This window comes from Triticum urartu, chromosome 7A (genome assembly GCF_056163025.1).
Source record: "Triticum urartu cultivar PI428250 chromosome 7A, HENAU_Tu73, whole genome shotgun sequence".
Taxonomy (NCBI): Eukaryota; Viridiplantae; Streptophyta; class Magnoliopsida; order Poales; family Poaceae; genus Triticum; species Triticum urartu.
The window spans coordinates 558,124,206-558,196,294 of record NC_141879.1 but is presented as its reverse complement, the minus strand read 5'-3'; the positions used below and the strand labels follow the sequence as shown (position 1 = coordinate 558,196,294).

Below are 72,089 nucleotides of genomic sequence, written 5' to 3'. Positions count from 1 at the left end.
TGCGGAACGTGTCCTTGTGGACCTACGAAGTTCAGTAGGAGCTTGATCCGAAGTATCTTGATCATCATCATTAACTTCCTCTCTAATCGGTGCAGGCACCACAGGAACATTTTCCTGAGCTGCGCTACTCTCTACTTCAAGAGGCATTACTTCATCAAGCTCTACTTTCCTCCCACTTACTTCTTTCGAGAGAAACTCCTTCTCTAGAAAGGATCCATTCTTGGCAACGAAGATCTTGCCTTCGGATCTGAGGTAGAAGGTATACCCAATGGTTTCCTTAGGGTATACTATGAAGACGCATTTTTCCGACTTGGGTTCGAGCTTTTCAGGTTGAAGTTTCTTGACATAAGCATCGCATCCCCAAACTTTTAGAAACGACAGCTTAGGTTTCTTCCCAAACCATAATTCATACGGTGTCGTCTCAACGGATTTTGACGGAGCCCTATTTAAAGTGAATGCGGCAGTCTCTAAAGCATAGCCCCAAAATGAGAGCGGTAGATCGGTAAGAGACATCATAGATCGCACCATATCCAATAGAGTGCGATTACGACGTTCGGACACACCGTTACGCTGAGGTGTTCCAGGCGGCGTGAGTTGTGAAACGATTCCACATTTCCTTAAGTGTGTGCCAAATTTGTGACTTAAATATTCTCCCCCACAATTTGATCGTAAGAACTTTATTTTTTCTGTCACGTTGATTCTCAACCTCACTCTGAAATTCCTTGAACTTTTCGAAGGTCTCAGACTTGTGTTTCATTAAGTAGACATACCCATATCTACTCAAGTCATCAGTGAGAGTGAGAACATAACGATAGCCACCGCGAGCCTCAACACTCATTGGACCGCACACATCAGTATGTATGATTTCCAATAAGTTGGTTGCTCGCTCCATTGTTCCTGAGAACGGAGTCTTGGTCATCTTACCCATGAGGCATGGTTCGCACGTGTCAAATGATTCGTAATCAAGAGACTCTAAAAGTCCATCTGCATGGAGCTTCTTCATGCGTTTGACACCTATGTGACCAAGGCGGGAGTGCCACAAGTATGTGGGACTATCATTATCAACCTTACATCTTTTGGTATTCACACTATGAATATGTGTAGCATTACGCTCGAGATTCATTAAGAATAAACCATTCACCATCGGAGCATGACCATAAAACATATCTCTCATATAAATAGAACAACCATTATTCTCGGATTTAAATGAGTAGCCATCTCGTATTAAACGAGATCCTGATACAATGTTCATGCTCAAAGCTGGTACTAAATAACAATTATTGAGGTTTAAAACTAATCCCGTAGGTAAATGTAGAGGTAGCGTGCCGCCAGCGATCACATCGACCCTGGAACCATTCCCGACGCGCATCGTCACCTCGTCCTTCGCCAGTCTCCGTTTATTCCGCAGCTCCTGCTTTGAGTTACAAATGTGAGCAACCGCACCGGTATCAAATACCCAGGAGCTACTACGAGTACTGGTAAGGTACACATCAATTACATGTATATCACATATACCTTTCGTGATGCCGGCCTTCTTGTCCGCTAAGTATTTGGGGCAGTTCCGCTTCCAGTGACCACTTCCCTTGCAATAAAAACACTCAGTCTCGGGCTTGGGTCCATTCTTTGGCTTCTTCCCGGCAGCTTGCTTACCGGGCACGGCAACTCCCTTGCCGTCCTTCTTGAAGTTCTTCTTACCCTTGCCTTTCTTGAACTTAGTGGTTTTATTCACCATCAACACTTGATGTTCCTTTTTGACTTCTACCTCTGCTGATTTCAGCATTGCAAATACTTCAGGAATGGTCTTTTCCATCCCCTGCATATTGAAGTTCATCACAAAGTGTAGGATCGAAAGTATGTCTAGAGGGGGGGTGATTAGACTACTTGACCAAATAAAAACTTAACCTTTTCCCAATTTTAGTTCTTGGCAGATTTTAGCTATTGTAGGACAAGTCAAGCAATCATCACACAATTCAAGCAAGCATGCAAAGAGTATATTGGCAGCGGAAAGTAAAGCATGCAACTTGCAAGAATGTAAAGGGAAGGGTTTGGAGAATTCAAACGCAATTGGAGACACGGATGTTTTTCCCGTGGTTCGGATAGGTGGTGCTATCCTACATCCACGTTGATGGAGACTTCAACCCACGAAGGGTAACGGTTGCGCGAGTCCACGGAGGGCTCCACCCATGAAGGGTAATGGTTGCGCGAGTCCACGGAGGGCTCCACCCACGAAGGGTCCATGAAGAAGCAACCTTGTCTATTCCACCATGGCCATCGCCCACGAAGGACTTGCCTCACTAGCGGTAGATCTTCACGAAGTAGGCAATCTCCTTGCCCTTACAAACTCCTTGGTTCAACTCCACAATCTTGTCGGAGGCTCCCAAGTGACACCTAGCCAATCTAGGAGACACCACTCTCCAAGAAGTAACAAATGGTGTGTAGGTAATGAACTCCTTGCTCTTGTGCTTCAAATGATAGTCTCCCCAACACTCAACTCTCTCTCATAGGATTTGGATTTTGTGGAAAGAAGATTTGAGTGGAAAGCAACTTGGGGAAGGCTAGAGATCAAGATTCATATGGTAGGAATGGAATATCTTGGTCTCAACACATGAGTAGGTGGTTCTCTCTCAGAACATATGAGTTGGAATTGTGTATGTGTTCTGATGGCTCTCTCCACGAATGAAGAGGAGGTGGAGGGGTATATATAGCCTCCACACAAAATCCAACTGTTACACACAGTTTTCCAATCTCGGTGGGACCGAATCAACAAACTCGGTCGGACCGAAAAGGTAAACCTAGTGACCGTTAGAGATTTTCGGTGGGACTGACATGCAACTCGGTAGGACCGATGTGGTTAGGGTTTGGGCATAACGTAATCTCGGTGAGACCGATTACACAAACTCGGTGAGACCGATTTTGGTAATTAGCTAACCAGAGAGTTGGTCAGGCAAACTCGGTGGGACCGATTTGCTCTTTCGGTGAGACCGAAAAGTTACAAAAAGGAAACACTAAATTTACATTGCAATCTCGGTGGGACCGATCCGCTCTTTCTGTGAGACCGAAAAGTTACGAAAGGGAAAAAGAGAGTTTGCAATCCCATCTCGGTGAGACCGAGATCCCTATCGGTAGAACCGAATTGCTAGGGTTTGGCAGTGGCTTATGACAAGTGAAACTCGGTGGCGCCGGATAGAAAGAATCGGTATGACCGAGTTTGGCTTAGGGTTTAGGTCATATGTGGATATGGGAAAGTAGTTGAGGGTTTTGGAGCATATCACTAAGCACATGAAGCAAGAGGCTCATTAAGCAACACCTCATCCCTCCTTGATAGTATTGGCTTTTCCTAAAGACTCAATGTGATCTTGGATCACTAAAATATAAAATGAAGAGTCTTGAGCTTTTGAGCTTGAGCCAATCCTTTGTCCTTAGCATTTTGAGGGTTCCACTTTCACATCCATGCCATGCCAATCATTGAGCTTTCCTGAAATAGTCATCTTGGAATAGCATTAGCTCAATGAGCTATATGTTGTTATGAATTACCAAAACCACCTAGGGATAGTTGCACTTTCAATCTCCCCCTTTTTGGTAATTGATGACAACATATAGATCAAAGCTTCGACAAATGATAATAAGCATGAAATATATCGTCACTTTGAGAAGTGTGTGACAAGTAAGAGCTCCCCCTAAATTTGTGCATATTTATAATTTTCTTTGGACTGCAAATGCACAAGGAGTTAGAGTCATGGGTTACTCTTCCATGTCACATACATCTTGGTGGAGTGCTTAAAATGATAAGAATGAAATACATGCACTCATCACCAAGAATAGTGAATGATCACATAAGATAGATAAGATAATAGCATTCACCAAGCATTAAGTGTAGCTTATGATCAAACACATGATCATCAATGTCTCACGAGCAATGACATAGTATCTCACACAAAAGCAAACAAAGTTCAAAAAACCACCAAATAAAACAAGAGAGAAAAAAAGCAACACTCTCTCTCTTGAAGCCTATGATCTATACATTTTTCTCCCCCTTTGGCAACAAGTTACCAAAAAGTTCCTAGAAAATGCATAGTGCTAGATCGACGCTCAGGCTTGATCTTCAGGTGGTGGTGGAGTCCGGAGCACTCCAAGGACGAAGCCTTCTGTAGACGTGGTTGGAGTTGAGGCTGAAGTGGACGCTAGAGCTGGTGGAACTGAGGCTGTAGCTGGTGCAGAAGTGGTGGCTCTGGTGTCAGCAACTGGCACTGCAGACGACCTCGGACCTCGTGGCACTCTGGCAAAGGCATCAGTTGTAGTCTTGCCTCTCCTCTCCTGCATGTCATCCTGGAGCTGCTCCACTGCAGTCTGAATCTCTGTCACTTTGACATCCAAGTCATAGAACTTTTGTTCCATGATCCTCTCTAAGCTTGCCTGGTTCTGAGTTAGGGTGGCTAGTCCTTGCTCAATCCGTAGGGTGGATGCAATCAAGTAACCAAGCTGCTCTTGTTTGGTTTTCAGGAAATATTCAGATGCCTCCTCTTGAGTAGGCATCTTGGCAGCTTTCTCCTTCCTTGCCTTCTCCTTCTTTGCTTGTGCTTGGGCAGATGATGGTTCATTCTCAGCCATAACAACTTGATTATCTTCAAAATCTGGACGGATGGGCAAGTGTTCCTTGTCCAACAAGTATATGCCCGTGCCCATCTTGGAGTTAATGAGCTCCTGAATTTGTGGGGCATACCCACAGCTCCTCTTCTAATCTGCTGCAGTCCTCTTGATAGTTTCTACTATGAGGCTCATGACCTTGAATTTCTGAGGCACATCAAATATATGTAGCAAGTTAATGGCGTGACCTCTGATCATTCTATGATCTCCAGACTTGGGCAAGAGTGTGTGCCTAAGGATCTAGTTGATCGGTAGTCCTGACAACAAGTGTTTTACGGACCCAAGCTGGTGAGTGTCAAGATCATCTACTGGAATCCCCTTGTACATATTTGCCATTGAGTTATGATCCATCTTTTTCTTAGCATAGACATCCAAGTCATCTTCATTTTCCTCTGGGGCATTGATCAACTTTGCCCATTCCTCAACAGTTGATTGGTACCTTGTACCTCCAGACATCCATGTTATCCTTCCATCTGGGTAGAAGTGTGCTGTGGAGTAGAATTGCATAATGAGCTCCTCGTTCCACTTTGTGAGCTTCTGCCCAACAAAGTCTGCAACTCCACAAGCACTAAAGCTGTCAATCACACCAGGATAGTGTTCCTCATTTTCCTTCATGTAGGTCCAGTCGACCCATCTCATGTCACAAACAATGGGCTTCTTGTCCAACAAAACTGTCTCATAGAAGTCCTGTTGTTCCTTGGTGTGAAACCTGTAATCCACAGCAGTTCTTCTTCTTGAAGCATACGGGTCTGCTTCTCTCCACTTCCTGAGCCCTGAATCTCTCCTGAGCTTCATGTCCTCAGCCACAGGATGAGCATCATTGTGGTCTGGGATCTTGGGCTTGAGCTTTCTCAGAACATGCTCTTCATCATCTTCTTCAACAACAGTCTCAGGCACTGGGGCCTTGTTCTTCTCAGCAGCTGGGATGCTTCTTGTATTCCTCTTTGGTTTTGGCTTTGGAGCTGGCTTGGCCTTGGAAGCAGTTGCCCCTGATCTTATGGCATCACCCATCAGCTTGGGTGCCTTAGGTGCTGGTGCAGCAACCTCTTCTTCTTCCTCTTCTTCCATGATGGAAGCCTTTCCAAGCACTCTGGCTACGGTCTTCTTGACTCTTTCCTTCCTTTTCTTTCCTTCAGCAGCAACTGGCTCTTTGGGTGCAGGCTTTTCAGGAATCTGAGTTGAAGCTCTGGCCTTTGGCATAGGCTGCCTGCCTGCTGGCCTTTTGATCTTTAACCCTGGCTTTGTGCCCTATGCTGGCTCAACTCTTTTGGAAGTTGCTTCCTCTTCTACCACATAGTCCTCGTCCTCTGATTCTGAGGTTCTCTTCTTTCTCTGTCTGGTGGCAGCTTTAGGCAGATTGCTAGGAGTACTTCTGCTGCCATCATCTGAAGAACTTGAGGGACTAGTGCCCTCACTCATCTGCACTTGCTGTTCTGACATGTTCTGGCTGTCACTCTGATCAGACATGTTGCAAACTCTGACTGCTGACCCTGTGAATAGGTTATAGATGAGATAGAGTGGATGAGCATCACAAAATGTAGAGATTTTTACAAAAGAATGATCCAAAAACTTAGTTTTAGTTTCCCACTAAAATCATCTCGGATCTACCGATTTTTAAATTCGGTGATACCGAAGCAGTTTTGGAACCTAAACTAGTGAACTCGGTCAGACCGAGTCACAGTTCGGTGGCACCGAGACTGCTAGGGTTTCACAAAGTTCCAAAATCGGTCACACCGATAAGTAATTCTCGGTCAGACCGAGTCTCACTTGTGCAATGGCATAAGCGAAATCGGTGGGACCGAGTTTTTCAACTCGGTGGGTCCGAGATGGTTTTGGCGGAAACCTAACCCTAAAATTTTCGAATCAAAACTAATCTACAAACGCATTGACTGGATAGGAGTGTTTCAATCGTGGCAAGAATCATTAAGAACACAATGTGCTAGGAATCAGACGGGGAATAGCACTGTGATCGAGTCCATACCCTAGTTCGGCGGAGACTCGCTATGGCGGCAACGGTGGGGTTGAATTCCGTTGACGGCGACGGAGACCAGCGACTGGAGGCGGCTGGCGGCGAGGAGACGATCCGGAGACCAAGTTGGCAGAGCAGGCTATCGCGCGGGCGAAGGGGTTTGGAGAAATTTCCAAATTTTTGCCCGTGACTATATATAGCCCGACCCTGTCGGTGTGACCGAGTGGAACAATTCGGTGGCACCGAGATGCAAAACTGTATACAGTTGTTGCAACTCGGTGTGACCGAATGGTTCAAATCGGTTGCACCGAGATCGAAAACCCAGATCAACTTAATGATCTCGGTAGGACCGAAAGTAGGGTATCGGTCAGGCCGAGAATCATAAAGAGGTTTTGGAAGTTTAAGTCTATGACGAATCGGGGACTCCGAGCGCTCCTCACACAGAGTGGTTCGAATCTGACTTGATCAAATTTTGTGATGTAGCATGAATAGAGTTTGAGACGAGAAAAGCATAGATAGCTAGAGGAGGTTCTTAGGCATTCTTGTCCATCCACTTGGCAAAAGGAAATAAAACCAAACAATCAAAATAACAAGTGGATGTCCTCGAATGAGTAAAATATGCAACCAGCATGCTCACACAATAAGATGGCAAATGAAATATGTGACAAGGCATGCACAACCAATTCTAGCATCTATCAAGCAATTTGCGATGACAAGGTCATCTATATATGAGTATATTGACTTAGGAGTCAAGTGAGAACACTTGATCATAGGTCATACTCATCGTTTAAGCTCAAGTGGGGTTACCACTTTTACATAAAGCATTGTTGTGTTCACATCTTTAGAGTTGCTTTAGCTCAAGTCTTAGAGTAAAGCTCCCCCTAGATGTGATATCCCCCCTTAGAGGGATGAACTAACCTCGGGTTTTGTCGATGATGACTTCATGTAGATGTTGAAGATGTGGATGCTCAATGTTGATGTGGATCACTTGGAGCTATCCATTTGAGTGAATTGCACTTTCAATACCTACATGGGTTAGTCCCACAAGGAACAAACAAGGATATCCATAGACATAGAGTGATGCACACACAATATGATGTCCATGAAAACTTTTAGGTTACCTTGCCCCTTGTCTTACCAACAAGAGGGTTTGTGACTCCTTGAACTAGTGCAAGATGTGGAGGTTGATTGCACTTGTTCTTGCCAAAATGATAAGAGTGAAGTATGTTGGCGGAGTCACCCTCAAGAACTCTCTAGTTCTTCTTCTTTTGGATCCACACCATCTTGATGGGAATCCTTGGAGTTGTAGTCGTACTTGATGAAGTGGAACTTGAAGTAGTCTTGGGAATCCATTTGACTAAGGTCTTAGGAGCTTCTTCAAATGCATCAATTTCCTCTTGAAGCTTGTCCTTGCCTTTTTGCTTGTAGTCTTGTGGTGGATGATCATCTTGAGCTTGTGTCCCCTTGAAAGAAGTATCATACTTCTCTTGTTGAGGAACAAACTTTGTCTTGGGGTATTGATCTTCTTCCCACTCAACTCCATTGGCATTGAACTTTCGTTCAAAACCAACACCTTGATTCTTCTGGTGCATTCCTTGCTTGCGCACAATTTCCTCGAATTGCTTACTCCCGGCAAGGCTTTTGTACACTCCTTTCTCTATAATTCCCTTCAATAAGCTATTTTCTTGCTCAAGTGTAACTTGGCTAAGAGAATCATTAGTGGAATCAAGAGAACTACTAGAAGCAACAATATTGGATTTAGCATGATCATTGTTACTGCTAGAGGAAGAATCTTTCTTGTTCTTGTTACTAGACTTGACTTGAGGCATGTAAGTGGATAAGAGTAAACGCTTGGCAATGTAAGAAGAACTTTTCTTGCGGAGATCATCATTGATTGCTTTTAAGAACTCATGCTCTTGCTCAAGATTGAGTTTTTCAAAGCGTAATTTCTCATGAGCTCTTAAAAGTTCTCGATGATCTTCGAAGATAGTTTCATGAGCTAACTTAAGAGTGTTTAGTTCTTTAGTTAGAGCCTCAATCTTCTCCTTATCATTGTCATTCGTTTTATCTTGATTAGCATGATTAATTGATGTTTCATCATAGTATTCATCACTAGAGTTGTCAACAAGCAAATCATCACCTAACAAGTCATCTTCATCACTATTTAAATCAACATACTCGGGGTGTGTTACCTTATGACGTTTGGCCACGAAGCATATTCCAATTCCTTCATTTGGTGAGTCAAATATGTCGTAGGAGTTGGTTGACACAAGTGATAGACCGACAACACCTTCATCTTGAGTATCTTCGGAGTCGGAGTCATAACTTCTCTCGGAGTGGCTGTCGGAGTCGGAGCCGGATACCCATTCACCAACATGAGCTTGATGTCTTTGTTTTGTGTAGCTCCTTGATGATTTTTCCTTCCTTTCCGAATCCTTGCTTCTCTGTGAGTATCTTCGTTCACAACGATCATCTCTACTCCTTCTCTCTCTTGGTGGTGATTCTTTGCTTCTTCTTTTTGGAGAATCTTCTCTTCTCTTGTAGGGAGCCGTACACTCATTGGAATAGTGTCCAGGTCTTCCACAACTGTAGCAGTTTCGCTCTCGACTAGAAGATCTTTTGTCATTGTAGGACCTTGACTTGAAGCTTCTATCTCTGCTTCTACTCTTGTAGAACTTGTTGAAGTTCTTCACCATTAAGCTCAATTCTTCATTGAAGTTTTGTTTCTCACTTGATGATGTAGGGGCTTCACATGAGGCTTTGTAGGCACCACTTGATTTGTTGTGAAGTTCCTCTTTATCCTTACGTGACATCTCATGAGCAACAATTCTTCCAATCACCTCCGTTGGCTTGAGATCTTTGTAATTGGGCATCATTTGGATCAATGTGCACACGGTATCATATTTTCCATCCAAGGCTCTTAGAATCTTCTTGATGATGAATCTATCGGTCATCTCTTCACTTCCTAAGCCGGCAATCTCATTTGTGATGAGAGCAAGCCTAGAGTACATTTCAGCGACACCTTCACCATCCTTCATTTTGAACTTGTCAAGTTGACTTTGAAGCACATCCAACTTGGATTCCTTGACGGAGTCGGTACCTTCGTGCATATCAATCAAAGTGTCCCAAATTTCCTTTGCATTCTCAAGACGGCTGATTTTGTTGAATTCTTCGGGGCACAATCCGTTGAAGAGAATATCACAAGCTTGAGCATTATATTGCAACATCTTCAACTCATCCGCGGTAGCTTCACGGTTTGGTTCTTTCCCATCAAAGAAGTCACCTTGCAAACCAACACACACAATAGCCCAAACGGCCGGGTTATGTCCAAGAATATGCATTTTCATTTTATGCTTCCAACTAGCAAAATTAGTACCATCAAAGTAAGGACCTCTTCGGTGATAATTTCCCTCGCTAGACGCCATACTCTCCTAGGTTGTGAAACCAAGGCTATGACCACCAAAAGCTATGGAGATCAAAGCAAATGGAGACCAAAGCTCTGATACCACTTGTAGCATCGAAAGTATGTCTATAGAGGGGGTGATTAGACTACTTGACAAAATAAAAACTTAACCTTTTCCCAATTTTAGTTCTTGGCAGATTTTAGCTATTGTAGGACAAGTCAAGCAATCATCACACAATTCAAGCAAGCATGCAAAGAGTATATTGGCAGCGGAAAGTAAAGCATGCAACTTGCAAGAATGTAAAGGGAAGGGTTTGGAGAATTCAAACGCAATTGGAGACACGGATGTTTTTCCCGTGGTTCGGATAGGTGGTGCTATCCTACATCCACGTTGATGGAGACTTCAACCCACGAAGGGTAACGGTTGCGCGAGTCCACGGAGGGCTCCACCCACGAAGGGTAATGGTTGTGCGAGTCCACGGAGGGCTCCACCCACGAAGGGTCCACGAAGAAGCAACCACCCACAAAGGGTCCACGAAGAAGCAACCTTGTCTATTCCACCATGGCCATCGCCCACGAAGGACTTGCCTCACTAGCGGTAGATCTTCACGAAGTAGGCGATATCCTTGCCCTTACAAACTCCTTGGTTCAACTCCACAATCTTGTCGGAGGCTCCCAAGTGACACCTAGCCAATCTAGGAGACACCACTCTCCAAGAAGTAACAAATGGTGTGTAGGTAATGAACTCCTTGCTCTTGTGCTTCAAATGATAGTCTCCCCAACACTCAACTCTCTCTCATAGGATTTGGATTTTGTGGAAAGAAGATTTGAGTGGAAAGCAACTTGGGGAAGGCTAGAGATCAAGATTCATATGGTAGGAATGGAATATCTTGGTCTCAACACATGAGTAGGTGGTTCTCTCTCAGAACATATGAGTTGGAATTGTGTATGTGTTCTGATGGCTCTCTCCATGAATGAAGAGGAGGTGGAGGGGTATATATAGCCTCCACACAAAATCCAACCGTTACACACAGTTTTCCAATCTCGGTGGGACCGAATCAACAAACTCGGTCGGACCGAAAAGGTAAACCTAGTGACCGTTAGAGATTTTCGGTGGGACTGGCATGCAACTCGGTAGGACCGATGTGGTTAGGGTTTGGGCATAACGTAATCTCGGTGAGACCGATTACACAAACTCGGTGAGACCGATTTTGGTAATTAGCTAACCAGAGAGTTGGTCAGGCAAACTCGGTGGGACCGATTTGCTCTTTCGGTGAGACCGAAAAGTTACAAAAAGGAAACACTAAATTTACATTGCAATCTCGGTGGGACCGATCCGCTCTTTCTGTGAGACCGAAAAGTTACGAAAGGGAAAAAGAGAGTTTGCAATCCCATCTCGGTGAGACCGAGATCCCTATCGGTAGAACCGAATTGCTAGGGTTTGGCAGTGGCTTATGACAAGTGAAACTCGGTGGCGCCGGATAGAAAGAATCGGTATGACCGAGTTTGGCTTAGGGTTTAGGTCATATGTGGATATGGGAAAGTAGTTGAGGGTTTTGGAGCATATCACTAAGCACATGAAGCAAGAGGCTCATTAAGCAACACCTCATCCCTCCTTGATAGTATTGGCTTTTCCTAAAGACTCAATGTGATCTTGGATCACTAAAATATAAAATGAAGAGTCTTGAGCTTTTGAGCTTGAGCCAATCCTTTGTCCTTAGCATTTTGAGGGTTCCACTTTCACATCCATGCCATGCCAATCATTGAGCTTTCCTGAAATAGTCATCTTGGAATAGCATTAGCTCAATGAGCTATATGTTGTTATGAATTACCAAAACCACCTAGGGATAGTTGCACTTTCACAAAGCTCTTGTAGCTCGGTGGAAGTGACTGAAGGATTCTATCAATGACCGCGTCATCCGGGAGATTAACTCCCAGCTGAGTCAAGCGGTTATGCAACCCAGACATTTTGAGTATGTGCTCGCTGACAAAACTATTTTCCTCCATCTTACAGCTGAAGAACTTGTCGGAGACTTCATATCTCTCGACCCGGGCATGAGCTTGAAAAACCATTTTCAGCTCTTCGAACATTTCATATGCTCTGTGTCTCTCAAAACGCTTTTGGAGCCCCGGTTCTAAGCTGTAAAGCATGCCGCACTAGACGAGGGAGTAATCATCAGCACGTGTCTGCCAAGCGTTCATAACGTCTTGGTTCTGTGGGACGGGTGCGTCACCTAGCGGTGCTTCTAGGACATAATCTTTCTTGGCAGCTATGAGGATGATCCTCAGGTTCCGGACCCAGTCCGTATAGTTGCTGCCATCGTCTTTCAGCTTGGTTTTCTCTAGGAACACGTTGAAGTTGAGGACAACGTGGGCCATTTGATCTACAAGACATATTGTAAAGATTTTAGACTAAGTTCATGATAATTAAGTTCATCTAATCAAATTATTAAATGAACTCCCACTCAGATAGACATCCCTCCAGTCATCTAAGTATAACATGATCCGAGTTAACTAGGTCGTGTCCGATCATCACGTGAGACGGACTAGTCAACATCGGTGAACATCTTCATGTTGATCGTATCTTCTATACGACTCATGCTCGACCTTTCGGTCTTCTGTGTTCCGAGGCCATGTCTGTACATGCTAGGCTCGTCAAGTCAACCTAAGTGTATTGCGTGTGTAAATCTGTCTTACACCCGTTGTATTCGAACGTTAGAATCTATCACACCCGATCATCACGTGGTGCTTCGAAACAACGAACCTTCGCAACGGTGCACAGTTAGGGGGAACACTTTCTTGAAATTATTACGAGGGATCATCTTATTTAAGCTACCGTCGTTCTAAGCAAATAAGATGTAAAACATGATAAACATCACATGCAATCAAATAGTGACATGATATGGCCAATATCATTTGCTCCTTTGATCTCCATCTTCGGGGCTCCATGATCATCGTTGTCACCGGCATGACACCATGATCTCCATCATCATGACCTCCATCACCGTGTCTTCTTGAAGTTGTCTCGTCATCTATTACTTCTACTACTATGGCTAACGCTTTAGCAATAAAGTAAAGTAATTACATGACGTTTATGTTGACACGCAGGTCATAAATAAATAAAGACAACTCCTATGGCTCCTGCCGGTTGTCATACTCATTGACATGCAAGTCGTGATTCCTATTACAAGAACATGATCAATCTCATACATCACATATATCATCCATCATTCATCACAACCTTTGGCCATATCACATCACAAAACACTTGCTGCAAAAACAAGTTAGACATCCTCTAATTGTTGTTGCAAGTTTTTACGTGGCTGCTATAGGTTTCTAGCAAGAACGTTTCTTACCTATGCCAAAACCACAACGTGAATTGCCAATTTCTATTTACCCTTCATAAGGACCCTGTTCATCGAATCCGATCCGACTAAAGTGGGAGAGACAGACACCCGCCAGCCACCTTATGCAACTAGTGCATGTCAGTCGGTGGAACCGGTCTCACGTAAGCGTACGTGTAAGGTTGGTCCGGGCCGCTTCATCCCACGATGCCGCCGAATCAAGATAAGACTAGTAACGGCAAGCAAATTGACAATATTGACGCCCACAACTACTTTGTGTTCTACTCGTGCATAGTAACTACGCATAGACCTAGCTCTGATACCACTGTTGGGGATCGTAGCAGAAATTAAAAATTTTCTACACATCACCAAGATCAATCTATGGAGTATTCTAGCAACGAGGGGAATAGGAGTGCATCTACATACCCTTGTAGATCGCGAGCGAAAGCATTCAAGTGAACGGGGATGATGGAGTCGTACTCGCCGTGATCCAAATCACCGATGACCAAGTGTCGAACGGACAGCACGTCCGCGTTCAACACACGTACGGTTGGGAAGACGTCTCCTCCTTCTTGATCCAGCAAGGGGGAAGGAGAGGTTGATGAAGATCCAGCAACACGACGGCGTGGTGGTGGATGCAGCAGGATCCCGGCAGGGCTTCGCCAAGCACAAGCGAGGAGGAGAGGTGTTACGGAGGGAGAGGGAGGCGCCAAGAGCAAGGTGCGACAGCCCTCCCTCCCTTCCACTATATATAGGGGCTAGGGGGCGCATGCCCCCTTGGAGATCCCATCTAAAGGGGGGCGGCGGCCCCTGGGGGCAACGGCCCCCTTAGGGTTTCCAACCAGGGGGGCGCATGCCCCCTCGGGGAGGGGGCAACGGCCCCCTAGGGTTTCCAACCCTAGGCGCCTTGGGCCCTTGGGTGGGGCGCACCAGCCCATAAGTGGCTGGTTCCCACGCCACTTCAGCCCATGGGGCCCTCCGGGATAGGTGGCCCCATCCGGTGGACCCCCGGGACCCTTTCGGTGGTCTCGGTACAATACCGGTAACCCCCGAAACCTTCCCGCTGGCCGAATCTGGACTTCCTATATATAAATCTTTACCTCCAGACCATTCCGGAACTCCTCGTGACGTCCGGGATCTCATCCGGGACTCCGAACAACTTTTGGGTTACTGCATACTAATATCTCTACAACCCTAGCGTCATCGAACCTTAAGTGTGTAGACCCTACGGGTTCGGGAGACACGCAGACATGACCGAGACGCCTCTCCGGTCAATAACCAACAGCGGGATCTGGATACCCATGTTGGCTCCCACATGCTCCTCGATGATCTCATCGGATGAACCACGATGTCGAGGACTTAATTAATCCCGTATACAATTCCCTTTGTCAATCGGTACGTTACTTGTCCGAGACTCGATCGTCGGTATCCCAATACCTTGTTCAGTCTCGTTACCGGCAAGTCACTTTACTCGTACCGTAATGCATGATCCTGTGACCAACCCCTTGGTCACATTGAGCTCATTATGATGATGCATTACCGAGTGGGCCCAGAGATACCTCTCTGTCATACGGAGTGACAAATCCCAGTCTCGATTCGTGCCAACCCAACAGACACTTTCGGAGATACCTGTAATGTACCTTTATAGTCACCCAGTTACGTTGTGACGTTTGGCACACCTAAGGCACTCCTACGGTATCCGGGAGTTGCACAATCTCATGGTCTAAGGAAATGATACTTGACATTCAGAAAAGCTATAGCAAACGAACTACACGATCTTTGAGCTATGCTTAGGTTTGGGTCTTGTCCATCACATCATTCTCCTAATGATGTGATCCCGTTATCAATGACATCCCCATGTCCATAGCCAGGAAACCATGACTATCTGTTGATCAACGAGCTAGTCAACTAGATGCTCACTAGGGACACATTGTGGTATATGTATTCACACATGTATTACGATTTCCGGATAATACAATTATAGCATGAATAATAGACAATTATCATGAACAAGGAAATATAATAATCATTTTATTATTGCCTCTAGGGCATATTTCCAACACTCAGAATGTCTGAGTACTACAATCACTTGAATCAAGTGGGAGTTAATCTTCCAGATAAGATAGTGATTGACAGAGTTCTCTAGTCACTATCACCAAGTTACTGGAACTTCATGATGAACTATAATATGCAAGGGATAACGAAAACGATTCCCAAGCTCTTCGTGATGCTGAAATCGACGAAGGTAGAAATCAAGAAAAGCATCAAGTGTTGATGGTTGACAAGACCACTAGTTTCAAGAAAAGGGCAAACGAAAGAAGGGGAACTTCAAAAGGAACGGCAAGCAAGTTGTTGCTCAAGTGAAGAAGCCCAAGTCTAGACCTAAGCCTGAGACTAAGTGCTTCTACTGCAAAGGGACTGGTCACTGGAAGCATAACTGCCCCAAGTATTTGGCGGATAAGAAGGATGGCAAAGTGAACAAAGGTATATTTAATATACATGTTATTGATGTGTACTTTACTAGTGTTTATAGCAACCCCTCAGTATTTGATACTAGTTCAGTTGCTGAGATTAGTAACTCGAAACGGGAGTTGCAGAATGAATAGAGACTAGTTAAGGGTGAAGTGACGATGTGTGTTGGAAGTGGTTCCAAGATTGATATGATCATCATCGCACACTCCCTATACTTTCGGGATTAGTGTTGAACCTAAATAAATATTATTTGGTGTTTGCGTTAAGCATGAATATGATTTGATCATGTTTATTACAATATGGTTATTCATTTAAAGTCAGAGAATATTTGTTGTTCTGTTTACATGAATAAAACCTTCAATGGTCATACACCCAAGGTGAATGGTTTATTGAATCTCGATCGTAGTAATACACATATTTATAATATTGAAGCAAAAAGATGCAAAGTTAATAATGATAGTGCAACTTATTTGTGACATTGTCGTTTAGGTCATATTGGTGTAAAGCGCATGAAGAAAATCCATGTTGATGGGCTTTTGGAATCACTTGATTATGAATCAGTTGATGCTTGCGAACCATGCCTCATGGGCAAGATGACTAAGACTCCGTTCTCCGGAACAATGGAGCGAGCAACAAAGTTGTTGGAAATAATACATACTGATGTATGCAGTCTGATGAGTGTTGAGGCTCGCGGCAGGTATCGTTATTTTCCGACCTTCACAGATGATTTGAGTAAGATATGGGTATATCTTCTTGATGAAACATAAATCTGAAACATTTGAAAAGTTCAAATAATTTCAGAGTGAAGTGGAAAATCATCGTGACAAGAAAATAGAGTTTCTACGATCTGATCGTGGAGGAGAATATTTGAGTTACGAGTTTGGTCTTCATTTGAAACAATGCGGAATAGTTTCGCAATTCACGCCACCTCGAACACCACGGCGTAATGGTGTGTCCGAACATCATAACCGTATTTTATTAGATATGGTGCAATCTATGATGTCTCTTACCGATTTACCATTATCGTTTTGGGGGTATGCATTAGAGACAGCTGCATTCACGTTAAATAGGGCACCATCTAAATTCGTTGAGACGACGCCATATGAACTGTGGTTTGGCAAGAAACCAAAGTTGTCATTTCTTAAAGTTTGGGGTTGCGATTCTTATGTGAAAAAGTTTCATCCTGATAAGCTCAAACCCAAATCGTAGAAATGTGTCTTCATAGGATACCCAAAGGAGACAGTTGGGTACACCTTCTATCACAGATTCAAAGGCAAGACATTCGTTGCTAAGAATGGATCCTTTCTAGAGAAGGAGTTTCTCTCGAAAGAAGTGAGTGGGAGGAAAGTAGAACTTGATGAGGTAACTATACCTGCTCCCTTATTGGAATGTAGTTCATCACAGAAATCTGTTCTTGTGACTCCTACACTAATTAGTGAGGAATCTAATGATGATGATCATGTAACTTCAGATCAAGTTACTACCAAACCTCATAGGTCAACCAAAGTGAGATCTGCACCAGAGTGGTACGGCAATCCTATTCTGGATGTCATGTTACTTGACCATGACGAACCTACGAACTATGAGGAAGCGATGATGAGCCCAGATTCCGCGAAATGGCTTGAGGCCATGAAATCTGAGATGGGATCCATGTATGAGAACAAAGTATGGACTTTGATTGACTTGCCCAATGATCGGTGAGTCATTAAGAATAAATGGATCTTCAAGAGGAAGACGAATGCTGATAGTAGTGTTACTATCTACAAAGCTCGAATTGTCGCAAAATGTTTTCGGCAAGTTCAAGGTGTTGACTGCGATGAGATTTTCTCACTCGTATCGATGCTTAAAAAGTCTGTCTGAATCATGTTAGTAGTTGCCGCATTTTATGAAATCTGGCTAATGGATGTCAAAACTGCATTCCTTAATGGATTTATTAAAGAAAAGTTGTATATGATGCAACCAGAAGGTTTTGTCGATCCTAAAGGTGCTAACAAAATAAGCAAGCTCCAGCGATCGATCTATGGACTGGTGCAAGCATCTCAGAGTTGGAATATATGCTTTGATTAAGTGATCAAAGCATATGGTTTTATACAGACTTGCGGTGAAGCCTGTATTTACAAGAAAGTGAGTGGGAGCACTACAGCCTTTGTGATAAGTATATGTGAATGACATATTGTTGATCGGAAATAATGTAGAATTTTCTGGAAAGCATAAAGGAGTGTTTCAAAAGAGTTTTTCAAAGAAAGACCTCGGTGAAGCTACTTACATATTGAGCATCAAAATATATAAAGATAGATCAAGACGCTTGATATATTTTCAATGAGTACATACCTTGACAAGATTTTGAAGTAGTTCAAAAATGGAACAGTCAAAGAAGGAGTTCTTGTATGTGTTGCAAGGTGTGAAGTTGAGTAAAGACTCAAAACCCGACCACGACAGAAAATAGAAAGAGAATGAAAAGTCATTCCCTATGCCTCAGTTATAGATTCTATAAAGTATGCTATGCTGTTTACCAGTCCTATTGTATACCTTAGCATCTTTCTGGCAAGGGAGTACAATAGTGATCTAGGAGTAGATCACTGGACAGCGGTCAAAATTATCCTTAGAGGACTAAGGAAATATTTCTCGGTTATGGAGGTGATAAAAGAGTTCGTCGTAAAGAGTTACATCGATGCAAGCTTTTTACATTGATCTAGATGACTCTAAGTCTCGATCTGGATACATATTGAAAGTGGGAGCAATTAGCTAGAGTAGCTCTATGCAGAGCATTGTAGACATAGAAATTTCGAAATACATATGGATCTGAATTTTGCAGACCCGTAGGCTAAACTTCTCTCACAAGCAAAACATGATCACTCTTTGGGTGTTAATCACATAGTGATGTGAACTAGATTATTGACTCTAGTGCAAGTGGGAGACTGAAGGAAATATGCCTTAGAGGAAATAATAAAGTTATTATTTATTTCCTTATATCATGATAAATGTTTATTATTCATGCTAGAATTGTATTAACTGGAAACTCAGTACATGTGTGAATACATAGACAAACACAGTGTCACTAGTTTGCCTCTACTTGACTAGCTCGTTGAATCAATGATGGTTATGTTTCCTAACCATAGACATGCGTTGTCATTTGATTAACGGGATCACATCATTAGAGAATGATGTGATTGACTTGACCCATCCGTTAGCTTAGCACGATGATCGTTTAGTTTGTTGTTGTTGCTTTCTCCATAACTATACATGTTCCTATGACTATGAGATCATGCAACTCACGAATACCGGAGGAAAACTTTGTGTGCTACCAAACGTCACAATGTAACTGGGTGATTATAAAGGTGCTCTACAGGTGTCTCCGATGGTATTTGTTGAGTTGACATGGATCAAGATTAGGATTTGTCACTCCGATTGTCGGAGAGGTATCTCTGGGCCCTCTCGGTAATGCACATCACTATAAGCCTTGCAAGCAATGTGACTAATGAGTTAGCTGCGGGATAATGCATTACGGAACGAGTAAAGAGACTTGCCGGCAACGAGATTGAACTAGGTATTGAGATACCCACGATCGAATCTCGGGCAAGTAACATATCGATGACAAAGGGAACAACGTATACCGTTATGCGGTTTGACCGATAAAGATCTTCGTAGAATATATAGGAGCCAATATGAGCATCCAAGTTCCGCTATTGGTTATTGACCGGAGATGAGTCTCGGTCATGTCTACATAGTTCTCGAACCCGTAGGGTCCGCACGCTTAACGTTCGGTGACGATCGGTGTTATGAGTTTATGTGTTTTGATGTACCGAAGGTTGTTCGGAGTCCCGGATGAGATCAGGGACATGACGAGGAGTCTTGAAATGTTCGAGACGTAAAGATCGATATATTGGAAGGCTATATTCGGACATCGGAAAGGTTATGAGTGGTTCGGGTATTTATTGGAGTACCGGAGAGTTACGGGAATTCGCCGGGGAGTATATGGACCTTATTGGGCTTTAGGGGAAAGAGAGAGGGGAGGTTGTGCGCCCCCCAAGGCCTAGTCCAAATTGGACTAGGGGGAGGGGTGGCGCCCCCTCCTTCCTTCTCTTGTCTTTTCCCTTTCCTTCTCTCCTACTCCTACTACATGGAAGGGGGGAATCCTACTCCCGGTGGGAGTAGGACACCCCAGGACGCGCCATAGTAGAGGACCGGCCCTCCCCCTCCTCCACTCCTTTATATACGGGGGAAGGGGGCACCCCATGAACACAAAAGTTGATCAGTTGATCTTTTAGCCGTGTGCGGTGCTGCTACCTCCTAAGCACTGTGTTGGTTTTCCCTTGAAGAGGAAAGGGTGATGCAGCAAAGTAGCGTAAGTATTTCCCTCAGTTTTTGAGAACCAAGGTATCTATCCAGTAGGAGGCCACGCTCAAGTCCCTTGCACCTACACAAACGAATAAGAACCTTGCAACCAACGCGATAAAGGGGTTGTCAATCCCTTCACGGCCACTTGCAAAAGTGAGATCTGATAGAGAAGATAAGATAATATTTTTGGTATTTTTATGATAAAGACTAAAAGTAAAGAAAGCAAAATAAATGGTGCAAGAAATAGCTTGTTGACGGGAGATTAATATGATGGAAAATAAACCCGGGGGTCATAGGTTTCACTAGTGGCTTCTCTCAAGATAGCATAAGTATTACGGTGGGTAAAAAATTACTGTCGAGCAATTGATAGTATTGAGCATAGCTGTGAGAATATCTAGGTATGATCATGTATATAGGCATCACGTCCGTGACAAGTAGACCGACTCCTGCCTGCATCTACTACTATTACTCCACACATCGACCGCTATCCAGCATGCATCTAGAGTATTAAGTTCATAAGAACGGAGCAAGCAAGATGACATGATGTAGAGGGATAAACTCATGCAATATGATATAAACCCCATCTTTTTATCCTCGATGGCAACAATACAATACGTGTCGTTTCCCCTACTGTCACTGGGATCGAGCACCGCAAGATTGAACCCAAAGCTAAGCACTTCTCCCATTGCAAGAAAGATCAATCTAGTAGGCCAAACCAAACTAATAATTCGAAGAGACTTGCAAAGATAACCAATCATACATAAAAGAATTCAGAGAAGATTCAAATATTGTTCATAGATAATCTTGATCATAAACCCACAATTCATCGGATCTCGACAAACACACCGCAAAAGAAGATTGCATCGAATAGATCTCCAAGAAAATCAAGGAGAACTTTGTATTGAGATCCAAAGAGAGAGAAGAAGCCATCTTGCTAATAACTATGGACCCGAAGGTCTGAGGTAAACTACTCACACATCATCGGAGAGGCTATGGTGTTGATGTAGAAGCCCTCCGTGATCAATGCCCCCTCCCGCGGAGCGCCGAAAAAGGCCCCAAGATGGGATCTCACGGGTACAGAAGGTTGTGGCGGTGGAATTAGGTTTTCGTGGTGCTCCTCGATGGATTGGGGGTACGTAGGTATATATAGGAGGAAGAACTAGGTCGGTGAATCCACAAGGGGCCCACAAGGGTGGAGTGCGCGCCTAGGGGGGTAGGCGCGCCCCCTGCCTTGTGGCCTCCTTGTTGATTGCTTGATGTCCACTCTAAGTCCTCCGGATCATGTTTGTTCTAAAAATCACGCTCCCGACGGTTTCATTCCGTTTGGACTCCGTTTGATATTCTTTTTCTGTGAAATACTGTAATAGGCAAAAAACAACAATTTGGGCTGGGCCTCCGGTTAATAGGTTAGTCCCACAAATAATATAAAAGTGTATAAATAAGCCCATTAAACATCCAAAATAGAATATATAATAGCATGGAACAATCGAAAATTATAGATACGTTGGAGATGTATCAGGTGCCCCCCTCCACCATAATCCACCTCGGTCATTTCGTAGCGGTGCTTAGGCGAAGCCCTGCGTCGGTAGCATCATCATCACCAACATCACGCTGTCGTGTTGACAGAACTCTCCCGTGAAGCTCTACTGGATCGGAGTTCGTGGGACGTCATCGAGCTGAACGTGTGCTGAACTTGGAGATTGGTCGCAGCATGCGTTTAGTACTTGGATTGGTCGGATCGTGAAGACGTTCGACTACATGTGACACCCCCAATTCAATCATACACGCAAACATGTACAATCAAGATCAGGGACTCACGGGAAGATATCACAACACAACTCTACAAATAAAATAAGTCATACAAGCATCATATTACAAGCCAGGGGCCTCGAGGGCTCGAATACAAGAGCTCGATCAAAGACGAGTAAGCGGAAGCAACACTATCTGAGTACAGACATAAGTTAAACACGTTTGCCTTAAGAAGGCTAGCACAAACTGGGATACAGATCGAAGGAGGTGCAGGCCTCCTGCCTAGGATCCTCCTAAACTACTCCTGGTCGTCGCCAGCGGCCTGCACATAGTAGTAGGCACATCCCGAGTAGTAGCAGTCGTCATCGACAGTGGCGTCTGGCTCCTGGACTCCATTGTCTGGTCGCAGCAATCGGGTATAGAAAGGGGGAAAAGGGGGAGCAAAGCAACCGTGAGTACTCATCCAAAGTACTCGCAAGCAAGGAGCTACACTACATATGTATGCATTGGTATCAAATGGAAAAGGGGTAGCATATGTGGACTGAACTGCAGAATGCCGGAATAAGAGGGGGATAGCTAGTCCTACCGAAGACTACGCTTCTGGTAACCTCCATCTTGCAGCAGAAGAAGAGAGTAGATGGTAAGTTCACCAAGTAACATCGCAATAGCATAATCCTAACCGATGATCCTCCCCTCGTCGCCCTGTGAGAGAGCGATCACCGGTTGTATCTGGCACTTGGAAGGGTGTATTTTATTAAGTATCCGGTTCTAGTTGTCATAAGCTCAGGGTACAACTCCAAGTCGTCCTGTTACCGAAGATCACGGCTATTCGAATAGATTAACTTCCCTGCAGGGGTGCACCACATTTCCCAACACGCTCGATCCCCTTTATCCAGACACACTTTCCTGGGTCATGCCCGGCCTCAGAAGATCAACACGTCACAGCCCTACCTAGGCACAACAGAGAGGTCAGCACGCCGGTCTAAATCCTATGGCGCAGGGGTCTGGGCCCATCGCCCATTGCACACCTGCATGTTGCGAGGGCGGCCGGAGAGCAGACCTAGCAACCTCCATTACAAAGGAAGTTACATTACGCGGTCCAACCCGGCGCGTGCCGCTCAATCGCTGACGTCACGAAGGCTTCGGCTGATACCACGACGTCGAGTGCCCATAACTGTTCCCGCGTAGTTGGTTAGTGCGTATAGGCCAGTAGCCAGACTCAGATCAAATACCAAGATCTCGTTAAGTGTGTTATCTTGAAGTAACCACGAACGCCGACCAGGGCCAGGACCACCTCTCTCCTAGGTGGTCTCAACCTGCGCTGTCGCTCCGCCACAGTGTAACAGTCGGGGGCCGTCGGGAACTCAGGCCCACCACTACCTGGATGGAGCCACCTGTCCTTTCAACCCCCACATCGGAATCACATGCGGGTACTCTACGAGCCGACCCGACTTTAGTCACCACCTGTATAGTATGTATATATGTATGTATATACCCGTGATCACCTCTCGAGTGATCACGGCCCGATAGTATAGCATGGCAGACGGACTAGAATGTAGGGCCACTGATGTAGTACTAGCAACCTATACTAAGCATGTAGGATTGCTGGTAAGGTATCAACAGTTGTAGCAACAATGACAGGCTATGCATCAGAATAGGATTAACGGAAAGCAGTAACATGCTACACTACTCTAATGCAAGCAGTAGAGAGAGAATAGGCAATATCTGGTGATCAAAGGGGGGGCTTTCCTGGTTGCTCTGGCAAGAAGGAGGGGTCATCGACACCGTAGTCGAACTGGAGTCGCCGGCAATCTCGGGGCCTACCGAAAAGAAGTAACGGAGGGGGAATACAATAAATAATAGAGCAACCAAAGTATCACAAAGCATAACAAGACAATACGCGGTGCTAGAGGTGACCTAACACGGTACGAGGTGATACCGGTGAAGGGGGGAAACATCCGGGAAAATATCCCCGGTGTTTTGCGTTTTTGGACAGATGAATCGGAGGGGGAAAGTTATGTGTTTGCTATTCTAGGGATACGTGGCGGACGAACGGGCTACGTATCCGGATTCGTCTCGTCGTACTGAGCAACTTTCATGTAGAAAATATTTTCATCCGAGTTACGGTTTATTTTCTATGGATTTTTAAAGATTAAACCATTTCTGGATTTATTTATATTAACTGAAATGGAATTATGACATCACCAAGGTGTCAGCATGACATCAACGGTCAACTGTGACCGTTGACCGGTCAAACTGACAAATGGGGCAAATTCGTCAATGACTACTAGCTAATTCACAGTAGTTAGACTAATTAGCAGGTTAATTAATCATGGTTAATTAGTTTAACTAAATGATCAGGTTAATTAAGTACCATTAGTTTAATTAATTAATTAATTATTTTAATTACTATAAATATATTTTTATTGTTTTTTTAAACTCCCTTTTTATATAAAACAAGGGCGTGGGGCCCGCTGGCAGTGGCACAAGGCCACCCCAGCGGGGCGGGTTAACGGGCGAAGCCCCTGGGGCCGGGCGCAGGCCCCGGGCGGGTGCTCGCCCAGCCGGGCCGGCGAGGCCATGGCCACGGCCGGTGGCGGCCCCGGGCGGGTGGTCGTCGGTGGGTGGATGCACGCGCGGGACGCGGCCGCAGGCGGCGAACGCGGAACACGGCGGCCGGGTGAGCGGGGCCGCGGGCAGGACGACAAGCACGGGGAGCGACGAGGCAGCAAGTAGAGGCAGCAGCAGGGCGGCTCCGCGGTCACGGCGCAGCAGAGGGAACCAGGGCGGAGCACGGCGGCAGGGTGGGAGTGGGGCAAGGATGCATGGCCAGGGGGTAGCCATGGCGCGCGGATGCAGCCAGGGATGTCCGCGGCGGCCGGAATCCGGCGCTAGCAAATCCGGCGCTAGGAGGGGCGGTAAGAAGAACGGGTGCACGCGTTGGCTTACTGGGAGCTCCAAAAGCACGACACGGTGCTCGGACGCGGTCACGAGGGGGCTGTGGCTTGCGGCGGCAAGGTAGTTGCGGTGGCCGGGGTCAGAGCTCGCGCGGGGGCCAATTAAATGAGCAATCGAGCGGCGAGGAGTGGGGTAACGGAGGAGATGCTCACTGTGGTGCTCGTGGGCGCGTCGGGGAAGCCGAGGAAGCTCGGGAGGCGGCGAATCGCGGCGAGGACTGTGGTGGTGCAGACGGAAGAAGAGGACGATGGGGAGGCTTGGAGGCGTCCTAGCTCGAGCCCTTCGGCGTGGTGATGGAGATGACCATGACAGAGCTCTCGGACGCCTCCTCGTGGCTCGGGGTGACCGGTGGCCGCGAGCTTTACCGGGGCGTGTCCATGGCGGCGCTCGGACGCGCGAGGCAGAGAGCAAGGGCGAATCCGGGGAAGATCCGATCTAGGGTTCAAACGAGGGGGCGCAGGGGACCTTATCTAGTTCGAGGGAGGTGATTGGAAGGCGCGGGATGGCCAGCACGTGGCCATCGCGGCCACGGGCGGCTGCTCGGCGTCCACCTCCCCTCTGTGAACAGAGAAGGAAGACAACAGTGGTGGTGGTGGGCTGGACTAATTGGGCCAGGCACTGTGCACTTGGCCCAGTGCACAATGGTCGGTGTCCCCCCTTGTTTTAATTTTCTTTTTATTTATTCTCTTACTTGTATTTTCTCCATGTTTTGCTTTTTAAATAAATACCAATTGAGTTTTGTTGAAAACAAAACTTGTCACATAAATCAAGAATTTTTTTGAAGAGGCCCACAAAGTTTCAACTCAATTGGTATTGTATAATTATTTGTGGAAAATGAAATAGCTATTTTATTTGCTGTTGGACAACTTTATATTTTACTAGGGATTACCCGGTGAGTCAAATGATGTTGGTTTCAACATGACAATCGATCAGGGGGATTTATATTAAAATCCGAACATTTTAGTTTTATAGTTTGAGGAAAATAATAACTTGACTTGTCTTTAAATTTTGAATTTGAACTCGGTTAGGATCAAAGTGATGTTTAGCAAATTAATTACGATGACATGGCATCATTAATGGGTGATTACCGTAGCTTAATTATCCGGGCATCACAATTCTCCTCCACTACAAGAAATCTCGTCCCGAGATTTTAGAGGTGGGATAAGGGGGAAAGGTCTGGTTACGAAATTCTAACGAATCTTATCGGTCTTGGTTGCTCTTTTCAAAGAGGTCGATCCATAGCATTGATGTCTTCATTCCCATGCATCAATATATCATGATGAAGTTGTCGTCCTTTCTTCGGGAACTCCATCGTACTTACGAAAGAATAAGGGGGTATTTCGGGAGAACGGACCTATACAAGGTTGTCTGTTTGGTAGATAACATCAGGGAAGGTGGCGGAAAGTAACTCTCGAATGCAAACTTAAGACAATATCGAGAGCAAGGTAAGTAGGTACCATGAGAAGTTTCGAGTAGGTAGGCAATCATTCGATGCCTGAAACCAAGTGTGAAAGGGGTCTAGAGCAACGAGAATAAGTATTGCGTCCGCTACCAGATTAGATCACCTCTAGGAAGGTGGCTGGTGATCTTCATACGAAGCCAATCATGAGGAATAACTACGGAGATAGGGGTATACAGGAGAGTCAGGTTTTGATCCTGTGGAACTGTGGGTTATGGGCCCATCATGTGGGTTAAAAGTATAAAGGGCGGTAATGTCTTGCACGATCATGTAAGCAAGGCATGTCAGAGGATAGCCTGTCAGTTATGTCGGCAACAACATCGGTACCAAGGGCGAGGGACGAAGAGAACCATTTTCCTGCTCTTTGAACGAGGCAGACTAGTAGGCAAAGTTCTCGTCCATCAGCGGTTACCGAAAAGTCATCAATAGTAGAAACAGGGTCTCACTGACAGAATTGTACACCGAGGTGTTTACATAAGCAGGAGAATATTACTGCTTAGATCATATAGACCTCAAGAAAGGTTAAACCAAGCAATGGAAAGGAAAATATGATTATCAGATTAAACAGAACAATGGAAAGGAAAATTGTGTTTAAACACATATTTCAGGGGTATATCCTTCCCAAGGGAAAATAGGGCATGATATCCATGACGGGATATAATGTAGAAAACCCTTTAGGAAAGGGGGAGAACTTTCATGACATTACCCATACAACGATGTTAGGATAATTGATGAAGAAAATGCAGCATGGTGCTTCAAATGTTCTTTTTGAAGTTCGGAGTACCACATACATGTTTCAAGATAGCATTGACAAGGTCTTCAAGCTAAGGTCAGAGCTTGGATACACAAAGGATCCATCAGGAAAAACTTATAGAATAAGTCTCACAATTTCCTCATGGAAGCATGGATAACCTTACTGAAAAGGAAACTATAACAATAGGTCCTCCGACCAGGTGTGTTAGGCATGACATCATCTTACCGGGTCATATAAAGACCATGTTATAACTCTTGGAAATATGTTCCAACCATTATATCTGACCAAGATCCAGTTCTGATTGGCGTCAGGATACCACAGACTCGGGATGCATGAGAAGAGAGGTGCAACCAAGTTGTCAAGATGACATTGTAAGATTCTCGGGAGTTGAACTATGGGAGCGAGTTCCAAAACAAGAGTTCATCATTAAATCAAGGAGAGGTGAGGAGGTGGTTTATTGACTCAGCGACAATTCATTGAGATTCTCAACAGATGGATTTCCACTCTTATGTGAACGAGGAGATATCATTTGTCAGATCAAATGATATAAAGAGGCATGCTCAAGGAAAACATGCATAGTTAAACATTGGTTGAAAGGTGCACCCGAAATATGGGCTGGGTTGCACGATCAATGTTAGAATGGTGACTCAATAACGAAACTATCAGCCATTCACTTTGAAACAATAGGGTTGCTAGAGATATTAAATTCTTACAATAGAGTTCACTCAACACGGGGGGCAAGAAAGAATGGTGATGGCGAGAAGCATCACTACATCAAGAATTTCTTAAGAGGTGGTGAAATTCTCACGACATTCTTAACATAACAGATGGTAATACTCCAAGGTAAAGAACAAATGCTGGATAGAAGGATCTCAAGGTATAACACGAAACATGAACAAGTTTGTGTTGAACGGAAGGCAATAAAGTGGTCGATTATAACACAAATCATCGAGGGCAAGGATGGTATTTCGCATCATGAATTCAATTGATATCCTGGAAGGAGTCAAAATGTTGACGATGATCACGACATACTTGTCGAGGGGTTTCATGAGGCTATAATCGATCACCGATGAGATCAAGCACAATGAAGGGTGAAGCAAAAGTTATCATAACCATGGGTATGAAACAAACTCGAAATCAAGTTTGCTATTCAAGGAGAAATGATATGGCAAGGAAGATCGACGTAAGATTAGCTCACTGTCGAAATTTGTGCTCCGTGAAGAAGGACCAGGTAGCACAGTTAAAAATTAGCCCAATAATGGTATAGCCGATCAGGCTAGGAATGACGTGAAGGATTATTAAACTCATAAGCAATGAAAATTGATTAGGGTTATCGAACCGGAATGCGGAATCGGTTCACATATCGGTGTTCTCGGTTGACGACAACCTAGAACCCAGAAAAAATTGGAATCGGTGAGAAATAACAGTTGATGAAGAACCCATAAGAAGTTATGCAGTTCCATGACATTATCAAGATATCATAGTGTAATACTCGATGGTAGATCAAAGTAAAGGTTGGACATGTGCAATGATCTGCACAAGACATGTACTTCAACGTGTCCGATAAATGGTATTAATGAGAAAATATGGTCAGAACCATGATTGCAAAGGACCAAACATAGATACAGGACGAACTTATAACAAGGGTATTATTATCATTTACAAGAAGCTTCGATGATAAGTTCCACATCGGGTCCATGGGCATGAACGCAAAGGCTCAAGGTCGACTCCCACTTCTTCAATGCATAACCTTTCATTTTACTTCTCGCTTTTGATGAAGCTGTAGTGTAGAAATTTTATCTAGCAAAATACCAGGAGAGTATGACTCGTGAAAACTTTCGAGTTCAGACATAATAAGGAAGGCATAGGTTCAACCCGTCAGGGTATCATGGAAACATATACCACAAGCTTCAATAGTAAATACCACCAGCTCAAAAAAACAGAGCATGGTTGAGAAAGCAAAGGATAAAATTTACCAAAGGCTTTATATATCCGTGGGAAGGGTCACAAGGTTACTTGAATATGAAGGACGGTGTCAGACAAAATCCATCAAAGGATCTAGTGGTCCATACAGGATCTGATGTGAGCATCGGTACTCAACCAGAGGAAGAAAGAATGCAAGGAGATCAGATTATAGAAGCAACTGACTAACTCAAAGCTCAAATGCAAAGGAATTATGAATTCTAAGACAAGTGATTAGAAGCAATGCTCTAATTAGGGATGGATAAGTTGAATAGCCTTAGGGGTACAATCAATGGCAATTTGGTTGGTCGAGATCCAGCTCATTTTAAAATGACATCTGAGCCGAAAGGATAATCCTAGGACTCGACTGATGATCATGAACATTTGCAACCTATTGAATCAATGGACTCAAAAATGATAGTGACCAAGGATACCAATAAGATTAGTATACTTATGGGGTTAACCATAATGCAAGCGAGCAAGAATTTCAAGAACAACTGGCGGTTGAGGATTTTCGAAAGATCAAATTGTGTTTCAAAAACCTTTGTGAAACACATGAGCAACTGGGGAGAAACAAATCCTTGGTGTGTGTGTGATGATTAATTTGTGGGTGTATTCAGGTGACAACGAACCGCAAGGCAGTAGGCACAAGGATTCTCGGAACAACAACGAGTATTTCAGGGTATCTTGTAATAACAAGAGCAACTAGGGACTAAGGTAAGAATGGCAAGTGCATGTAGTTATCTATAGGTGTTGACGGTGGAAGGGAGTTACAAACGCAATGAGCACAAGTTCTCGGGATAACATCGGAGAGTATCTTCTGAATCTTCTAGTGCAGCAGGCGATCATCTGTAATAAGATGCTCTCCGGGTGAAAGTGATTGTCGGGTGGTAGGTGCGACATATGCCAACAGGTGGCTTATCATTGTGGGAGCCAGTAAGACATCGCCGGTGCCTGGAAACGGGATAAGGCGAAGACATGCACGCCGGCGGATCTTACCCAGCTTCGGGGCTCTCCGTGGAGATAACACCCCTACTGCTGCTCTGCGGGGTCTCCGCATGATCACTAGATGAACAAGTAGCTACACAATGCTCCTTGAGCTGTTTGGTGGGAGGAGGAAGAAGGGCACGGCTAGCCTGCTTCTTCTCCTTGTGTGGTGTCTAGGATTAGTAGGGGGTCGAACCCTTTGCATGGGTGCCCCGGGGGGTTTATATAGGCCTACTCCCCAGGGGTACAATGGTAATCCGACTGGGCGCGGGGCCCAGCCGTCTGTGACTGCGCTCGCCGGCTTCTGCGCCGGCTGCTGGGGCCCGCCGACTGGTGGGTCCCGCCGGCTGCCGGCCCCTTGGTCGACAGGCAGGCCCCACTGTCCAGGGCCTGGTTAGCGGCTGGTTACTGTGGCTCCATCTTGGTGACGTGGGCTTCGTCGTGGTAGGCGCGGCTACAGTGCCGCCGCCCGTCGGGCGATCGTTGTAGCCTCACCGCGTCTTGTCTCCTTAATGGGGCGTCTCCTTCGAGGGAGGTGGCAAGTCGGCTGCGGGGAGCCGGCTCTGTCTTGGGCCGACTGGTTGGAGGCATGGCCGCCTTCGGGCATCTCTCTGCCCAAAGGGGTCCACCATCTGTGGGCCATGCTGGCAGCCCGTCGTGGGTGACATCAGGGTCAACGTGGCAACAGTGCCGCGCCGGACGGGTCATGGCCACTCCGTACGGCGCACTGTGCCAGGCGTGCTCCGGGATTCGGGGGTGGCAGGCTTTACTGTAGCCACGCCCCGTCGCACCGCTGTTAGGTGGGTGCAAACTTTGACGGTACGGTCTCGACCGCTTTATGGGAGCCGGCTTCTTGGAGTCGGCCTTCTCATGGCCGGCTTCCCGAAGTCGGCCCTCCCGTGGCGTTCTTCATGAGGGCTAAAGTCGGGCCGCCTTCCGAAAGCCGGCCTGGATGGCAGCCAGCAAGGGGAAGGCGGCTCCATGTCTTGGATTCTTGAGAGCCAGACGGGCTCGTAATTTTTTTTTTCAGAAGGGCTAGGGGAAGCCGGCTAGGCTACCCATGGCTATTTACTCCGACAGTAGTCCCCGAAGCTGATCGAGCTCCGAGGCGGACAAAGGGACGAGAAGCTTGGTCAGCTTCCCATCCTGAAGAGCCGGCTTTGCGGGTGTATGCCGACTTCAGAGAGCTCCGCGTCTTGCAGGCGGAAAAGGGGGCGACCTGCGTGCTGACCGCGGGCCCTCCCGCGGCCACGTGGCGGCGAGATCCTGCCAGCGCACGCGCGCGACGGGACGCCGCCGCAGGCCCGGGCCCGCCACTCGCAGGCCTTGGTCCGAGCGCGGATCTTCCGTGGCCCACATGGACCGCTTGCCTTCCCGCGGCGGTTTTATTTCGCCGTTAAGGCACAATAAGCGCGGGACGTGGGGGAGCGGGCACGATCGATCCCCACGTTTCCCCACGCCGCACCTCCTCGGATCCGCCATGCGAGCCTATAAGTAGGGGGTGGAGGGGGAGCGGCAGAGGTTCGCACGCTCCCTCTCGCTTCGCCCCTTATCGTCTTCGTTTCTTCTTCTCGTTGCCGCCACAGCCTCCCGTCTCAGCGCCGCCGCGCTTCCACATCGTCTCGCTCCCATGGCACTGTCAAGCTCGTGGGACGGCTCCAACGTCCATGAGGACCACGTTGAGTTCCTCTGCCAGACTCGGCGCCTGCCCGACGCCAACCTTGTGCGGGTCCGCCTGGCGCCGAAGACGGAGATTTCGCCGGCGCCGGAGGAGGGCGAGTGGGTCGTCTTCCGCTCGCACTTCCTGCGCGGCTTCGGCCTTCTAGCGAGCGGATTTCTGCGCTCCTTCCTCGAGTTCTACAACCTTCAGCCGCATCACCTCACGCCCAATGCGGTAATGCTACTGTCGGCCTTCGTCTCCCTCTGCGAAGGTTTCTTGGGGCTGCTCCCCACGCTGGAGCTCTGGGGGGAGTTCTTCCAGAGCAAACTCGGCACCATCGTCGCAGGAGTGCCCGCCCCCTGCGGGGCCTTCATCGCCATGAGGAGGGCGGGCGAGAACAACCCGTTCCCGCCCATCCCCCTGATCCAGTCGGTGAAGATCTGGCAGAAATCATACTTCTACGTGAAGAACGTCGCCGAGCAAGGAGACCACGTCAACCTGCCGGCTTACGTAGCTGGCGCGCCGGCTGGGAGGCAGCCTTCATGGAGTTTCCGATCCCGGTCGCTGTCTCAGTCCGGGAACGCCGCCGTCTCCCGGCTTCGGGTGATGATCCAGTCGGAAGGCCTGAGCGGGGCCGACTTGGTGGCCGCCTTCGTGGAGCGCCGGATATCCCCTCTCCAAAGCCGGCCCCACATGATGTGCCAGATGAGCGGCCGCTTCGACCCAAGCCGGCTGAGCACCAGGGAGATGCCTCACGCGGAGGTATCGTATATGGTAAACTATATCTCCAATTGCAAGCTCGCCGAGCACTGGCGATACGGCAAGGCGACGTATTCTCGCGCCAACCCTCCGCCCGTGGTAAGCTTTCCTTTCTTTCTTCTTTTCATTGGTAGACGGCTTCATGATGGCCGGCTTCTAATCAGTCGGTCCTTCTTACCAGAACCCCCTTCTCCCGCCGACGACCGGGACAGCGGGGATAGAACGCCAGTATGCCCCCGACCGCACGGCGGACGACGTCGACGATCCGGACTTGGGGGCGGCCGCCATGGAAGACGCCATCGTGGGGGACGACGCCGAGCCCGGGGGCTCAAGGCTCACCGCGAGCTTCGAGGACTGGCCGGATGATGCTGAAGCCGAAGTCGCCCCGCGTCGCCAGCCGGCAGCCGACCATCAGGGCGCGGGCTCGTCCATCGCGCCGGCTGTCGGCGATGGCGCACAGAAGCGCCGGGCCGCTTCAGGCCTCTTCAGCAGTCGGCCGAAAAAGTCCAAAGCCTCCACCGCGGCGACCAAGCGAGACGAGGCGGCTGCGAAAGCGGCCCGCTTCCGCAAGGCGGTGAAGCAGCCTCAGGCGGTCTCAGCGTAAGTCGCCAATTGCCTTGTTGCATGCTCTTCATCATTCTCTTCTTGTTCGAGCATTCTTCTTAACTTCTTCTGCTTGATGGACAGGGCGCCGCTTTCCCTTGAGCGTGGTCCGGGCGGCTCCGTAGTTGGGCCGACTGGAGGTTCTTCAAGCTCCCGCCGCGTGGACCCCCGCGCCGACCTCAGGGAGGCCACAGAGCGGAACACCCGTGAAGCGCGGGAGGAGCGCGAGGCGGCGGAGAAAGCGGCCGCCCAGGCGGCGAGGGAGCAGGCCAACGCGGCAGCCAAGGCCCAGGCGGAGGCGGCGACCGCGGAGACGGAGGCGGAGGGTTCGCACAACCAGCCTCCGCTGCTCGCCATTCCCCTCCGAGCCGTGGCCCCCGACACCCCATTGCCCTTGGCGGAGGAGATCGTCCAAGACCCGCCGCTGATGGAGAGGGGGGAGGACCCCGTGGCCTTTGCGAGGAGAACGCCGCCAGCAGCGCCAACCGGAGCGGGCCAAGGCGGCCAGTCGTCAGCGGCGCCAGAGGGGCCGGCCGGGGGCGAGCCGGAGGACAGAGCCGGCCTCGAGGTGCAGCCGGTGACGGGCGGCGCGCAGGGGGAGGCGCCGCTCCGCCGGAGTCGCGCCGAGTCGCGGGCGCAGGCCAGTCAGCGGAAGATTTGGAGGCGGCCAGCACTGCCACGTCTGAGTGGACTCCCAGCGGGGGGACTGGCGAGCTGAATGTGGCGGCTCAAGGGGTCCGGAGCCGGCTGCAAGCTCAGGCCGCCCTGCTGCAACAGTACACCCAGGAGTTCCTGTCGACGCGAGCCACCATCCGGGTAAGTCCTTCATTCTTGGCCGCTTTGCTCTCTTAATTTCTTCCGTGGGGGCGCGTCAGCGCACCCACTGGGTGTAGTCCCCGAGATTCGGGCCGACTGCTGCGCAGTCGGGTCAGATCTTTCTTGACGGCTACCTTATTTTTGCCTCTTGTCTGAACTTCCAGGAATATCACAACCTCCGTGCTGCCGCCTTCAACTCCCAGGCTCGGGAGTTGAGCCGGAGGACCGACGACCTGGCCGACAGCCGAAGTAAGTACTCGATCTTGTCTGTCTCCTGTGGGGGCGCGTCAGCGCACCCACTGGGTGTAGTCCCCGAGATTCGGGCCGACTGCTGAGCAGTCGGGTCGGATCTTTCTTGACGACTCTTTCCTTATTGATTTTTCTTTTTCTTTGTCTTCAGAGGCCAACGCCGACTTGAGGAAGGAGCTCGGCGAAGCGAAAGCCGCCCTTCATACCAAGGATGCCGAGTACGCTGCCTTGGTCCAGGAGCGTGATCGCCTGGCCAAGAAGCTGGCCGACCAAGAGCAGAGCCACAAGGCGGCCCTGCAGAAGGCGCAGGCCAGCGAGGCCGCCCTGAAGGCAGAGTTTGAGACCGAGGCGGCGAGCTGGGCTGAGACCCGGCGAGCACTGGATGAAGGCTTCGGCCGCATCGAGGACTTGATCGACGGTAAGCCGCCTTCCTCGCTCCTCTCCTGCCCATTGCCGCCTGGTCTTTGGCTTAACTTGTGCTGCTGCTTATCTTTTTGTGCAGGCTACTTCCCCGGCTACTCCGCCTTCGCCGCCCAAAGCATCGAAGCCCATCGCGAGGCGCGCCGTTAGGCGGGGGCCAACATCGCGCCGGATGCGAACCAGACGCTTGAGGAGCAGCTCTTGGCTGTCCAGGCGCGGTCGCAGCCGGCTCATCGGATGCTTCACCGGCTCCACGCGCCGGGGCGCAAGTGTTGGCCGCCGTCTGGCCCGGCGAGACGATCCCCCGCACCCCAAGCCGGACTGCCGACTGGCTGGAGGTCGCAGTTGGTCGTTTCGAGGCTTGGAAGGCGTCGGCGGCCCGCCTCGGAGCCGGGCGGGCGTTGGAGTTCGTTCGAGCTTGGTACCCAGGGCTGAGCCTGGACCAGCTGCGCACTTGGCGGATGGAGGCCGACGCGGAGCTGGAAGAGGTGAGGCTGGCTATCGCCCAACGGGCTTCGACGATCGCCGAGTGTATCGACATCAGCGTTTTCGCACCCGAAATCGACGATGACGGTGTTGCCCAGCCGGAGGAGTGGTTCGGGCTGAATCCGGCGGTGGGCGAGGACTCGGCAGATGAGATCGCCTCCAGCGACGAGGGCAAGGATGACGAGGAGGAGGACGGCGAAGACGTCGAGCCGGCTGGTGGAACAACCGGCCGACTTCAGGCCGACCGTGCCTCCAGCAACGAGGCGCGTGGAAGCGCGCCCTCTGCAGGAGGCGGTGACCAAGCCGAAGTTTGCCAGCCGGCCGCTCCTTCAGCCGGCCCGACCGTCTCTGCCAACCAGCCCGGCTCGTCGGTTGCTCTGCCAGCTTGACCTGCCGTCTTTACTTTTCCTGCTTGTTGTCTTTTGAACAATCTTCATTAAGTTTTCGCAGTTCCACCCACTAGGGGTGTATCCAAACTATGTTGAATGCTGGCCTCTCGGAGGTCTTTCATGTAAATATTGTTATGTGCATGTTTGGTTTCCATTCGCGTATGCTTTTTATCCTTAGGCCTTTTCCTTTGCCGCCTTCCCTCTTTGGGGAGGCAAGTACTTGAGCTTTCTTGGATTGAAGTGAAGTGAATGGAAACCGGCCGGCCGGCTACTCTGGTAGCCAGTCGGCGGTGGGAGAAAAAACCGGCTTTTGTTATATTAGTCCGTTAGTCCCTAGCCGTTTTTCGTGTGGGCGCCCGTTCCTGCCTTTAACTCTTGCCAGCCGGACAGCCGGTTCTTCGAACTACGACTTTTGGCAAGAGAAGGCTTGGGAGCCGGCACACTACTTGTCTGACTGCGGGTAGGACTTCTAATATAACTCCAGTCGGCCAGTCCCCGAGCCGACTAGTCGAACCCGGTGCCGGACGGAACAAGTAAATGAAATGACAAGGTCATAAGCATGATACTTTTCATTCATAGATAAGGGATGGCAGTCCCCGAGTCCTCCTCGGGGAGCCTATTGTCTTGTACTTAATACAAAAGTTAGCGTGATACATACTGCATTTTAACTGTAAAATCTTCGAAGGAGGTTGGCGTTCCATGGTCGTTCCGACTCCTTGCCGGAGTCGTCTCTCTTGCGTGCCTTCGGCTTCTGTGCGTCGATCAGGTAGTAGGAGTCGTTGCCTAGAGCTCTGCTGATGACGAAGGGGCCTTCCCAAGGGGCCGAGAGTTTGTGCTGGCCGGCTGTTCGCTGGATCAGCCGGAGCACAAGATCGCCCTCTTGGAAAGATCTTGGCCTGACCTTCCGGCTGTGGTAGCGGCGCAAACCCTGCTGGTAGATGGCAGACCGGCTGAGGGCTAACAGCCGGCTTTCTTCCAGCAGGTCGACGCCGTCTTCTCGTGCTTCCTTGGCCTCCGCTTCCGTGTACATGGTTACTCGGGGCAAGTCGAACGCGATGTCAGTTGGGATGACCGCCTCGGCACCATACACAAGGAAGAAAGGGGTGAAGCCGGTTGACTTGTTTGGTGTAGTGCGCAGACTCCGGAGGACAGCCGGCAGCTCATCGAGCCAACAGCCGGCTGAGCGCTCCAGAGGTACGACCAGTCTGGGCTTGATGCCGGAGAGGATGAGGCCGTTGGCTCGCTCGACCTGGCCGTTTGACTGCGGGTGGGCGACGGATGCTAAGTCCAGTCGGATACCTTGGGCTGAGAAACGTGCCAAGGCTCCTTTGGCAAAATTCGTGCCATTGTCGGTGATGATGCTGTGTGGCACGCCGTACCGAGTTGTTATGTCTGCGATGAACGTCACAGCAGTCGGCCCATTCAGCTTCTTGATCGGCTTTGCCTCAATCCACTTGGTGAATTTGTCCACGGCGACGAGCAAATGCGTCATGCCGCCGCGCGCCGTCTTGAATGAGCCCACCATGTCTAGTCCCCAAACGGCGAAGGGCCAAGTGAGGGGAATGGTCTTGAGTGCCGAAGCCGGCATGTGTTGCTTGGAGCTGAAGAGTCGGCACCCCTTGCAATGTTTAACTAATTCTTTGGCGTCATCCAAAGCGGTCGGCCAGAAGAAACCATGGCGGAAGGCTTTGGTGACAAGTGATCTTGAGGCCGCATGGTGGCCGCATTCTCCTTGGTGAATGTCTCTGAGGATTGCAATGCCCTTCTCTTGCTCGACGCACCGTTGGAGGATTCCAGCGACACTGCGCTTGACTAGTTCTCTGTTGACGATTGTGTATGCTCCGGTTCGACGTTGGACTTGTCTTGCTTCTGTTTCGTCAGCCGGCAGATCTTGGTTTACTAGGAAGTTGAGGATGGACTGAGCCCATGACGGAGCCGCGACTTCTTCTACTGCCAATGTGGCTACTGCCACCAGGGTGGGCGGGCTGGGTGGTGAAATGCTGGAGTCGGCCGCCGGCTGTTGTGCTGGTGCAGTCCCCGAGCCGGGTGTGGCAGTCCTCGAGCCGGTTTCCGAAGTCCCCGGGCCGGCTGCGGGAGTCTCGGGGTCGCCTGCTTGGTTCTTCGAGCCGGACCCGGCCGCATCGGGATCAGGCGGCACGAAGATGGAGTCGGACTCTGGAGACGGCTTGATAGATGGCTTGAGGAGGCGTTGTAGAGCGACGCCGGTTGGTATTGCTTGCCGAGTAGAGCCTATTCGAGCCAGGGCATCGGCTGGCTCGTTGTCGGCTCGCGGTACGTGGAGGAACTCGCATCCTTCAAAGTATCCGCTGAGTTGTTGGACCAGGAAGCGGTAGCTCGCCATATTTGCGTCCTTGGCGTCCCAGTCGCTGGATGATTGCTGGACCACCAGGTCCGAGTCGCCATAACATAGGATCCGGTGAATGCCAAGTTCTTTGGCAAGCCGGAGCCCGTGTATGAGCGCCTCGTACTCGGCCACGTTGTTGGAGGCGGCAAAGTGGATCTGTAGCGTGTATCTGAGCTTGTCGCCTTTGGGAGAGGTAAGGACGACGCCGGCTCCCAAGTCGGTGCGCATCTTGGACCCGTCGAAGTGCATGCGCCAATGGGTGGAGTCGGGAGCCGGCGGCAGGTACTGGGTCTCGGCCCAGTCGACGAGGAAGTCGGCCAGTGCTTGGGACTTGATGGTGGTGCGGGGCTGGTAGAAGATCGTGTAGGGGGCCAGCTCGATGGCCCATTTCGCCACCCGGCCGGATGCGTCCCGGCTGCCTATGATCTCGGCCAGCGGGGCGGTGCATACGAACGTGACGGGATGCTCTTGAAAGTAGGGCTTCAGCTTCTTGGCGGTGAAGTACACGCCGTAACACATCTTCTGGTAGTGCGGGTAGTTCTGCTTTGAGGCGGACAGCACCTCGCTCAAATAATACACCGGCCTCTGGACCGGCTGGGCTCGGCCTTCTTCTGGGAGCTGGACTACGATGATGGTGCTGACCACCCGGCTGGTTGCGGCGATGTAGAGGAGCATGGGCTCTTTCTCAGTCGGCGCCGCCAGAACGGGCGGCGTGGCCAACATCTTCTTCAGCTCGTGAAAAGCTTGGTCGGCCTGGTCGTTCCACTCGAAGTGAGTGCTCTTCTTCATGAGGCGGTAGAGGGGGAGAGCTTTCTCTCCGAGCCGGCTGATGAAGCGGTTCAAGGAGGCCAAGCACCCGGTGAACTTTTGAATGTCTCGAAGCTTGGTGGGATCACCATTCTCTCGATGGCCTTGATCTTCACCGGGTTGCATTCGATGCCGCGTTCGGAGACCAGGAAGCCTAGGAGCTGGCCGGCTGGCACTCCGAACACACATTTCTCGGGGTTGAGCTTGATTTGGAACCGGCGTAGGTTCTCAAATGTTTCCTTGAGGTCTCCCAGCAAGGTGCCGCGCTTCTCCGTCTTCACCACGATGTCGTCCACGTAAACGTGAGCGTTTCTGCTGAGCTGCTTGAGGAGGCACTTCTGCATGCAACGCTGAAAAGTGGCACCGGCATTTCTCAAGCCGAATGTCATAGTCAGGTAGCAGAAGGCTCCAAATGGCGTGATGAAGGCGGTCTTCAGGCGGTCGTCCGGATCCAGCTTTATCTGGTGATATCCTGAGTAAGCATCCAAGAAGCTCAACAGCTCGCATCCGGCTGTGGAGTCTATCACTTGGTCAATCCTTGGCAGGGCAAAGGGATCTTTGGGGCAGGCCTTGTTGAGGCTTGTGTAGTCTATGCACATGCGCCACTTGTTGTTCTTCTTCAGCACGAGGACCGGGTTGGCGAGCCACTCTGGAAAGAAAACTTCCATAATAAAGCCGGCGGCCAGAAGCCGGGCTATCTCCTCCGCTACAATCCTGCGTTTCTCCTCCGACAGTCGGCGAAGGGGTTGTTTGACTGGCTTTGCGTCTTCTCGAACGTGTAGTTTGTGCTCGGCGAATTTCCTCGGAACACCCGGCATGTCCTTGGGGGACCATGCAAAGATGTCCCGATTCTCACGGAGGAAATTGGCGAGCTCGCCTTCCTATTTGCTGTTCAGGTTTGCCCCGATGACGGCAAACCTCTCCGGGTGCTTAGGGTCAAGAGGTATCTTCTTCATCTCCTTGGCCAGCTGGAAAGATCCTTGAATATCATGCTCCTTGGGGTCGGGGGACACGGCCGACTGCTTGCCGGCTATGGCCACGACTCGGTCCAGCATCTTCTTTTCTTCGGCAATCACAAGGGACTCGGCCAGCCGGCTGCTGGCTGCTGCGCACTCAGAGGACTTCTTGTAATCGCCGGCTATGGTGATGACGCCTTTGGTGCTTGGTATCTTCATCTTGAGGTATGCATAGTGGGGAACTGCCATGAATTTGGCCAAAGCAGGTCGGCCAAGCAATGCATGGTAAGGGCTCTCCAGGTCCACCACTTCAAACCAGATCGCTTCCCGGCAGAAATGCTCCTTGTCCCCGAAAAGTACATCAATCTTGATCTTGCCAATAGGGGCGCAGGACAGGCCGGGTACGATGCCATGAAACACTGTCCGAGTAGGCATGAGTTGCTTCGTCTTGACGTTTAGCTTCTCCAGGGTGTCACGGTACAGGATGTTGATGCTGCTCCCGCCGTCTATCAACACACGAGAGAAGCGGGCGGCGCGTCTGTCTGTTGCAAGGGTGGCTTCCAGGACCAAGGCATAAGAGCCTGGAGACGGCATCACCTCTGGATGGTCGGCCCGGCTCCAGCTGATGGGCTTTTCTGACCAATGCATGTGTCCGGCGGGGTTGGCAGCGACCACGCTGACTTCCTGGTGCTCTCGGCGTTTGCTGCGCCGGTCTTCGGGCTGGCTTGTAAAGACGATGTAGGTTGCTTGCTCATCAAGGAATTCGTCGTGCATGGCTCCGACTGCGGGCCGAGCGGCCGGAGGCGGCGGGGCCGGAGGCGGCGGGCCGGCAGGCGGAGGCGGCACGAGCCCCTCGCCTTTAGAGATTCGGGTGAGCCAATGGCACTTCCGGGTTGTGTGGTTGGACGGCTTCGCGCCGCTGTGGAACTTGCACGGGGCGTCGAGAGTTTGCTCGTAGGAGAAGGCGGGCTGCCAAGCCGGCCTGCCGCCCTTGGGCTTCTTGGGCGCCGGTCGCCCTTTAGGCGGCGCGTCTTCAACTGTGGCCACCTGCCGACTGGCGGGAGGCAGCGCGGGGCCCTTGCGCTTGTGGTCGTTCGAGTGTGGGCGTCGGCCGGAATCCCCAGCCGGCGTCTTGGGCGCCGGGTTAAGTACTTTCCCGGACGCGTCTACCCGAAACTCGGTCTTCATCGAGGAGTCGGCGGTGGCGTACTTGTCCGCTATGTCCAGAAGCTCGTCGAGGGTAGTCGGCTCGTCGCAGAGGAGCTTGTGCTTGAGGAGGGTGCCTTCTCGGCATCCGGCTGTGAAGTATTCTATGGCTTGCACCTCGTGCACCCCTTCGCAAGAGTTGCGAAGCTCGGCCCAACGCGTGAGGTAATCGCGAGTGGACTCGGCGGGGCCTTGTACGCACAAGGAGAGCTGTCTGGGCTTGGGAGCCCGCTTGTAGGTGCTGGTGAAGTTGCGGATGAAGGCTTCTGTGAAGTCCAGCCAGCTGTTGATGCTGCGCGGCTTGAGGCTGTTGAGCCAGGTCCGCGCCGTGCCTTGCAGCATGAGGGGCACGTACTTCACGGCAACGCACCAGTTGCCGTTGGCTATGCTAACCGCCGTGGAGTAGTCGATCAACCAGTCTTCTGGCTTCACGGAGCCGTTGTACTTGGGAATGTCTCTTGGGAGCGAGAACCCTTTGGGGAAGGGCTCGTCGCGGATGCGGGGGCCGAAACAAGGCGGGCCGACATCGTCTTCTTCTTCCAACGCCAGGGATCGCGCCAGGCGGTCGATCCGGTGGCGGGCGTCGTTCTCGCCGACTCCTTCGCGGCGGCCTAGCCGGCCGCTGAGAGTCGGGTGCGCCACTGGCGGCGGGGCGGGATATCTCTCTCCACGGGGTGGAGGCGGAGGCGGGTTGCCCCGCCATTCCATGGCTCGGGGATGGCCGTCCGCGTCTCGCTCGATGGAGATTCGGGTCCGGCTGCGGCTGGCAGCCGGCTCTTTCTCACGCCGCGCGCGGGTGTTGCTCATAGTCGGTGTCCGGGACGTCGCACCGTGATCTCGGCGTGGGGGAGGGCTTTCCGCGCGGGCGTCGGCTTCGTGCCGCTGCGCGGCTGCATCGATCAGCTGTTGGATGCGCCGGGTCATGTGGGGGAGGTCTTCGGCCTCCAAGCCGTCCAACTCGTCTACGGCCGTCTGGGCGGCACGCAAGTTCTCGAGTGGAGTGGCATAGACCGGGCGGTCGACTCCCAGCGTGTCGGCGATGACGGCGCCGCGTTGCTTGACAAGGCCGGCCCGGCTTGGCACGCCCGGGGCCGGCGTGCCGAAGGCGGCGCGGTCGGCTTCGCGCTGGTAGGCCTCAGTGAGGCGTCTTACGGAAGCCAGCCTCCGGCCCTCTGCGAGGAGGGCGAGGCGGCATGCCTCCAGTGCTTCGTCGTCGGCACTAGCCGGGAGGGGGGTGAACAAGTCGTGGGCCGCCGCGTGCGGGGCGTCGTGGGCGCTCTCGTCGGCCGGGCCGCCATGGCCGACAACCATCACTTCGGTGGTGGCAGCGTCGCAGCCACCGGCTCGGGGAAGCGGGTCGTTGTAGATCGTGACGTTGGTGGGGAAGGTGTCGAACGAGGCCGCGTCGGAGTCGACAGGCATCGGGTCGGTGGAGCCAACCGACTCCAGGTCCACAGCGGGCTCGCTGGAGACATGGAGCTGGCCGAGAAGGTTGGCGAGGTGGTCGGTGCCCACATCGGAGGCGAGCTCGTCGGAGATGAGGGTTTCGTCGAGTAGATCGGCGAGGCTGCTCGCCGCGCAGACGCTGGTGACGCCTTGCAGCGTGTCGTGGCAAGCGCCATCGGGCGTGCCGGGCTGGCTACGCTCGCGGGGGAGGAAGAAGGTTCCCGTCCAGAACAGGTCTCCGGACGACGGTGCACCTGGCCCCACGGTGGGCGCCAAATGTCGGGTGGTAGGTGCGACATATGCCAACAGGTGGCTTATCATTGTGGGAGCCAGTAAAACATCGCCGGTGCCTAGAAACGGGATAAGGCGAAGACATGCACGCCGGCGGATCTTACCCAGCTTCGGGGCTCTTCGTGGAGATAACACCCCTACTGCTGCTCTGCGGGGTCTCCGCATGATCACTAGATGAACAAGTAGCTACACAATGCTCCTTGAGCTGTTTGGTGGGAGGAGGAAGAAGGGCACGGCTAGCCTGCTTCTTCTCCTTGTGTGGTGTCTAGGATTAGTAGGGGGTCGAACCCTTTGCATGGGTGCCCCGGGGGGTTTATATAGGCCTACTCCCCGGAGGTACAATGGTAATCCGACTGGGCGCGGGGCCCAGCCGTCTGTGACTGCGCTCACCGGCTTCTGCGCCGGCTGCTGGGGCCCGCCGACTGGTGGGTCCCGCCGGCTGCCGGCCCCTTGGTCGACAGGCAGGCCCCACTGTTCAGGGCCTGGTCAGCGGCTGGTTACTGTGGCTCCATCTTGGTGACGTAGGCTTTGTCGTGGTAGGCGCGGCTACAGTGCCGCCGCCCGTCGGGCGATCGCTGTAGCCTCATCGCGTCTTGTCTCCTTAATGGGGCGTCTCCTTCGAGGGAGGTGGCAAGCCGGCTGCGGGGAGCCGGCTCTGTCTTGAGCCAACTGGTTGGAGGCGTGGCCGCCTTCGGGCGTCTCTCTGCCCGAAGGGGTCCACCATCTGTGGGCCACGCTGGCGGCCCGTCGTGGGTGACATCAGGGTCAACATGGCAATAGTGCCGCGCCGGACGGGTCATGGCCACTCCGTACGGCGCATTGTGCCAGGCGTGCTCCGGGATTCGGGGGTGGCAGGCTTTACTGTAGCCACGCCCCGTCGCACCGCTGTTAGGTGGGTGCAAACTTTGAGGGTACGGTCTCGACCGCTTTATGGGAGCCGGCTTCTTGGAGTCGGCCTTCTCATGGCCGGCTTCCCGAAGTCGGCCCTCCCGTGGCGTTCTTCATGAGGGCTAAAGTCGGGCCGCCTTCCGTAAGCCGGCCTGGATGGCAGCCAGCAAGGGGAAGGCGGCTCCATGTCTTGGATTCTTGAGAGCCGGACGGGCTCGTAATTTTTTTTCAGAAGGGCCAGGGAAAGCCAGCTAGGCTACCCATGGCTATTTACTCCGACAGTGATCATGAGATCCTAATGTTAGATTTAGCAAAATTCATTTAATCCGAAAATAAGAAAGATCAGAGTCACAGAGTATAGACGAGGAATAAAATATCCTAATACCACTCAATGGCAACGTGGGCCCATGGGCCGCACAGCCATGTTAGTAAAACAGTTTTCATCGACTAGACTCAATTTGGCCAAGGAGTGTGGAAGGGGGATTCCTACAGGCAGTCGGCTCTGATACCAACTTGTGACGCCCCCGATTCAATCATACACTAATCATACACGCAAACATGTACAATTAAGATCAGGGACTCACGGGAAGATATCACAACACAGCTCTACAAATAAAATAAGTCATACAAGCATCATATTACAAGCCAGGGGCCTCGAGGGCTCGAATACAAGAGCTCGATCATAGACGAGTAAGCGGAAGCAACAATATCTGAGTACAGACATAAGTTAAACATGTTTGCCTTAAGAAGGCTAGCACAAACTGGGATACAGATCGAAAGAGGCGCAGGCCTCCTACCTGGGATCCTCCTAAACTATTCCTGGTCGTCACCAGCGGCCTGCACATAGTAGTAGGCACATCCCGAGTAGTAGCAGTCGTCATCGACAGTGGCGTCTGGCTCCTGGACTCCATCGTCTGGTCGCAGCAATCGGGTATAGAAAGGGGGAAAAGGGGGGGCAAAGCAACCGTGAGTACTCATCCAAAGTACTCGCAAGCAAGGAGCTACACTACATATGTATGCATTGGTATCAAATGGAAAAGGGGTAGCATATGTGGACTGAACTGCAGAATGCCGGAATAAGAGGGGGATAGCTAGTCCTATCGAAGACTACGCTTCTGGTAACCTCCATCTTGCAGCAGAAGAAAAGAGTAGATGATAAGTTCACCAAGTAACACCGCAATAGCATAATCCTAACCGATGATCCTCCCCTTGTCGCCCTGTGAGAGAGCGATCACCGGTTGTATCTGACACTTGGAAGGGTGTATTTTATTAAGTATCTGGTTCTAGTTGTCATAAGGTCAAGGTACAACTCCAAGTCGTCATGTTACCGAAGATCACTGCTATTCGAATAGATTAACTTCCCTGTAGGGGTGCACCACATTTTCCAACACGCTCGATCCCGTTTGTCCGGACACACTTTCCTGGGTCATGCCCGGCCTCAGAAGATCAACACGTCGCAGCCCTACATAGGCACAATAGAGAGGTCAGCACGCCGGTCTAAATCCTATAACGCAGGGGTCTGGGCCCATCGCCCATTGCACACCTGCATGTTGCGAGGGCGGCCGGAGAGCAGACCTAGCAACCTCCATTATAAAGGAAGTTACGTTACGTGGTCCAACCCGGCGCGCGCCGCTCATTCGCTGACGTCACAAAGGATTTGGCTGATACCACGACGTCGAGTGCCCATAACTATTCCCACGTAGTTGGTTAGTGCGTATAGGCCAGTAGCCAGACTCAGATCAAATACCAAGATCTCGTTAAGCGTGTTATCTTGAAGTAACCGCGAACGCTGACCAGGGCCAGGCCCACCTCTCTCCTAGGTGGTCTCAACCTGCCATGTCGCTCCGCCATAGTGTAACAGTCGGGGGCCGTCGGGAACTCAGGCCCACCACTACCTGGATGAAGCCACCTGTCCTTTCAACCCCCACATCGGAATCACATGCGGGTACTCTACGAGCCGACCCGACTTTAGTCACCACCTGTATAGTATGTATATACCCGTGATCACCTCCCGAGTGATCACGACCCGATAGTATAGTATGGCAGACGGACTAGAATGTAGGGCCACTGATGTAGTACTAGCAACCTATACTAAGCATGTAGGATTGCTGGTAAGGTATCAATAGTTGTAGGAACAATGACAGGCTATGCATCAGAATAGGATTAACGGAAAGCAGTAACATGCTACACTACTCTAATGCAAGCAGTAGAGAGAGAATAGGCGATATCTGGTGATTAAGGGGGGGCTTGCCTGGTTGCTCTGGCAAGGAGGGGTCATCGACACCGTAGTCGAACTGGGGTCGCCGGCAGTCTCGGGTCTACCGGAAAGAAGTAATGGAGGGGGAATACAATAAATAATAGAGCAATCAAAGTATCACAAAGCATAACAAGACAATACACGGTGCTAGAGGTGACCTAACGAGGTACGAGTTGATACCGGTGAAGGGGGGAAACATCCAGGAAAATATCCCCGGTGTTTTGCGTTTTTGGACAGATGAATTGGAGAGGGAAAGTTACGTTTTCGCTATGCTAGGGATACGTAGCGGACAAACGGGCTGCGTATCTGGATTCGTCTCGTCGTTCTGAGCAACTTTCATGTAGAAAACATTATCATCCGAGTTACGGATTTTTAAATATTAAACCATTTTTAGATTTATTTATATTAACTGAAATGGAATTATGACATCAGCAAGGTGTCAGCATGACATCAGCAGTCAACTGTGACCGTTGACCGGTCAAACTGACAGATGGGGCCCATTTGTCAATGACTACTAGCTAATTCACAGTAGTTAGACTAATTAGCAGGTTAATTAATCATGGTTAATTAGTTTAACTAAATGATTAGGTTAGTTAAGTACCATTAGTTTAATTAATTATTTTAATTACTATTAATATATTTTTTATTTTTTAAAAACTCCCTTTTTTATATAAAACAGGGGCGTGGGGCCCGCTGGCAGTGGCACAAGGCCACCCCAGCGGGGCGGGTTAACGAGCGAAGCCCCTGGGGTCGGGCGCAGGCCCCGGGCGAGCGCTCGCCCAGCCGGGCCGGCGAGGCCATGGCCACGACCGGTGGCGGCCCCGGGCGGGTGGCCGTCGGTGGGTGGATGCACGCGCGGGACGCAGCCGCCGGCGGCGAGCGCGGAACGCGGCGGCCGGGTGAGCGGGGCCGAGCGGGGTCGCGGGCAGGACGACAACCGCGGGGGGCAGCGAGCAGAGGCAGCAACAAGGCAGGCGCTGCACGTGGGCGAGCAGCGGGGGAGCGAGGCCGTGTTAGGGGCGCGCGCGCGAGCTGCGGACGGCAGGCGAGCGTGTGCGCGTGCGGGCGGCTCGAGCGGTAGTAGCAGAAGCAGGGCAGCAGGAGCAGCAGCTATGGTTGCAAGCGCGCGCGAGGCAAGGCGCCGGGCGCTGTGGGGAGGCTCGGCGGTCACGCCGCAGCAGAGGGAACCAGTGCGGAGCACGGCAGCAGGGTGGGAGCGGGGCAAGGAGGCATGGCCAGGGGGTAGCCATGGCACGCGGATGCGGCCAGGGATGTCCGCGGCGGCCGGAATCCGGCGCTAGGAGGGGCGGTAAGAAGAATGGGTGCGCGTGTTGGCTTACTGGGAGCTCCAGAAGCACGGCGCGGTGCTCGGACGCGAGTCGCGAGGGGTTGTGGCTTGCGGCGGCGAGGTAGTTGCGGTGGCCGGGGTCGGAGCTCGCGCGGGGGCCAATTAAATGAGCAATCGAGCGGCGAGGAGTGGGGTAACGGAGGAGATGCTCACTGTGGTGCTCGTGGGCGCGTCGGGGAAGCCGGGGAAGCTCGGGAGGCGGTGAATCGCGGCGAGGACCGTGGTGGTGCAGACGGAAGAAGAGGACGATGGGGAGGCTTGGAGGTGTCCTAGCTCGAGCCCTTCGGCGTGGTGATGGAGACGACCATGACAGAGCTCTCGGACGCCTCCTCGTGGCTCGGGGTGACCGGTGGCCGCGAGCTTTACCGGGGCGCGTCCATGGCGGCGCTCGGACGCGTGAGGCAGAGAGCGAGGGCGAATGCGGGGAAGATCCGATCTAGGGTTCGAACGAGGGGGCGCAGGGGACCTTATCCAGTTCGAGGGCGGCGATTGGAAGGCGCGGGATGGCCAGCACGTGGCCATCGCGGCCACGGGCGGCTGCTCGGCGTCCACGTCCCCTCTGTGAACAGAGGAGGGAGACAACAGTGGTGGTGGTGGGCTGGACTAATTGGGCCAGGCACTGTGTACTTGGCCCAGTGCACAGTGGCCGGTGTCCCCCTTGTTTTAATTCTATTTTTTAATTTTCTTTTTATTTATTCTCTGACTTGTATTTTCTCCATGTTTTGCTTTTTAAATAAATACCAATTGAAGTTTTGTTGAAAACAAAACTTGTCACATAAATCAAGAATTTTTTTGAAGAGGCCCACAAAGTTTCAACTCAATTGGTATTGTATAATTATTTGTGGAAAATGAAATGGCTATTTTATTTGCTGTTGGACAACTTTATATTTTACTAGGGATTACCCGGTGAGTCAAATGATGTTGGTTTCAACATGACAATCGATCAGGGGGATTTATATTAAAATCCGAACATTTTAGTTTTATAGTTTGAGGAAAATAATAACTTGACTTGTGTTTAAATTTTGAATTTGAACTCGGTTAGGATCAAAGTGACGTTTAGCAAATTAATTACGATGACATGGCATCATTAGTGGGTGATTACCGTAGCTTAATTATTCGGGCGTCACACTACATCAACTACGTTCTCATAACGCTTTCGCTTACAGTCTACGAGGGTACGTGGACGATACTCTTCCCTCTCGTTGCTATGCATCACCATGATCTTGCGTGTGCGTAGGAATTTTTTTCAAATTACTACATTCCCCAACAACAGTTGTGTCTTGGTGAGTAGCCAAGGTTTGCAGAAGCCCTTGGATGAAAGTATTTGTTTCTCCCTGCACTTTGAAAGTTAATATCTCCATGTCTTTCTTTAGCATCCTCAACCAGTCCAAGTGTGAAGCCACCTCACCATCAAATAATACCTTGTTTCTTTGCTTCCAGATGTTCCATGCTGGTAGAATAGTTATTTATTTGGAGATAGGTTTCTGCCATGCTGCTATAGCCGTATCAAACATCACCTGGAGTTCTACATTCGTAGACCAATTGATTCCAATGATCTCCCAGCATATTTTGGTAAAATGGCAATCAAAGAATAGGTGTTTGTTGGTTTCTAGATCAGTGGAGTCGCATAACCGGCAAGAATGGTCCTCCCCAATGTTGAAATGTCTCCTTAGTAGTAGATCTCTCATGTTGACCCGGTCCATCAACATGAGCCAGAGGCAAAAACTTTGTGTCTCATGATGCACTTTGATTTCCATATTGAGGTAATATATCATGGTGCAGCTACATTTTGGAAAAGGAATCTCTAGAACTTTTTTGGTCTGTAGTGTTCATCCCCCCAACTCAAAATCCATTCGTCAGTGCCCATGTAGTCAAGTGTCATGGCATTGATCACTGGCATGATATCATCCAGTTCTGTTCTTGCTTCTATTGATAAAGGCAGCTGGAAAAGAGCTGCGGGGTCTGGGCTGGAGTGAAATTGAGCCAAGGACAAATCTTCATTTTGGACGTAAGAAATGAAGGAAATATGCCCTAGAGGCAATAATAAAGTTGTTATTTATATTTCCTTATATCATGATAAATGTTTATTATTCATGCTAGAATTGTATTAATCGAAAACTTAGTACATGTGTGAATACATAGACAAACAAAGTGCCCCTGTATGCCTCTACTTGACTAGCTCGGTAATTAAAGATGGTTAAGTTTCCTAGCCATAGACATGTGTTGTCATTTGATGAACCGGATCACATCATTAGAGAATGATGTGATGTACAAGACCCATCTGTTAGCTTAGCACTATGGTAGTTTAGTTTATTGCTATTGCTTTCTTCATGACTTATACATGTTCCTCAGACTATGAGATTATGCAACTCCCGAATATCGGAGGAACACCTTGTGTGCTATCAAACGTCACAACGTAACTGGGTGATTATAAAGATGCTCTACAGGTGTCTCTGATGGTGTTTGTTGAGTTGGCATAGATCGAGATTAGGATTTGTCACTCCGTGTATCGAAGAGGTATCTCTGGGCCCTCTCGGTAATGCACATCACTATAAGCCTTGCAAGCCATGTGACTAATGAGTTAGTTGCGGGATGATGCATTATGAAACGAGTAAAGAGACTTGCCAGTAACGAGATTGAACTAGGTATGATGATACCGACGATCGAATCTCAGGCAAGTAACATACCGATGACAAAGGGAACAACGTATGTTGTTATGCGGTTTGACCGATAAAGATCTTCGTAGAATATGTAGGAACCAATATGAGCATCGAGGTCCCGCTATTGGTTATTGACCGAAGATGTGTCTCGGTCATGTCTACATAGTTCTCGAACCCGTAGGGTCCGCACGCTTAACGTTCGATGACAATATGTATTATGAGTTATGTGATTTGATGTACCGAAGGTTGTTCGGAGTCCCAGATGAGATCACGGACATGACGAGGAGTCTTGAAATGGTCGAGACATAAAGATTCATATATTGGAAGGTTACATTCAGACACCAGAATGGTTTGGGTCATTTCGGATAAGTTTCGGAGTATCGGGGGTTACCGGGACCCCCTCCGGGAAGTTATTGGGCCTTGTGGTGGAAGAGAGGAGGTAGGCCAAGAGGTGGCGCACGGCCCCCCTATCCCAAACCGAATTGTACTAGGGCTAGGGGGGCCGGCCCCCTGATACGTCCATTTTGCATCGTGCTTTTATATCGATATGTATTGCATTATGGGTTGTTAGTACACATTATGTCACAATACTTATGCCTATTCTCTCTTATTTTACAAGGTTTACATAAAGAGGGAGAATGCCGGCAGCTAGGATTCTGGGCTGGAAAAGGAGCAAATATTAGAGACCTATTCTGCACAGCTCCAAAAGTCCTGAAACTTCACGGAAGACGTTTTCAGAATATATAAAAAATACTGAGCGCAAGAAGTTCACCAGGGGGCCACACCCTGCCCACGAGGGTGGGGGCGCGCCCTACCCCCCTGGGCGTGCCCCCTACCTCGTGGGCCCCCTGGTGGCCCTCCGATGGCCATCTTCTTCTGTATGGAGTCTTTCGATGAGGAAAAAAAATCATAAGCCATCTTCTCGGACGAAACTCCGCCGCCACGAGGCGGAACCTTGGCAGATCCAATCTAGGGCTCCGGCAGAGCTGTTCTGCCGGGGAAACTTCCCTCTGGGAGGGGGAAATCATCGCCATCATCATCACCAACGCTCCTCTCATCGGGAGAGGGCAATCTCCATCAACATCTTCACCAGCACCATCTCCTCTCAATACCCTAGTTCATCTCTTGTAGCCAATTCTTGTCTCCAAGTCCGGGATTGGTACTAGTAGGTTGCTAGTAGTGTTAATTACTCCTTGTAGTTGATGCTAGTTGGTTTATTTGGTGGAAGATCATATGTTCAGATCCTATATGCATATTAATACCCCTCTGATTATGAACATGATTATGCTTTGTGAGTAGTTACGTTTGTTCCTGAGGACATGGGAGAAGTCTTGCTATTAGTAGTCATGTGAATTTGGTATTCGTTCGATATTTTGATGAGATGTATGTTGTCTCTCCTCTAGTGGTGTTATGTGAACGTCGACCACATGACACTTCACCATTATTTGGGCCTAGAGGAAGGCATTGGGAAGTAATAAGTAGATGATGGGTTGCTAGAGTGACAGAAGCCTAAACCCTAGTTTATGCGTTGCTTTGTAAGGGGCTGATTCGGATCCATATGTTTCATGCTATGGTTAGGTTTACCTTAATACTTTTGTTATAGTTACGGATGCTTGTAATAGAGGTTAATCATAAGTGGGATGCTTGTCCAAGTAAGGACAGTACCCAAGCACCGGTCCACCCACATACCAAATTATCAAAGTACCTAACGCGAATCATATGAACGTGATGAAAACTAGCTTGACGATATTCCCATGTGTCCTCGGGAGCGCTTTTCTCTATATAAGAGTTTGTCCAGGCTTGTCCTTTGCTACAAAAAGGATTGGGCCACCTTGCTGCACTTTATTTACTTTTGTTACTTGTTGCTCGTTACAAATTATCCTATCACAAAACTATCTGTTACCACTTATTTCAGTACTTGCAGAGAATACCTTGCTGGAAACCGCTTATCATTTCCTTCTGCTCCTCGTTGGGTTCGACACTCTTACTTATTGAAAGGACTACGATAGATCCCCTATACTTGTGGGTCATCAAGACTCTTTTCTGGCGCCATTGTCGGGGAGTGAAGCGCCTTTGGTAGGTGGAATTTGGTAAGGAAAATTTATATAGTGTGCTGAAATTTACTGTCACTTGTTACTATGGAAAGTAATCCTCTGAGGGGCTTGTTCGGGGTATCTTCACCCCGACCAATAGAGCAAAGAGTTGCTCCTCAACCTACTGAACCTACTAAAAATGAAAATGTCTGCTTTGAAATCCCTTCGGGTATGATAGAAAAACTGCTAGCCAATCCTTTTGCAGGAGACGGAACAACGCATCCTGATGAGCACCTAATATATGTGGATGAAGTTTGTGGATTATTTAAGCTTGCAGGTGTACCCGGAGATGTTATTAAGAAGAAGGTCTTCGCTTTATCTTAGAAGGAAGATGCATTGACATGGTATAAGCTATGTGATGATACGGGGTCATGGAACTACAAACGATTGAAATTGGAATTTCATCAGAAGTTTTATCCTATGCATCTTGTTCATCGTGATCACAATTATATATATAATTTTTGGCCTCGCGAAGGAGAAAGCATCGCTCAAGCTTGGGGGAGGCTTAAATCAATGTTATATTCATGCCCCAATCATGAGCTCTCAAGAGAAATGATTATTCAAAATTTATATGCTCGGCTTTCTGATAACAATCACACCATGCTCGATACTTCTTGTGTTGGCTCTTTTATGACGAAGACTATTGAATTCAAATGGGATTTATTGGAAAGAATTAAATGCAACTCTGAAGATTGGGACCTCGACGAAGGTAAGGAGTCAGGTATGACACCTAAGTTTGATTGTGTTAAATCTTTTATGGATACCGACATTTTCCGTAAATTTAGCACTAAATATGGACTTGACTCTGAGATAGTAGCTTCTTTCTGTGAATCTTTTGCTACTTATGTTGATCTCCCCAAGGATAAGTGGTTTAAATATCACCCTCCCATATAAGTAAAAGTAGTTGCACCTATTAAAGTTGAAGAAAAGACTATCACTTATAATGATCCTACTGTTCCTACTTCTTATGTTGTGAAACCACCTTTCCCTGTTAGGATAAAGGATCATGCTAAAGCTTCAACTGTGGTTCATAAAAGCAATATTAGAACATATACACCTCCTGAGCAAGTTAAAGTTGAACCTAATATTGCTATTGTTAAAGATCTCTTGGCTGATAATATTGATGGGCATGTTATTTATTTCTGTGATGAAACTGCTAGAAGTGCTAAACCTTGTGCTAAAGATAAACCTAGACCAGTGGTAGGCATGCCTGTTATTTCTGTTAAAATAGGAGATCATTGTTATCATGGCTTATGTGATATGGGTGCCAGTGCTAGTGCAATACCTATTGAACTATATAGAGAAATTATGCATGATATTGCACCTGTTGAGTTAGAAGATATTGATGTCACAATTAAACTTGCCAATGGAGATACTATTTCACCAACGAGAATTGTTAGAGATGTTGAAGTCTTGTATGGGAAAACTAAATATCCTGCTGATTTTCTTGTTCATGGTTCCCCACAAGATAGCTTTTGTCCCATTATATTTGGTAGACCCTTCTTAAACACGGTTAATGCTAAGATAATTACAAAAAGGATGTTGTTACTATCGGTTTAGATGATATGTCTCATGAATTTAATTTCTCTAAATTTCGTAGACAACACCGTGAAGAAGAATTACCTAGTAAGGATGAAATTATTGGTCTTGCTTCTATTGCCGTACCTCCTAGTGATCCTTTAGAACAATATTTGCTAGACCATGAAAATGATATGTTTATGAATGAAAGAAGGGAAATAGATGAAGTACTCTTTAAACAGGAACCCATTTTGACACACAAGTTGCCTGTTGAAATCCTAGGGGATCCTCCTCCACCCAAGGGTGATCCCATGTATGAGCTTAAACCGTTGCCTGATACTCTTAAATATGCTTATCTTGATGAGAAAAAGATATATCCTATTATTATTAGTGCTAACCTTTCAGAGCATGAGGAAGAGAGATTATTGAAAACTCTGAAGAAGCACCATGCTGCTATTGGGTATACTCTTGATGATCTTAAGGGCATTAGTCCCACTCTATGTCAACATAAAATAAATTTGGAAGAAGATGCTAAACCAGTTCGTGATGATCAACGACAACTGAATCCTAAAATGAAAGAAGTGGTAAGAAAGGAAATACTAAAGTTCCTTGAGGCAGGTATAATCTATCCCGTTGCTGATAGTCAGTGGGTAAGTCCTGTCCATTGTGTCCCTAAGAAGGGAGGTATTACTGTCGTTCCTAATGATAAAGATGAATTGATTCCTCAAAGAATTATTACATGTTATAGGATGGTAATTGATTTCTGCAAATTAAATAAGGCCACTAAAAAGGATCATTAACCCTTACCTTTTATCAATCAAATGCTAGAAAGATTATCCAAACATACACATTTTTGCTTTCTAGATGGTTATTCTGGTTTCTCTCAAATACCTGTGTCAGCCAAGGATCAATCAAAGACTACTTTTACTTGCCCTTTTGGTACTTTTGCTTATAGACGTATGCCTTTTGGTTTATGTAATGCACCTGTTACCTTTCAAAGATGCATGATGGCTATATTCTCTGACTTTTGTGAAAAGATTTGTGAGGTTTTCATGGATGATTTCTCCGTCTATGGATCTTCTTTTGATGATTGTTGAGCAACCTTGATCGAGTTTTGCAGAGATGTGAAGAAACTAATCTTGTCTTGAATTGGGAAAAGTGCCACTTTATGGTTAATGAAGGTATTGTCTTGGGGCATAAAGTTTCTGAAAGAGGTATTGAAGTTGATAAAGCCAAGGTTGATGCTATTGAAAAGATGTCATGCCCCAAGGACATCAAAGGTATAAGAAGTTTCCTTGGTCACGCTAGGTTTTATAGGAGGTTCATTAAGGACTTCTCAAAAATTTCTCGGCCTCTGACTAATTTATTACAAAAAGATATACCATTTGTCTTTGATGATGATTGTGTAGAAGCATTTGAAATACTTAAGAAAGCATTGATCTCTGCACCTATTGTTCAGCCACCTGATTGGAATTTACCCTTTGAAATTATGTGTGATGCCAGTGATTATGCTGTAGGTGCTATTCTAGGGCAAAGAGTTGATAAGAAATTAAATGTTATTCAATATGCTAGTAAAACCCTAGACAATGCTCAAAGAAATTATGCTACTACTGAAAAAAAAATCTTAGCAGTTGTATTTGCTTGTGATAAGTTCAGACCTTATATTTGTTGACGCTCAAAAGTGGCACGATCATAAAGCAGCATGCCGGGGCGAAAACCTTGCCGGGGTAAAATCTTGCCGGTGTGAAAGCTTGCCGGTGTGAAGGCTTGCCGGCGTGGAAAGCTTGCCGGCACAGAAAGATTGCCGGTGTGGAAGCTTGCCGGTGTGAAATCTTGCTGGGGGAGAAACCTTGTTAGGGAGGAACCCTTGCCGGAGTGAAACCTTGCCGGTGTGGAAGCTTGCCGGTGTGAAATCTTGCCGGGGGAGAAACCTTGTCAGGGAGGAACCCTTGCCGGAGTACAAACCTTGCCGGAGTGAAACCTTGCCGGTGTGAAAGCTTGCCGGGTAGAAACATTACTGGTGTGGAAAGCTTACTCGGATGGAAAACTTGCCGGGTTGGAGGCTGTGATAGTCAATCGAACGAGAAGTTGAAGATGGGCTCAAAAGATTATTCACATGATATCGGATGGAAAAATGATCTATACGGGTTGTCTTCATCTCGTCGAAACGATCGATTTTGATATAAAAATCGTTCAAATCCGAGTTCGTATGCAAAAGTTAGAGCAATCGGAGATCAGCCCTGTCACGAGGCGAGATGTGGCGCGCCCCACCAGACACATGTCTGACGGGTAGCGCGAGGAAATAGCCTGTGTTGCGAGACCGATCTGACCCTCAAGATGATCTCTGATCAAAAAACCTTAAACATGAAAGTTGTTCGTCTCGTCGAAACGGTCAAGATTGCTTTTGGGCTTGTTTTCCTCCGAGATCGTTTACCACCGCAAAAAAGACCCGCAAGGTGCAGCCAGTTTAAACCGAACAGTTTTGGAAAGTTCGGATAAAACTAGTCCGAATTTGACTAGGGTTTTGGACGTGAATTGATGTAATTTTCTTGTAAGGAAAGCCTAGATAAATCCTTTGCTTGTACGGGAAGTCCAGCCGCCTCTTATATATGTTGGGGGTGACGGCCGATTGAAACAACACCAATCGAACCAATCAATCTACTACTTTTTCATGTTCATCTACTTTTTATCTCCCCCTTGTATCTTTCTTCTCGTTCTTCGCTAGTTCTTCATGCTGGAGGGCTGCGGATCCACGAGGCTCTAGGGGCGAGCGAATCGACCTGGAGCAGCCCATAGCCGCCGCGAGCCCTGACGGGGTCCCTCCCGGGCAAGCGGGGCTTCGGGTCTACAAAAGCGTCCGCCGGCTGTCCTGCGTATCGCGCTGCCGGTCGGATCTCCTTCGACGTGAGCTGCGGTGCATCACCCTCGGCGTTGGAGGTACACGGTGACATGTTCGTGTGCGAACACACTTTTTGGCGACTCCGCTGGGGACGAAGCTTTGAACAGTCTCCAGCCTGTTCTTGCTACGGGGAGAGCGTCATCAAGCGGCTGCAATCTACAACGGTAACATGTATCATCAATCTCCTTGCGTAGATGCAAATAGCCATTATGTTGATGTTGCTAGATCTTTCAACGGACATGTGATGTCGGCCAGCCCTAATGAGAAAAGGCCGACTAGTTATTCCATTGGAGAAACTTGGAATTTACAGAATCGTGACATGCAACTTATGAATCTGAACTTTCATGCATCGGCAACATCTTTCAATATGCCGGTGAACAACACGATTTGTTCGAGTGATCAATATAGGACACCTCATGTAAAGGAGGGCATCTCAAAGTTTTATCCATCGGCAGCCGACTCGCAATATGCGGGTTCATCCCCAAACATGCCGATGAATGGGGGAATCGGCCATGCTTCTGTTAGCTATTTGGCCGGTTATCCTCAAACATCATATACTACACCTCATCAGATTAATTGTTCAGTGGCGTATGAAACTAAAAATATTCATGACTCGGCTCACCTTCACGGTCATGGCCGGGTGAATGGAGATTCTATAGGAGCATATGTGCCTAATATTGCAGGAGATGAGGTGGCTCTGGCTGCATTAAAATTTTTAGCCCAAAATAAGAAGATTAGTGCTATTTGCCTTGAGCAACACGACAAGGGATTGGTTCCTGATTATGAGGCAATAAGAGCTAGGGTTTTGAAAGAAGACCAAGTGTTGCCGGTTGATCAAATTGTCGAGAGAAAATATTCAACAACGATGCACATGCCTTCACCTATCATTGCAGCATGTTATACACCCCCTATACAAGCGCAAAATTTTGGCAACATCAATTCATTGCCGAAAGATCCTAAAAGTATTGGGGGGCAAGCCGATCCAAGCAGGGTTTAGTTTAAAGAAAAATATCTTGCCCAAGTGGACAAGATCAAGCCAAAGCTCACAGGGAATAGAGTCAATGAATTTACTACACCTACCCTTGAGGAATTACCAGCAGAATATCGACAGGCCTACGAAACACTCAAGAAGAAGCGTGGAGAGGGATATTTGCAAGAATACGTCAAGTGCCTTCCTCCATGTAGCAACCATGTTGGCCCTTCTACACTGTTGAGGCAAGATAAAAAAGAACCTTTGCAAGCAAACCAGCAAAAAAGGATTCACTCGGCTAATACGGTGGATTCGGTTGAAACCGGATTGAGCAACGGGATGTTTAAGGCCAACTGCGTTGCATCGTGCTAGTCGAGTGCATCGTACCAGATGAGTGCATCACTAGCTAAAGCCGAGTGCATCAATCCAACTATTGCCTCGTGTACCAAAATAGAAGATACAAGCTTGGCTGAGCAAAGGAACGACAAACGCAACAAATTGGTTGTGCTCGATTTTTCTGGATGTAAGGGAGCTTACATGCTACCTTATGAGTTTCATGCTAAAGATATTGATGAGCATCAAGAACACAGTAATATGGTTGAACATAGTTCAGTTAACGATGAACATCAAGACCAAGAAAATGCAGCCGAGCAAAGTTCAACTGACAAAGAGCGTCCGAGTGAAATTCACTCGGGCAATCCGACTGAAATATACTCGGGCAATCTGAGTGATGAGGCACCAGATCCAGAAAGAGAGGAAGAGGCGTTGGAGAATTATTCAGAAGTGGAGCAATGTATTGTTCCAGTGGTGCAACCATCTTCTCCTTCCAACGTCTTCACAAAGGTACACCTAGCAGATAGTTTACTCAATTTTCGATTCGGTCAAAATCATATTGTTGATGCACCTATTAGTAAGATTCTAATTAATTTTGAAAGACCAATTGAAATGAGTAATTTATTTGTTAGGAAGGATCTTGTCACTAATCATGATAGTCAACACATGGTATCATTCATAGAGGCTAATAGTGACAACTTATCAAAACCAAAGTTGTTCTTGTCATGCCAACTAAACTTTGTATTCATATGGACAACTTTGTTTGTTTCATGCCTGGCTAACATTTGGACTCGTATGAGACGTATATTCTGTAATTATTTTGGTTGCAGAAACATAAAGCCAAGTCCAAAGTCCTTCGAAGCCGATTCAAAAGCATCAGGAAAAGAGGATGAAAATCAATGCATAGCCGAGTCGGATGACGCTAAGCCAGCACTGATCGGTTGTTTTGTTTCAGAGCTAGTATCACAATATCTGCTAATGGACGAAAAGTGTACCTTCAGTCCAGGCATAGTTGATCACATCGTTGGTGCATCATCGACTAATCCTATTATAATTGATCATGATGTCGAGCCATCAGGACAAGAACAAATGCAATGTTTGTTTGAAGAGAATATCAAAGACAACAACGTGATTCATCAAGCCGCACAATCGAGACAATTTAAGTTTGTTGAGGCACGATCATATGACCAGTCGGATCAGATTGGTTTTGATGGCGATCAAATGTTGACTCGGCTATCTCAAGCCGATTCACCTAAAGGTCAACAGGTACACACCAATGATGATGGGGTCAAGTCTTCGAGCAAGGATATGATTAAAAAGTGCATCAACAGCAATCTTGAAGATGGGAATTCCATCAAAGCTACAATGGCGACATCTAGCACTAGGGGGGGAACAAGAAAATTCAAAGACCGATGCACGCACAGTTAAAGAAAGCAAAGGCAATGGTAAGCACAAAGGTAAAAAGCCGAAAGTCACTTTCGTGCAGTTATTAGAAAAATATCATAAGATAAGTGAGGCAAAGAGTGCTTATCGGCCGAGTGAAACAAAAGCATCGAAGTCACCCCTAAGGCATAAATTTGAAGACTTGGATTGGCAAAGGAAGACGTTGAGCAAGCAGACTTCATATCCTGCTTTTGGACCGCCAATGCCAATGTCGTGGATGCCTCCCTATGCTCATGTAAATCCATATCCATCATGGGGCACGTATGATACAAGGGCAAATTATCCATCTTATTTTAGATCATCTCGCCAACATTATGCAGCTCCAAAAAGATCAACATTTGATGAACGATCACACGTCAAAGACCGTTTCAATCATAAGGAATCGGTCCGGAGCTCAAGGAACAAGAAAGAGGTGGTCAAGCAAGTGTACCAGGTCAAGAAAGATGGTCGTAAGTGTGCTACTTCAGATTTGATCTCAAATAATAAAGAGCCAATTAAAGTGTTGACATTGGCTACAAAAGGCAATGAGATGAAGCAACCAATTATTGAGAGTCAAAGTGCCAAATCTGAAGAAAAGAAGTTGAGAGTGCACAAGGTCAAAAAGGAATTGCCATTGGTCAAAACAGAATCACAGCCGAGATGCCCACTCGGCTTATCGTATTGGCAAAAGAGGGAATTACACAAACTTAGTGCACAAGAACTTGAAGAAAGGAACATGGCATGGGTTCCCAAAGGAAGTGCTCAAAATAAGAATTATGTGCATGCCTCCATTACAAGAAGTGCGGCAAAAGTGAAGAAGGAAAAGAGTAAAAACTATGAAGGACCAAGCCGAAGGTTTCAACATCTTTGGTCTACACATTATCCATATTCTTCAACTATGCCGTTAACGCCTATGGCATGGAATTCGTCATCAGGTATGATTGGTAACCCCCAATGGGCTTATTTTAATCCATGGATGCAATATAATTTCTTGCATCATGAAAGGGTATTACCAAGTCACTATACATTTGATTAGCTACAAGTTTGTTGCTGAGCCAAAGGGCCGAAATACTTGATTTGTCATTTCATTTGTTTATTTCGGCTATATGTGCTTTGAATGAAGTTTACATGGTAATGGCCGATGATATTTATCTATCATCCTAAGAGTATGTCAATGCATGGCCGGTGTAGTATTCTAATATCGTCCTTAGTTTGATTGGAGAGCGAGACAAGGTACGTGTTCATGAAAATTTATATGTATGCCTATATTATGATTGAATGGAGTTGAGACATCATGACCGATGTCATTGACTCTTTTACTTGCTATAGGTGCTATACATATTGAGGCTTTTGGTGATTCGTTATGAGTAGTGCAACAAATATCCAAGGGTTATCAATGTGTTTTGACGAATCACTTATAATTTATCTTGGGTTATGTTTAGATGAAGAATTTACCTTGGGTTGCATTAAAATTGTTCATATATTTGGACATGACAATTGGAGAGAGTTGGCATAGCAAGCATCCGGCTACCATGTCCATCATGTTGTATTGCATTTCTCTCAATAGCCGATGCTTAGTCTCGTCAACATAGGTAAGGCCGAACCGAAGTCCACAACTTCGGTCACTAATGAAATTTTTATGCAGGCGAAAGTAAGGATTGGAGAAAGTTAATTGTTGATTGTCTACAAAATCCTAGTAAAAGGGTGAACAATATGGTTCGGAGGATGACATGGAGATACATATCTATGGAACTTTATCACCGGATCGTTAATGATGCTGAGAAGGTTTCACCGAAGTTTGCATCAGAAAGTTCACACAAGACATGGCCGATATATACTTATCATCCTAAGAACATATAAATGGCCGATGGAGTGTTGACATCGTCCTTAGAACAAACTTGGTACAAGTATTTTTCGGCATGCTAGCTTTACCGAAAAATAGGGGGGGCATGTGTTGACGCTCAAAAGTGGCACGATCATAAAGCAGCATGCCGGGGCGAAAACCTTACCGGGGTAAAATCTTGCCGGTGTGAAAGCTTGCCGGTGTGAAGGCTTGCCGGCGTGGAAAGCTTGCCGGCACAGAAAGATCGCCGGTGTGGAAGCTTGCCGGTGTGAAATCTTGCCGGGGGAGAAACCTTGTTAGGGAGGAACCCTTGTCGGAGTGAAACCTTGCCGGTGTGGAAGCTTGCCGGTGTGAAATCTTGCCGGGGGAGAAACCTTGTCAGGGAGGAACCCTTGCCGGAGTACAAACCTTGCCGGAGTGAAACCTTGCCGGTGTGAAAGCTTGCTGGGTAGAAACATTGCCAGTGTGGAAAGCTTACTCGGATGGAAAACTTGCCGGGTTGGAGGCTGTGATAGTCAATCGAACGAGAAGTTGAAGATGGGCTCAAAAGGTTATTCAGATGATCTCGGATGGAAAAATGATCTACACGGGTTGTCTTCGTCTCATCGAAACGATCGATTTTGATATAAAAATCGTTCAAAATCCGAATTCGTATGCAAAAGTTAGAGCAATCGGAGTGCAGCCCTGTCACGAGGCGAGATGTGGCGCGCCCCACCAGACACATGTCTGACGGGTAGCGCGAGGAAATAGCCTGTGTTGCGAGACCGATCTGACCCTCAAGATGATCTCTGATCAAAAAACCTTCAACATGAAAGTTGTTCATCTCGTCGAAATGGTCAAGATTGCTTTTGGGCTTGTTTTCCTCCGAGATTGTTTACCACCGCAAAAAAGACCCGCAAGGTGCAGCTAGTTTAAACCGAACAATTTTGGAAAGTTCGGATAAAACCAGTCCGAATTTGACTAGGATTTTGGACGTGAATTGATGTAATTTTCTTGTAAGGAAAGCCTAGATAAATCCTTTGCTTGTACGGGTAGTCCAGCCGCCTCTTATATATGTTGGGGGTGACGGCCGATTGAAACAACACCAATCGAACCAATCAATCTACTACTTTTTCATGTTCATCTACTTTTTATCTCCCCCTTGTATCTTTCTTCTCGTTCTTCGCTAGTTCTTCATGCTGGAGGGCTGCGGATCCACGAGGCTCTAGGGGCGAGCGAATCGACCTGGAGCAGCCCATAGCAGCCGCGAGCCCTGACGGGGTCCCTCCCGGGCAAGTGGGGCTTCGGGTCTACAAAAGCGTCCGCCGGCTGTCCTGCGTATCGCGCTGCCGGTCGGATCTCCTTCGATGTGAGCTGCGGTGCATCACCCTCGGCGTTGGAGGTACACGGTGACGTGTTCATGTGCGAACAATATTGTTGATTCTAAAGTAACTATTCACACTGATCATGCTGCTATTAAATATCTTATGGAAAAGAAAGATGCTAAACCTAGACTTATTAGATGGGTTCTCTTGCTACAAGAATTTGATTTACATATTGTTGATAGGAAGGGAGCTGAGAACCCCGTTGCAGACAACTTGTCTAGGTTAGAAAATGTGCTTGATGACCCACTACCTATTGATGATAGCTTTCCTGATGAGCAATTAAATGTCATAAATGCTTCTCATACTGCTCCATGGTATGCTGATTATGCTAATTACATTGTTGCCAAATTCATACCACCTAGTTTCACATACCAGCAAAAGAAAAAGTTCTTCTATGATTTCAGACATTACTTTTGGGATGACCCACATCTTTATAAAGAAGGAGTAGATGGTGTTATTAGATGTTGTGTACCTGAGCATGAACAGGAACAGATCCTACGCAAGTGTACTCCGAAGCTTATGGAGGACACCATGCTGGAGATAGAACTGCACATAAGGTATTGCAATCTGGTTTTTATTGCCCTACTCTCTTCAAAGATGCCCGTAAGTTTGTCTTATCTTATGATGAATGTCAAAGAATTGGTAATATTAGTAGACGTCAAGAAATGCCTATGAACTATTCACTCGTTATTGAACCATTTGATGTTTGGGGCTTTGACTATATGGGACCTTTCCTGCCTCTAATGGTTATACACATATTTTAGTTGCTCTTGATTATGTTACTAAGTGGGTAGAAGCTATTCCAACTAGTAGTGCTGATCATAACACTTCTATTAAAATGCTTAAAGAAGTTATTTTTCCAAGATTTGGAGTCCCTAGATATTTAATGACTAATGGTGGTTCACATTTTATTCATGGTGCTTTCCGTAAAATGCTTGCTAAGTATGATGTTAATCATAGAATTGCATCTCCTTATCACCCTCAGTCTAGTGGTCAAGTAGAATTGAGTAATAGAGAGCTCAAATTAATTTTGCAAAAGACTGTCAATAGGTCTAGAAAGAATTGGTCCAAGAAACTTGATGATGCATTATGGGCCTATAGAACTGCATATAAAAATCCTATGGGAATGTCTCCGTATAAAATGGTTTATGGAAAAGCATGTCACTTACCTCTCGAGCTAGAACACAAGGCATATTGGGCTATTAAAGAGCTCAATTATGATTTTAAACTTGCCAGTGAGAAGAGGTTATTTGATATTATCTCACTCGATGAATGGAGAACCCAAGCCTACGAAAATGCCAAGTTGTTTAAAGAAAAAGTTAAAAGATGGCATGATAAAAGGATTCAAAAGCGTGAGTTTAATGTAGGTGATTATGTATTGCTATACAACTCTCGTTTAAGATTTTTTGCAGGAAAACTTCTCTCTAAATGGGAAGGTCCTTACGTTATCGAGGAGGTTTATCGTTCCGGTGCCATAAAAATCAACAACTTCGAAGGCACAAATCCGAAGGTGGTGAACGGTCAAAGAATCAAACATTATATCTAAGGTAATACCATAAATGTTGAAACCAATGTTATTGAAACCGTAACCCCGGAGGAATACATAAGGGACACTTTTCAGAACATTTCAGACTCCGAAAAGGAATAGGTATGTGGTACGGTAAGTAAACCGACTCCAAAACAGTTTTAAGGCAATATTTCTCCGTTTTGGAATATTTAGAAAAATAGAAAAATAAGAAGCAGTCCGGGAAGGACACGAGGCCTCCACGAGGGTGGAGGGCGTGCCCTACCCTACTGGGCCCGCTGATGAAGCTATGTACCTAGGGTAGGGTCATGGACCTGTCCCAACTACCCTACCCAAGGACATCTCTAGAAGAAATCACCTTTCAATCGACTTGGAGGTGTTCCACTCGACAGACTCGAAGACACTCGACCAAGAAGCAATCACTCGACCAAGACCCAACCACTCGACGGCCAGGAGACCTAAAGGCGCTCCGCACGCTAACGGTCGGTATTAAGTAGCTTTTATGGTCATCATAGCACTTTATTAGGGGCGTTACCAGTAATGCCCGACCTTAATGTATTTAAAACCCTGCACAACTGAGGGCCGGAGGGGTCCGGCGAACTCTATATAAGCCACCTCCCTCCTCAGTGTAAAGGGTTCGCACCCCTATAATTCATACACGCATAATCCAGTCGACCGCCTCCGGGCTCCGAGACGTAGGGCTATTACTTCCTCCGAGAAGGGCCTGAACTCGTAAACCTCGTGTGCTTACAACTTCTCCATAGCTAAGATCTTGCCTCTCCGTACTTACCCCCTACATTACTGTCAGACTTAGAACCACGACAGTTGGCGCCCACCGTGGGGCAGGTGTTTTAGCGATTTGTTGGAGGAGTTGCGATCTTTTCCGATCCAAATCATCATGGTTTCTTGCGGAGTTTTGGTGGAGGGCCGCGAGATCCGTCTCGGCGCGCTCACGTTCATCGCCGACGACTCCGCTTGGCTTCAGGAGGCTCCGCTCGACGTGGATGCACTCCCTGTCCGCGGGGCAACGCACTTTCACGCGTGCGTCCGCGACATTCTCTTGCGACAACCGTCGACCCACTACCGGTCGGCTCCTGTGTTGTCCTCCCTCCCTGTTTCCCGTCGGCGCAAGCGCTCCGGTCGGTCGAGACTTCAGTGGTGGGTGAGACACGCTGTGGCACGCCAGTCGGCCACCCTTCAAGTCGCGGTGATCGAGCCCGACGAATCCCTCTACGCCCTATTCGATCTGTCGACTGGCTCCGTAGAGACCGCATCCGAGTGCGACAGTAGTGATCCGGCGGCGGAGGTTCTGATGGTCGATGGACCGCCCAGTCCTCCCGGTTTTCCCCGCACCGACGGAGGCGCAGGTGGAGGCGACCCGTCGCGTCCCCATGAGGAATATCTCCCCGAGCCTCTCACGTCGCTGCAGAGAGAAGAACTTCGTCGCCGGAACATGGATGCACTGCACACTCCTATCGTTGGAGAAACCCCCGAGGCTCGTGCCTTGGAGGACGCGCGCCTGGCAAACTTGGCTGAGCGCACCCGACTGGAGAACCTCCAGCGTGCACTCGACAAGCGTGCGCGACAACGGGTTCCAGAATCCAGTCGACGTCAGCTCTTTCCGCCCCCGCAGGTATATCAAACTCCGATTCAGAATTTAGCAGCTGCAACCCGTATAGCAGAGTCGATTCAGCCTTCCCAGTCGGAGGCTGGCAGAGGCTTGCTGCAGATCAGAGCGTTACTCTGGGCACCAGGAGACCGGAATTCCGCTGTTTCTCAGTCGCGGAACAGGATTCATAGCAGATCCGTTGCTGCAGACACAGTCTAGTCGGCTCATAGCCCAAGATCGCCCCCGAGGCGTGAGGGACGTGGGGACCGGCATAATCAGTATGGGAACCGTGAGCAGTATGATCACCAATTTGATCGTGACGATCGACGTCGAGTGCCCACCCCTCCCCCGAGGAGCGGGTCGTATGTGCCTCGACAACAGGATGACAGGCGCCCTCATAGTGTTGGGCGAAGGATTCCAGTCGACCCCAGGGAACCAGACTTTGATGCGAGATCCATTCTCGTTCAAGGTTTGGTCGACAGGAACAGAGCTCACCGAGAAGGTCATGACAAAGATGCACCTACCAGCAGCAGAGTACATGTTTCGGGGCCAGAGTGCTTTAGTAGAGCCATCAGGGCCGCTGTGATTCCTCCCAACTTCAGGTTGGCGACTGGAGTCAGTAAGTTCACTGGTGAGTCCAAGCCTGATACTTGGCTTGAAGACTACCGAGTGGCCATCCAGATTGGCGGTGGCAATGATGAAGTGGCCATGAAGCACCTGCCTCTCATGTTGGAGGGCTCGGCCAGAGCGTGGCTGAATCAGTTAGCACCCAGCAGCATTTACACTTGGGAAGATCTCGCCCGAGTGTTTGTCACCACATTTGAAGGAACATGCAAGCGACCGGCAGGGCTGACGGAACTGCGGTCTTGCGTGCAGAAGCCGAATGAAACTTTAAGGGATTACATCCATAGATGGATCACGTTACATCACACGATAGAGAATGTGCCTAACCACCAAGCAGTCTGTGCCTTCAAAGAAGGCGTCAAGTACAGAGAAATGAATCTGAAATTCGGTCGAACCGGAGATATGTCTCTGAATCGGATGATGGAGATTGCCACCAAGTACGCTAATGGTGAAGATGAGGATCGACTCAGGAGTGGCAAGCTCAAGTCAGTCGCTCAAGAAACCAGAGGAAATTCCAATCGGGAACAGAAGCGGAAAGCCGAGCCAGCTGCTCCTGGGGAAGCTTTGGCTGTAACTCAAGGAAAGTTTAAGGGGAAACCCAAAGGACCTTGGAACCCCAAGAAAGTTAAAGACCAAGACGGAAATGATGTGTTGGATTTTCCATGTCACATACACACCAACAAAGATGAAGAGGGTAAGTTCATTTACCCGAAACATACCACTCGACAATGTCGGCTCTTGATCCAGCAGTTCCAGGGCAAGCAGCCCAAAGATAAGGAAAAGGAGTCGGACAAAGTTGAGGACAAGGAAGACAGTGATAATGGATACCCCCAGGTCAATTCCACCCTGATGATTTTTGCTGATGTTGAAAGCAAAAGTCGACTGAAAGTTATCAACCGTGAGGTGAATATGGTTGCTCCGGCAACACCCAGTTATCTGAAGTGGTCTCAGACTGCCATCACATTTGACCAGTCCGATCACCCAACGCACATTGCCACCCCTGGGAGGCAAGCTTTGGTGGTCGACCCAGTTGTCGAAGGCACTCGACTGACCAAAGTCTTGATGGATGGCGGCAGTGGTTTGAACATACTGTATGCTGAGACGCTGAAAGGGATGGGCATTCCGATGTCCAGACTCAGTACCAGCAACATGAGTTTCCATGGAGTCATTCCTGGGAAGAAGGCTGAGTCACTCGGCCAGATTGCTCTTGATGTGGTTTTTGGTGATTCCAAGAATTACCGCAAAGAAAAGTTGACGTTCGAAGTTGTAGATTTCTAGAGTGCTTATCACGCTATTTTGGGCAGGCTGGCTTATGCACGCTTCATGGCTCGACCATGCTATGTGTATCTCAAATTGAAGATGCCTGGTCCCAAAGGTGTGATCACTGTTACGGGCAATCGGAAGAAAGCAGAAGAGTGTTTTCAGAAAGGTTCAAAGATCGCTGATGCTCAGATGGCAGTGGTGGAGCTGCAGGAATACCAGAAGACTGCAGACCCGAGTGATTTGTTGCGAGCCAAGAAGCCCGCTACAGAATCGTCTTTTCAGTCGTCTGGGGAAACGAAGCCGGCTCACATTCACCCGACCGATCCTAGTGCTGCTTCAACTCATATCTCAACAACACTCGACTCCAAATAGGAAGAAGCGCTCATCCAGTTCCTCCGTGAGAACTGGGACATTTTCGCATGGAAGCCTTCTGACATGCCGGGTGTTCCCAGGGAGCTGGCTGAGCACCGCCTAAGAGTCGACTCAAAAGTAAAACCTGTCAAAGAACATCTCCGACGGTCCACCATCCAGAAGAGAAAGGCTATTGGCGAGGAGGTGGCTCGGCTCTTAGCAGCGGAGTTCATCCGAGAAATCTACCACTCCGAGTGGCTCGGCAACGTTGTCATGGTCCCCAAGAAGGACAAGTCACTTCGCATGTGCATTGACTTTAAACATATCAATTGGGCCTGCCCGAAAGATCATTTTCCTCTCCCCCGCATCGACCAGATAGTCGACTCGACTGCGGGATGTGAGCGACTGTCTTTTTTAGACGCCTATTCCGGGTACCATCAGATCCGTCTGTATGGACCTGACGAGATCAAAACAGCTTTCATCACTCCATTCGGGTGCTTCTGTTATGTTACCATGCCGTTCGGCCTCAAGAATGCCGGAGCCACATTCATGAGGATGATTCAGAAGTGTTTGCTCACTCAAATCAGTCGAAATGTGGAAGCATACATGGATGATATTGTGGTCAAGTCACGGAAGGGTTCCGACCTGCTGACTGACCTTGCTGAAACCTTTGCCAACCTCAGGAGGTATGATATCAAGCTTAATCCATCAAAGTGCACATTCGGAGTTCCTGGCGGAAAGTTACTCGGTTTTCTCGTTTCCGAACGGGGAATCGACGCTAATCCAGAAAAAGTTGGTACTATACTCCGAATGAAAAGTCCTGTGCGAGTGCACGATGTCCAGAAGCTTACTGGTTGCTTGGCCGCTTTAAGTCGATTCATATCTCGTCTCAGTGAAAAGGCATTGCCTCTTTACCGATTGATGAAGAAGTCCGACAAGTTCGAGTGGACTCCTGAAGCTGATGCAGCGTTTGCAGAGCTCAAAGCTCTGCTCTCCATCCAGCCGGTGCTTGCTGCCCCAATCAGCAAGGAGCCTTTGCTGCTTTACATCGCAGCCACGGGACAAGTCGTCAGTACGGTACTTACGGTCGAGCGGGAAGAAGAAGGAAAAGCCTTCAAAGTTCAGCGCCCAGTATATTATATTTCTAAAGTTTTGACCCTGTCGAAGCAAAGATATCCTCATTATCAGAAGCTTGTATATGGGATTTATATGACCACAAAGAAAGTTGATCACTACTTCTCTGATCATTCCATTACAGTCGTCAGCGACGCTCCATTGTCAGAGATCCTGCATAACAGAGATGCAACCGGTCGAGTGGCAAAATGGGCGATTGAACTCCTTCCTCTAGATATCAAGTTTGAGGCAAAGAAAGCTATCAAGTCCCAAGCAATAGCAGATTTCGTCGCCGAGTGGATTGAACAGCAACTGCCGACTCAGGTTCACTCGGAGCATTGGACCATGTTCTTCGATGGTTCCAAAATGCTGAATGGTTCCGGTGCTGGGGTGGTGTTGGTCTCCCCCGAGGAGATAAGCTCAGATATGTTCTTCAAATCCACTTTGATTCCTCCAATAACGAGGCAAAATATGAAGCACTTTTATATGGGTTGCGCATGGCCATTTCACTCGGCGTCCGTCGCCTCATGGTCTATGGCGACTCAGATTTGGTGGTTAATCAGGTGATGAAGGAGTGGGGCGTCAGAAGTCCAGCCATGACTGGTTATTGCAATGCAGTGAGAAAGCTGGAGAAGAAATTCGAGGGGTTAGAACTTCATCACATACCCCGACTGAAAAATCAAGCAGCTGATGATTTGGCAAAAATAGGTTCCAAAAGAGAAGCCATTCCCAGCAATGTGTTTTTGGAACACATCCACACACCATCAGTTCAGGAGGATCCCTTCACTGAAGAGGCCCCGCAGCCAAAAAGTGCCACGGATCCGACTGAAGTTGAAATTCCAGCTGTGGTCGACCTGATCATGGAAGTCTTGGTCATCACTCCCGACTAGACAATACCGTACATCGTGTACATCCTAAGGAAAGAACTCCCAGAGGACGAAGAAGAGGCTTGACAGATCGTCCGTCGATCCAAGGCCTTTACAATCATAAAGGGACAGTTGTATAGAGAAAGCGCGACTGGAGTCAGTCAGAAGTGTATAACACCAGAAGAAGGTCAGATGATCCTTGATGATATCCACTCAGGGACCTGTGGTCATCATGCGTCCTCTCAGACCATTGTGGCTAAAGCGTACCGAGCGGGATTCTACTGGCCAAGAGCGAATGAAATGGCGAAAGAGATAGTCGACAAATGTGAAGGATGTCAGTATTACTCCAATATGTCGCACAAGCCCGCGTCAGCCCTGAAAACCATTCCACTCGTCTGGCCCTTCGCTGTTTGGGGGCTGGACATGGTTGGACCACTGAGAACGGGCAGGAGCGGCTTCACTCATGTGCTAGTAGCAGTCGACAAGTTCACCAAGTGGATTGAAGCTAAGCCTATCAAGAATCTTGATGCTTGCACGGCTATTAGTTTCATCAGAGAGTTGATATTCAGATATGGAGTTCCGCACAGCATCATCACTGACAATGGGTCAAACTTTGATTCCGACAAATTCAGAGCCTTTTGCGCCTCTCAGGGCACACGAGTCGACTACGCTTCGGTTGCTCACCCCCAGTCGAATGGACAAGCGGAAAGAGCAAACGGCTTAATTCTCAAAGGACTGAAACCCCGATTGATGCGCGATCTCAAGCACGCAGCAAGTGCATGGGTCGACGAGCTTCCATCAGTTCTTTGGGGATTGAGGACAACCCCGAACCGATTGACCGGAAGAACCCCATTCTTTCTGGTCTACGGAGCCGAAGCAGTTTTGCCGAGTGACCTGCTTCACAACGCCCCCCCCCCCGAGTCGAGCTCTACTCTGAAGATGAAGCAGAACAAGCCCGGCAGGACGCAGTCGACCTCCTGGAAGAAGAAAGAGAAATGGCCATGATCCGATCGACCATCTATCAGCAAGACTTGCGTCGATTCCATGCTAGAAATGTGAAGAGTCGAGCCTTCCAAGAAGGAGACTTGGTCCTCCGAGTGGATCAACAGGAACCACACAAACTCGCTCCTACTTGGGAAGGCCCCTTCATAATCACCAGAGTCCTCCACAATGGAGCGTACCACCTTTATAATGTCGATCGCCAGATTGATGAGCCACGAGCCTGGAATGCGGAGCTGCTCCGCCCCTTTTATACTTGAATTCTCACTCGGATGATATGTAATAAGAAAAACTCTTGTAGTTTATTTATCAAAGACAAGAGCGTTATAATTTTCCCAGTGATTGTTATTGTTTTTGTTTGCATGAGAAATCCCCCAGTGGGTGGCTTAGCTGCGAATCCGTTTCGCCTAAGTTTATAAAAATAATTTCCTACCGAGTGCTGAGCCAGCCTCTCACTCAGAGGCTAAGCTGCGAACCCGTTTTACCTAAGTATTTGAAAATCCTACCGAGTGGTGAGCGACCCTCCCACTCGAGGGCTTAGCTGCAGTCCAGTACTCGCCTAAGTATTTGAAAATCCTATCGAGTGGTGAGCCAGCCTCCCACTCGGGGGCTTAGCTGCAGTCCAGTGCTCGCCTAAGTATTTGAAAATCCTACCGAGTGGTGAGCCAGCCTCCCACTCGGGGGCTTAGCTGCAGTCCAGTACTCGCCTAAGTTTGAAAAATCCTACCGAGCGGTGAGCGACCCTCCCACTCGAGGGCTTAGCTGCAGTCCAGTGCTCGCCCAAGTATTTGAAAATCCTACCGAGTGGTGAGCCAGCCTCCCACTCGGGGGCTTAGCTGCAGTCCAGTACTCGCCTAAGTTTTAAAAATCCTACCGAGTGGAGAGCGACCCTCCCACTCGGGGGCTTAGCTGCAGTCCAGTACTCGCCTAAGTTTGAAAAATCCTACCGAGTGGAGAGTGACCCTCCCACTCGGGGGCTTAGCTGCAGTCCAGTGCTCGCCTAAGTTCGAAAAATCCTACCGAGTGGTGAGCGACCCTCCCACTCAGGGGCTTAGCTGCAGTCCAGTACTTGCCTAAGTTTGAAAAATCCTACCGAGTGGAGAGCGACCCTCCCACTCGGGGGCTTAGTTGCAGTCCAGTACTCGCCTAAGTATTTGAAAATCCTACCAAGTGGTGAGCAACCCTCCCACTCGGGGGCTTAGCTGCAGTCCAGTACTCGCCTAAGTATTTGAAAATCCTACCGAGTGAGGAGTCAGCCTCCCACTCTGGGGCTTAGCTGCAGTCCAGTACTCGCCTAAGTATTTGAAAATCCTACCAAGTGAGGAGCCAGCCTCCCACTCGGGGGCTTAGCTGCAGTCGAGTACTCGCCTAAGTACGAAACACATCTCAATCCACAAGGACGACGAGGTGCAGGTCAACTACCGCCTTCTCCTTGGGAGCTTCGCCACAAATACAACATGCGCTCCATCTCAATCCACAAGGACGACGAGGTGCAGATCGACTGCCACCTTCTCCTTGGGAGCTTCGCCACAAATACAACATGCGCTCCATCCCACTCCGCAAGGACGACGAGGTGCAGGTCGACTGCCACCTTCTCCTTGGGAGCTTCGCCACAAATACAACGTGCGCTCCATCCCACTCCTCAAGGATGA

The 72,089-nt window shown here is 48.6% G+C and overlaps 1 protein-coding gene across 6 annotated transcripts; it reads right to left on the bottom strand.

Moving 5' to 3' along the window:
• Nucleotides 1-21,995: 21,995 nt before the first annotated feature.
• LOC125524174 (uncharacterized) lies at nucleotides 21,996-47,549 on the bottom strand. 6 transcript variants are annotated; one of them, XR_015611989.1, is made up of 3 exons: nucleotides 47,139-47,515; nucleotides 45,632-45,698; nucleotides 21,996-22,318 (listed from the first exon to the last, which is right to left on the bottom strand). XR_015611989.1 is itself a non-coding variant. In XM_048689247.2 (3 exons), exon 3 carries the CDS (start codon nucleotides 42,655-42,657, stop codon nucleotides 39,475-39,477), a length of 3,183 nt encoding a protein of 1,060 aa, XP_048545204.2. In that variant the 5' UTR covers nucleotides 42,658-44,294; nucleotides 45,632-45,698; nucleotides 47,139-47,548; the 3' UTR covers nucleotides 39,465-39,474. The 6 variants fall into 6 exon arrangements, 5 of the variants coding, with proteins under 5 accessions (XP_048545204.2, XP_087393463.1, XP_087393464.1 ...); XM_048689247.2 differs by lacking the exon at nucleotides 21,996-22,318 and adding an exon at nucleotides 39,465-44,294 and having other exon boundaries at nucleotides 47,139-47,548; XM_087537337.1 differs by lacking the exon at nucleotides 21,996-22,318 and adding an exon at nucleotides 39,465-44,842 and having other exon boundaries at nucleotides 47,139-47,547.
• Between the last annotated feature and the right edge of the window lie 24,540 nt (nucleotides 47,550-72,089).

Coding starts and splice junctions, on each gene's coding strand:
- LOC125524174 (XM_087537338.1), bottom strand. CDS start 42,657: ATGCGGAGACCCCGCAGAGCAGCAGTAGGGGTGTTATCTCCACGAAGA.